A 70,726-nucleotide genomic window follows, 5' to 3' on the forward strand; every position below is an offset into this window, starting at 1 on the left:
ATTGCAGCAGCGCTACGCTGTACGCTCCACACTGGCAGCTCTTTTTTTTTTTAGAAACACAGTACAACGCAGACGCTCACATACACGCGCATACACTCACCCCCATGAACGCACACACGCACACCCTACCCCTATGAGCACATCGAAAGACTGAGCTGGCGGGGATCTTGAAATTGACGAAGTCACCACTGGCGCCTCGCTGTCGACGGGAACGTCGCCTTCCACTGAATGAATATTCCGCCTTAATGAGACACACAGATGTCAAACCTGGGATTTGAACTCTGGTGGGCTGGAGGTACAACCACCCTCCTAACCACCCAACCTCAGGTTGGTTCTCACTGGCAGCTCTTTTTGTTGTATACACACTGAATCATTTTTTTTCTTTGTACAGCCTGAATCATGCGGAGGAGCAGAGTGAGTAGCGTCATGCTGCTGCGCCGGTCCAGTCCTGCGCTGGGCCATGCGCGCCACTGTTCGCTTCTCGAGATACGTGCTCTCAAATCCATCAACCGCAAATACTACTTGTCACAGCATTTTCACCCGTGACCCCTCAATACTAGCCGACACCACATATGCTGGCTACATATTGGAACCAAGCCGACCAAATAATTTAGACTCTCCACACCGGTTAATTCCAATAGCATTTGCCGTTGAGGAGAGAATGTGTGTGTTTAGATGGTAGGTGAAGAATTAAAATGAAGAGAGAGAGAGTGGTAGGTGGGGAGCGAGAGGCTGACACGTGGGCCGAGATGAATCTTCCTACAAGAAATTTTGATGCTTCTAGCGCCGACGCCCCCGATAGCCTCTCTTTGCACAGGGTTCGGTTGAGGCTTGTTGACGTTTTTATTGGGCTCACGATGACGTGGATTTCGTATAGGGACAACCGATCTTACCACTTTCTCTCACTAGGACCCTCAAATCGTTGCCGGCTATGATTTGGGCTCCCGGTGGAGATGCTCTCGGATATCTCGTCCTACTACTTTTTTTTCTTACAATAATTCCTCCTGATAAACTTTTCTGTACAACTCGAAACCTCTTTATTGAACATCAAATAGTGTTACATCAGAGACTAACAGAGGAATAAAACTCGTCGGTGGATAATCTAACCAACCAAATCCAATGGTTCGAGAATTTTGCTAAACTGGATTATCCAAAAAAAATTCAAAACGAGAGTATTTTGCTAAACTACCTAATTCATGAGCTACTGTATTTTAGTCCCCTGGTTCATGGATGAACTCGATATTTAGAAACTTCGTGGAGATGTTAGCTGACGAGAGGATGGCTCGGTTACATCCAAGAGATTGAGCTGACAATAACCCTCTCTTAGCGCATAGGCTTCCGCTCGCAAAGACATCTTGAGCAAAGCCTAGCTTGTAGTTGCATGCCACAACAAATCTCCTAGCGAAATCATGAATCACTGCTCATGTGGTGCCTCTTAACGAATCTGCATAAAAAAAATGCATATTTTCGATAAAGGGAATTTATTATTATCGTGAAGATACTAATTACGTTCAGTCTCTCTGCATCGACGCAATATCCTACTGGCCATGTGGTGTAGCTATGTATAAGTTAGAGGGCACCACCCTAGCTTGTAGAAAAGGAAAAAAAAATCAAATCTTATAATAGAAATTTTTGAGCCTTTTGCCGCCCGAAGATCATGAATTTTTGTGAAACCCCTCCCCCAGATTTGCTGGCAAACTCTGCCACTGCTAAGGATTAGGAGGCGGTTTGGACCATCCTCCAATCCTTTTCTTCGGCTTGGATGAATGGGAGGCTTTGAAATTCGATGTTAGGGCTGCAATCGCGGTCACGGAACGGATATAAGTCTGCACCTTCTCTCCTTGAACTTGTTGTCTCCTCTCCCACCGGACATACAACACGCTACGTCAGAAAAGTTCAGTTGTGTGTTCGTCCCGATCGTCCGAGCACCGGTGACACCTCATTCGACAGTCTATCATATACTTCATTACAGGTTGATCTACCCTTGGCTTTTTCCCTCTCGAAAAAGAAAGCAAGTGCTCGATTTGGAATTTCGGAGTTTCATTGAACCCATTCGTTGGGCCGGAACTACCGTATCGGCTGTGGGCAAACATCGACGGCCTACTCATTCCGGCCCAAGAGGAGATCGGCCTAAGGAGAACCCGGCCCGGCGCGTCACAAAAGAAATTCCTAGCCTCCTGCGGTCGTCGCCGTCGTCGCCGTCGCCGAGTCCTTTGCTTCTCCTCCCATCTGGTCCCGCTCCAAAGGACGGAGCAGAGCAGCTCGGCAGCCGCCATGGACCGCGTGCAGCTCCTGCTCCTGGGCCTCCCCATCCTCCTCTTCTGCTCCGACGTCGTCACGCTCTTCGCGCCGCAGCCGCCGGCGACGCCCAAACCCGACCGCCACCAACACCAGCCGGCCACCGGCGCCGTCCAGCCTGGCGAATCCTCCCCCGACGCCGACGCCGACGCCGCTTCCGCGCAGGTGGCTGTAAGTTCAACCTTCTCCTCTCTCCACTGCTGATTCGGCTCCCGATCTAGTCATCTAGCGAAAGCAAGGGGACTCATGCGAATTTTCCTCTCGTTATATCTGCCGCAGGAGCTGCAGGTGGATGGACCTGGCTTCGGCACCACCGTCGAGCTGAAGTTCTGCGCCTCCTGCTCCTACAGGTAAATCCACACATAACGTTTGCTTCAGAGATCACATCCGAGAGAGGTTGCTAGATTTACTTACCTGGGATGTTGGTTGTGGTACATATCCGTGGTTAAGACCGTTGACCATTCTGAAATCTAGCGTCTCATCACTGCTGTCCAAAGTGTGAGGCCCAATGGAATTTGATTGACGTAGAGCACCCAGAGTATCATAGGCTGATAACCAAGCTTCACATGTCGGTCATGTGCACTAATGATGAACTGGTTACAATTATCACGCCTAAGATATGTATCGGAGTTCTCGAGAATTGAGAGATAAAATAGACCCAAATTACGAATTGTAATTTTGGAAATTCGTGATGGGTTTAATGAACACTTTGAAACATCTTATGAAATTAGAGGTTGTCAGGAATTATTCTCTCTCGTGTCTTCACTGGAATTGGGAAGTTTGCTGGATGAATCCTCCAAACCCTGTTCGACTGGCTGAATTTAAGTTGGCCAATGGAACATATTTTGAATACAATCTCTATTTGATGTTTCAACTTTCAAAACAAACAGGTTAGGCCTTGAAAAAATTGCTTCTCTATATTTTGCATGTTTGTTTTAGGCAAATAACTACTGCTGAGAGAGAGAACACCACCCTTGGAATTTAACAAACTAGTTCTCGTATATATTTGTATGTGTTCCAGTTATTAAATTTCACACATACATGATTTAACTATTGAGTCGGAATGGGAAAAAATTGAGCGTTCATTCGTTTTGTTAACCCTGTTGTGATTAATTGACCATCTTATATGTAATTAATGTGTTTTAGAGCCAACATGAGTTATCCACTTAGGAATGCTGCAACTGCTTCCTGACCTCATTTGCAGCCACTTATGCTGTTGGTTATTACATGCTTTGTAAGGCAAGTAAAGCAGTGACTCGGTTTGGTGACTATTTGTTTGGGGGAAGCTAAGCAAAAACATAAGAACTGTATTACTTTGTAGACATAATTGTGTTTTTTTGAGCCTTTCTCTGTTCTGTCCAGACATGTTGGGAAAGGTGAAATGAGAGGAGAGATTGCTTGCATAACATTCTTTCTTTCTCAATTGCCTAATCGGCTAATTGCACCCAATGGAGATTTACAGCACCTATACATGGATGTATCTTCCCTTGCAAACAAAGTTAAAACGAAAGTGGTCATATCCACATGGTTTAATGAAATTCCTACAGTCTTTTCGTAGTTTTTTTCAAGTCATGTATAATCACAACATTGTTTTTGAGCATTCTCTGTTAAATATTCATGCCATTGCCTTGTTGTCTCCGATATGAATTATATTCAGATTAGAAGAATAATTTCAAGTCAATTTGTGCAGGGGGAATGCGATGACCATGAAGAGCATGCTGGATACCTCATTTCCTGGCATTCACGTTGTCTTGGAAAATTACCCTCCGCCCTTCCCAAAACGCGCACTCAGCAAAGTAGTACCTGTTATCCAAGTTGGAGCAATAGGAACATTAATGGCCGGTGATCAGATTTTCCCTAGATTTGGCATGGTGCCACCTCCATGGTACTACTCGCTGCGTGCTAATAGATTTGGAACCATGGCATCCATCTGGTTGTTTGGCAATTTTGCACAGAGTCTTCTACAAAGTTCTGGCGCCTTCGAAGTTTACTGCAATGGACAACTGGTATGTTTATGTGAGCACACCCTTTGTTGCAATTCGTTGCTCCTCATTTTCCAATTGTGCAATTAATTGTGTATATACTTGTGTACTTGTAAAACAAAGCAACCATATTAGGGTCGCTACTGCAAGGACATTAATGGACAATAGGCCCACTTGCTCTAAAATGATGAACTGCTTTGTGTAGTCTTTAAATGGTATGGCGTTTTAGTTCCCTGAAGAAGACTGTGCGATCTTTCTTGGATTGCTTAATACTTGTGCTTTGCTTTTGATAGCCCATCTGGATTTTATTATTCTGATCCTGATGAGCTTGTTTCCACCTTTTCAGGTCTTCTCAAAATTATCTGAGCAGAGGTTTCCTAGCGAGTTTGAGTTACGGGAGCTCATTGGCAGCAGATTATCAGATTCTCAATTTGGGAAAAATCTGGAGAAGGTCTGGTCCTAGACGATCATTTCAAGAGACCCCACACCCGTTTGTATGTTATCACATAGACTGAACCAATTGGAAGTTCCACGTTTTACTGGGAATCACACATCTTTGGCTTAGATTCTTGGGTAGATGTTTTCCTGCTTGTAAATGATATCTTTACTATTAAATTACAATAGGTGACTGCCTCGTGTCACAAATGGGCCAATAAATTATTTCTATAGGCCCAGCACGCCAAAAACCTTTCGTCCGTTTCGTACATCCCAGCGTTGCTGCTCCTGCCGGATGGATAGCGTTGCTGCTCCTGCCGGATGGATAGGTGGCCCAGCTCGAGGAACTTTCGACCAAGTTCTGTGGGCCTAATAACTATCGATAACTACCGACGTGAGGAAACTGCTTTTACCTAAAAAAACAAATAAGAACGTATGAAAACTGCGGACTGAGATCAGGTGACATGCATAAGGCATGTACCCATGAACAGTGCGGTGATATGCACCCCTTTTCTCACCGTTGGATCTAGATTAGATGGTAGGATATTACTGCTACAGGAACCATCTACAGTACATTTGCTACAGGATATTGGCACAGGACATTGCTACAGTACATTCGCTACAGGACCATCTACAGTCGCGCGCTACAGTGTTTGATCTTGTGTGTTCATTTTCAATCCTACGGCCTACGGTGCATGTTACCGCACTGTTCATGCGTGACATGCCTAGCTGATCTCAGTCCGAAAACTGCTTGGCATGATGGACCACGTCCACTTCCGAAGCTGATACAGAAAATGAGATGGAGATGCCAAAGCTATCTGATTTTCATACGTAGTATGTAGCAAACGGAAGAGCAGTCCGGTTCGTACACGACTAACAATTGCAAGCGATGATGACGTAGCTAATATCAACGAACTTAAACACTTAGTATTTCAAGGCTTAAATAACTATCGGAGATTTATACAAAACTAGATTAGATCTTTCGTTTTTGCAATTTCACCGAACTTTAGACGCATACACGGCAATTTCACACAGTGAGAGAACTTACGTACCGGGTCATCCATCGTCGGGACAAATGGTGCCATTTTCTCAAACAGGCTGTGGGGCACCGGCATGCTCTCCTCCAGCACCTGACGCGTCGTGTGTGTCGCGCCTGGGCACGAGTCACCGCTTCTCGGCGTCCAGTTGAGGTCGGGAACCGGCGCCCCGTTGAACTGCACCGGCGCCACGCCGGAGGCGAACCGCGACGCCGCGTGGACCTGCAAGGGAGCGGGTGTTCCAGGACGCAACTAGGAACTTACCGAGCTCACTGACGAGGCCGGGGGAGCGACACCGACGACCCCCTTTGGCTTGACGAGCAACATGGCCTCCGCAAAGCTCGGATGGATGTCTACTTGCGCCGCGCCAACTTTTAGATGCATCTGCTACGCCTGCTGGGTGGCCTCCATGGTGGCGGCCGCTGCATTCCTCTCTTTCTGGTTCCTGCGCCGGCCGCGACGCTTCGCGGCCTCGACGCCTTTATTCTCCTTAGACAACACCTTCTTTGCCGCCTTCGGCTTAGCGTCCCGGCCACCGGTGGCGGCACGCTTTGCTTCCGCGGGAGTTGCGGCCTCCATTGAGGCTATGATCGTGGCTATGGGGGAGTCTGGGACGGCGACGGGTGCGAGGGTTCCCTCGGAACCCATGGTGGTGGCTACGGCGGCGAGGATGTCCATCGCTTCAGGACTGCTGGCGCCGGTCTACTTTGATTTTTTGGTGGGGAATGGCCACTGGCGGGAATGTTATCGGCCTCCCTGCCACTGACGCGCGGGTCCTACGTAAGTTTCAGTGGACACTCCGCGCAAACCTGGTGCGTCAGGTTTGCGTCTCCGCGAACGGCCCGGTCACTTTGCGTAGCCCCGCTGGAGCAGGATCCAAACGCATTTTCGGTCTTCAAGGACGCAAACGGCCGCTCACGTCGCCCTGTTATAGATGCCCTAAGAAGAAGCAGTGAAGGCATTGTAGAGAATCGGGCTACTGCGTGCGAAGTTCAGGCAGACATGGTGAATAAGCTGGTAAGCGATACATGATTGATCGAGGCTGCCTACGATGATACCATCATACTGCCGGTCTGCCCCATCATCAAACACCACGACGTACATGAGATTATTCATCAGTACAAAATTTATAAACTAAAATATGTCTAGATTTATTAAGCCACTAATGAGAGGGAGAATAAAGATGAAGATGTAGATGTTTGTAATGAGACTCACTCATGATATAAAATTGAGCAATATTTCAAAAAAACATCTAAATAGTTTATTATTATTTCGTAGCAACGCACGAGCATTTAGCTAGTATGTTATAGCCGCACTGAGAGTGTTTTACGGTGATGTGACTATGTAACAAAGCTGAAACGTTGCAAGTTTCTCAGGACTATGACAAAGTTTTCTTAGCTACATGATCTTCTTCTTCAAACTGGAAACTAACTTTTAAGCATTTGAGAACGGGGCTCTACTCTGTTCCATTGGCTATTTTTCAAAAGACCACCGCTCACATCTACTCTCTTGGACGACTACTCTTCCTGTTTTGAAACATAGTGTGAAACATTCGTGATATCCAATTATCCATCCCTTCGAATTCATCATAATCACTCGTTTCTGTCTAACTGGGATGGAGGACTTCTTCATTAACAACCGCAACCCTGTCAGAAATCTTCGACGCACCATGAAATTATTCGAGGTGTTATTGTGTCGTCCGATGGGACGATTTGATTGTGTTGCCTTGTTTCTTGGATGGGACTCGTTCCTGCCGCGGCCCGGTGTACATAACACGTGGAAGTCCTACTCCTAGAGGAGGTCGATTTGGGCTTGTATTCGGATTAAGCACGGTCGTCACGCGTCAGCAAAATTATCCCGTACCTGGTCGTTTCGATTACGGCCGGCTTGATCTGCTGCCACACCAGGCGTACTCCTTCGTTTCCGATCGAGCTATAACGCCAAGCGCCATCACTCACGGCTGTTCTCTCTGCACTCGCAAGTGAAATGGCTGACCTTGCCAACTTGCCAACGCGGTAACTTCATACCTTCTACATTACCAATACGTTGTGCGTTTAGGTTTGAGGCTTGAGAGATGCATCAGTGCTCACGCGTCATGCTTAAGACTGGAAATAATGTCGTATCATCTTGTTCATCTTCAAGGCAATTGCTGCCTTCCAGAAGAGTTGTAAAGGCACTTGTGCTCTAGAGTGCTGCGGTTCAAATTTGAATCATTAACCTCGAAAAATCTCCCGGAATTGATATAAATGGGGAAAAGTAGTTAGAAATCGAGAAAAATCAAGATATCCGGGATTTTGTCATCTCAAGTGTTCTAATATTTTTGAAAAAAATTTACTTCAAAAAAATATTTTTGAAAATTGGAGTCGCGCTATTTTTCCTAGTATTTTGTGTACCTGCTTCACAAAATAAACCCCATTTAGCATTAATAAAATGGATAACCAACTTTTTATGACAAAAAATTGGAAATCATATTTACCACTTTTATTTTCCATGCCAAGATGCATCAATGTGCAAAATTGGGGTTCATTATCATGAAGGGAGACATGGAATTGGCCGCCCCTTGGCATTTGGATTGAAAGCCACACAAGATATTTGTCTTTAGAATCTAGAAATAATTTTCATAACTCTGGTTATATATTTATTTTCTGGAAACTAGGTCACACAACATGATTCTTTGCATTGGTTTTACATTTATCTGACAATTCTACATTTTCTTTGATTTATTTAAAATATAGGTGGTCAAAATTGGCGGCACCGACATTTCGTAACAAATAACTGAATATTTTAATTTTCTTTATGGATACTGCACATAACCCAACTTGGGTACCTTAAAATGACTTTTTTGCCAAAATTCTTGACCAAACTAGAGCACAACTGTAGTTTAAATTTAAATTTATTTCTGAAAATCCATCGGAACTGATTTAAATGGGAATAGTAGTTAGAAATCGAGAAAAATCAAAATATCCGGAATTTTGCCCTCTCATGTGTTCTAATATTTTCTAAAATTGGAGTGGCTCTATTCTTCCCCGTATTTTGTTTACTTGCTTCAGAAAATAAACCCCATTTAGCAGTAACAAAATGAAAAATAAACTTTTTGCAACAAAAAGATAGAAAATGTTATTATTATGATCCAAATTCATATAAAAGGGAGGCTAACTTCTAACAAGTGAAGCGAGGCCTGTAACCGGTAGCCCCTTGCAGTACATATCATCATCCAGCATATATGTACATCTTGTAAGCTGCCTGCTAGGGATTATCATATTATATGAGGATGAAGATCTAGCTCTTCTACCATTAATCTCATTTCCTAGTTCCTTTACAGATTTCCAAGACACCATATTGTTAAGTCGTGATGAACTAATTCTTGTTGAAGTTTATGAGGCCCTCTAACAGAGGAAAAGGATAAAAACTATGGTACGCTTTGAAGGGTTGTCATCTAAGGAAGAAGCACTTCATGTTCGAGGCATGCGTGGGAAATGAAATATCAACAATTAACAACAATAGAGATAAGAGCAAGACCAACAGAGGTCGCTCCAAGTACAAGGGATGGGACAAGTTCCGAAGGTATTGTAATAAACCTAATCACAATATTGATGATTGTTGGAAGCTGCAGAACAAGGAGAAAACAAATAGTACTTACCAACCGAAAAACATATCTGATGGTGATGCTAGGGCTGATGTTATTTTTGGTGATAATTTTGATGGTGATTGCCTAGTTTTAGTTGTTGAAAGTGCATGGAACCCCCATGTGTGGTTTTGGTAATTAATACAATCCCTATGAACTAATGTTTGCATTGGGCTATACTTGTAGGTGTTGTCCATAGGCAAGGCTTGAACCATATGTTGGCTTCAAGGTAACAATAAGAAGAATTTGATGAAGATCAAGTAACAAGTATTGAAGAAGAAGATTAAGTGAGCTCCCATGTTTATCTTCAAGGTATCAATATAATGAAGAAATAAGAAATTGTGTGCAAGTTCAAGATGAGACATATCGAAGATATCATATGCTTGAAGCTTGTCATCCATATGGTGATGATGGATATGTGAAGATGCGCCGAATAAGAAGCTCTCCCATAGTTTTTGGGATAAATCAGCCTCCACCGCCTACCACTTGATAAACACACCACAATGCATTTCACTTCATAAGAAAACTTAAATTGAAGTATGCTCTAGTTCACCTGATGATTATTCATAGTTGAGAGTTTTTGGTTGCACTGCTTATGCACATATTGATAATGAAAAGTTGAAGCCTAGGGTCGTAAAGTGTGTGTTCCTTGGTTATAATTCAGGAGTTAAGGCATTTAAGTTATGAAATCCTGAAACTAAAAAGGTTTTGATAAGCAGGAATATCGTTTTAATGAGGTTTTATGTTTAATGATAGTCCATCTATGGATGTTGCTGATGCTTCTGATCTTTCGATGATGAGCAACAAAAGGTTAGCATGCAGATAGTGTACGTGAATAAGAAAGTTGCTAAAATGATAATGATAAATTAATGTTCCACATTCACCACCTGTTTTGCAGCAAACATATAATATCATTGTTTCTGATAGATGGAGGCGTAATAGAGGTTCACATCCTCATTTAATTGAAGAGTTTAATCTGGTTAATTATGCTTTGAGTTATGTTAAACAAATGTAGAATGATTCTGAACCCGCTACATATACTGAGGCTGTTAAAACCGTTGAACGTGAGAAGTGGATTTCTGCTATGTAAGAGAAGATCCAGTCACTTGAGAAGAATAGCACATGGGACGTTGTGGATTTTCCTAAACAAAATAATGTTGTGCGCTATAAGTGATTTTCTTAAAATGAAGATTTGTCTTCTAATGAGCCTTAAAGATTTAAGGCAAGGTTAGTAGCAAAATGTTTCAATCAGACTTTAGGTATTGATTACAATGATGCATTCTCTTCGGTTGAAGCATAGTTTCATTCGTGCATTTTTGGGGTATTATTGCTATGCATGATCTTGAGCATAAGAATTAGATGTAAGACTGTTTTTCTGCATTGAGAACTTTAGGAGGAGATATACATGGACCAACCCGAAAGATATTTTTTTGCATGGTAAGAAGGATTTTCTTTACAAGTTAAAGGGGTCCTTTTATGGTCTAACTCCAAGACAGTGGTACAAAAGGTTTGATTCATTTATTCTTGCACATGGTTTAGGAGATCACTATATAATAATTGTGTTTATATTAAGTTTGTTGATGGGTCCTCTATGTACCTGTTGTTATATGTTGATGATATGTAAATTGTTGCCAATAGTAAGAAAAAAATTACAACTTTAAAAGCACAATTAAGTAGCGAGTTAGAGATGAAGGATCTTGTGCTGCAAAAAAAAATACTAGGTATGAAAATTAAATGAGATAAAAAAATCTGGTTTGTTATTTCTTAGTCAACAATGTTAGGTAGGGCTACATCCAATCCCTAGCGCACTTGCTGCATCATTCGGAATTGCGCCGTGGAGGAATAATTGCGTTTAGTTTGAATTTTGAACAAAATATCTGAACATGAATCTAAAACAAGTTGATCTCAATAAGTTGAACTAAGTTACTGCATTTTTCAAAGATTTGTGTTAAGCTTGAACTTTAAACAAAAAGTTTGAACATGGAACTAAAACAAGCTTATCTCAATAAGTGAGCAGTATGCCTGGTATTCTTTCGTGTTTTTTTAACATATTGTAAGCAAATGTCTCGCAAATGAACTTTGATTGTTAGTCTGAAAAAATGCACTATGATTTTCACTTTTTTTTTTGAACAATGGTTTTCACTCTTTGAATCGACTTGAACTTGAGTACAATCTTCCTTCCCAATCCAACCCAATGAACTCTGTCGGCCACAAAGCTATTGCTTAGTAGCTGTGTTACAATCTTCCTTCCCAATTCAACCCAATGCACTTTGAACTCTGTCTCTGAAACGAGCCGCGCTTAATTGTCGAACCGGAGGATGTTGGCGTGCATGAAGTACTCGGCGACAGCTCTGTAGGTGGCCTGCGTGGGATGAACGGAGTCCCAGAACATGAACTGGGACGGCGTGGCGCAGGTCGGCACCAGATCGGTGCACAGCGGCCCCATCTCCAGCAGCCCAGTGCCACAGCAGCCCCTGCTCGCCTCCACGAACCCTGCAGCGGGACAAACACACACCAAGGAGTCAGTAAAAACGGCGAACTCTGACGGAGTTTCACTCGTACTAGCATGGAATCTGTACAGCTAGCAGCGCAGCCGGCCGTGCAATCATGGCGCTACAGCAGCAGAAACAGTCATGTGATCGTCCGATCTCATCGCATTTCGGCAGTACTCACCGTACTTGTCGGGGTGTTCGACCATGTCCAGGAGAGGAGTGTAGATGTCTGCGTACACGGCCCTGGCGCCGGGCGAAGCCGACTGGAACTCGGCGAGCATCCGCCGGAGCTTGGCATTGTAGCTCTCCGCCGCCGTGTTCTGGTCCGCGATGCAGCCCTGGGGCCTCGGCGGCTGCCGCAGCTCCGCCATCGTCAGCTGCAGCGGGAGGCACCCCACCGGCGGCAGGCCTGCCACCAGCATCCTCCGGGCGCCCAGACCGTACAGACTCTGCATGCATCAGTTAGCTGTTCAGATTTGATGCAGGAGGCATGATTTTACTTGAACATTATGTTTTTTTTTTTACAGATTGGACATTATGGTTGTTGCTTAATTTAGCGTCGACAGGAGGGACAGTGAGCAACAGAAATATGCTCCACATTAATTGGGAGGCTCGATTGGTTTCCAGATCGCAGTGCTGCGTGCATCTACTGCAAGGAACAGAATGATTTTTTTTTGCACAAGGAACAGAATGATTAAGACAGTCGCTTGCTGGAGCAGAGTGCCTAACTGAACGTAACACCACACTGTCAGTATCTCAGTGCCTGATCACCTTTGTTTCAGGACGAGACAAGCACGATACTGGTGCGAACGCGCCTGTTATCTTTCCCAAAATGAAGCACTTTCGGTACGTCCCAGAACAGACACAACAACTAAACGTGCTTCTATATCCTGCTCACATGACAACATCACGTTCGTCAACGCCTACTGTGGTTTGCCTAACATACATGTACTATTTTAACTAATCTCTCCATAAAGTGCTGAGCTAGTTAAGCTCAAAGGCCTTTAATGGGGCTGTCTAGCTCGATCTTGCCGATGGCTTAGGAAAAGAACAAGAAGAGAATAGATACCTGAATGTAAGAGCGAAGCTTGCCGATGAGGAGGTCATGGTACTGATCGATGGTGTACCTGCTCCTCCCGGACGGCAGCATGTAGTAATTCATCATCATGTCGTTGGTCCCTACGGACACGAGGAACACCGACTTCCCCACCACCTTGCCGGCCTTCTGGGCGCCAATCCTCCCGAGGAGCTCCCGGAAGTCGTCGATCTGGGACGCGAAGGTGGCCACGCGGGCGTTGGTGGCCGTGGCGTCGTCGAGGCCGGAGCCGGCGGACGCGAAGCAGACGCCCGTGGCGGCCTCGGCGGCGTCCGTCAGCTGGCCGGAGCGGTACGGCGGGAGGAGGTCCTTGATGCCGAGCACCTCCACGAGGTAGTCGCCGAGGAGCTTCCCGTCGGAGAAGCGGCCCGTGGGCGCGCCGCCGGGGAACTCGCGGCCGTAGGGCGCGTGGTCGGCGCGCACCGCCGTGCTGAGGACATTGTTGTTGCCCGTGTCGAGCGTGGAGTCCCCGAACGCGAACACGGCCGGGATGTCGCTCTGCTTGACGCGAGGCAGCGGGGCGTCGTCGGCGGTCGCCGTGGCGCTGAGGAGGACGACGGCGGCCAGGACGGCGAGAATGGACGCGGTGAGCGTTGGCGTGTGCGACATTTTGGGCCTTGGAAAAATCGCTCGAGCTACGTACGGGGCTGTAGGTGGACGGTGGCAGGAAGCACCGGCGCGCTCGTGTTATATATAGCGAGCGTTGGCATGGAAGCCGTTGCTGTTTATTTCTGTCAACATCTTTTTCTTTGGAAGATCATATCTGTCAGCGAGGGCTTTGTGCGTCAAGAGTCGAGACTCATCAAGAGTCAAAGATACCATGGTGCAAACAGTAGGTCATAGCTAAGAGGGCTACTCGGGCTCCCCCTAAACTAAGTTGAAGGGTCATACTTGATATTTTTTCCTGGTCGGGTCCGTCAAAACCCATATTCAGTCCATATATATCCGTCTGTATCGATACGGTATGTATACGTCGCGCAAGAAAAAAGAAGAGGTCAAGCAGCAAGATCTTTATAGGACCTTTCTATTTCAGCACACGCACGTGACCGTAGATACGTACAAAACGAAGTACCAAATCATACGGACCTGTACATGGATGTACGGACGATGGACCTATACTGAAATTATGATCGTGCCCCCGCTTACGAACAGGTATGGGAAGATCTCTACCGTCGTTGTGTATGACGCGCCCATATTTTTTTTTAGGGAAGGAGCACCGGAGCAGAAGTGCATAGCTAAATGATCACTGTCCCGGAGTTTCTACATGAATTTTTTTGTGACAACATAGTTCCATTACAAACATAATTTACATAGGACTAGCACTAATTAACTACTATCTAGACCTAGATTACCTAACCTAGATCTACACTTAACCATGAAGAGGATGTTGAGGCGTCGGTGGTAGCATCACCGGTGAAAAAATGGCGGCTCTTCATTAAATCACGGAATCGGGGACACTTATCAACGTGCTGGGATGAGGATGCAACAACTAGCGGGGGGGGGGGGGGGACACGTGGCCACGGCGTCGGCGGCGCCTCACTCGTCCTCATCGAAGGACGAGACCGCCAACTAGGCCTGGAGTACGACCTCGACGCGCCATGCTGCCCAGTTGGAGGCGAAGAGCCCCGCCTCGAGCCGGTCGATATTTGAGGTGCTTCTCACGCACGACCCTACATGTAATCGCCCAGTTGAGCAATTTTGCTGGAGCATTGGGGTAGGCACAACCTCCTCGACAGAAGCCTTCAACTTCCCCTGCCTCCTCTCCGCATCCTTCTCGGATGAGGGGAGCTCCACCGTGTACTCTGGGGTCGGCGGTGATGGTCTAGAACTCGCCGCCGCCCGGGAGCTCTCTGCCTCCAGTCCCTCCACTCGGACATGGACGCGGGCAATCACAATGTACACATCAAGACACATCCGCACGGACTCCACTGCATGTCAGAGACGGGGCTGCTACGCATAGTACTTGGCATCGGCCAGGGGGGCATGGTCACTTCCAGGGACTTGTGTCAAGAGTCAAAGACTATGAGGGCGCAAACAACATGTCATAACAAAATGATCACAGTGCATAGTTTTTTTAAGAGTACGCCAAGGCGTATAATTTTTTTTATAGAAGGCAGAATTTTAAGTATAAGAAGACTACAACTCGCTGCGAACAGTGAGTGTAGAACCAACTCCGCACCAGGCTAGTCTGAAGAGAACCACCACCGACATCACAACTATAAAGCGAAAAAAAGCCTATCCAAAACTAAACATCAACACCGTGCCCCGATCGACCCCGGTCACCTTAGCTCAAACTAGCATCCGTTGTCAACGTACCATCCACCCTTGATGCAAGAGGTGTAAAGTGAATGGAGAGACTTGGCATACCCAAGTTAATACACCATCTTGGACTCACCTACGACGACATACATTGGGCCACTGAAGAGAAGCTTGGATAACAACGATCACCGGAGAAGCGCAACATAGGTCATCCAAGTTGTGTATCGAAACACGATGCTCCCAGGAGATGAACGACGTTGAGGATGCTGCTATCGTGCCCATCCAACTCCAAATCACTGTGCACAATAATCTTACTAGTATCCCATCGTCTCAAGAAAGCACTCCTAATTTAGGGGGAGCAGAGCGAAAATCAGGACAAGATTTCCATTTTTTCGTCGACAGCAACAACACCCACAGTTAGGTGGCCACAATTTCTGGGCAAAGAGTAGATCAGGCATGGTCCATCAGCCATGAGTATACGTTGCTAGGGTACATCACCACAAGTGTATACTTAATTATGAGCTGATGATGAGGCTCTCCAGCCGCCAGCTTCTGCGGACTGGATCTCCAGCTGAACTGCTGTCTAGTGGATCTCTAACCGCCAACCAAAACACTGTGTAGACTTCGATTATGAAACAAAGACTGTATAGACAGATACGAGTATATTAGAAAAGAAAGGTAGAATATCTAGAACCACTCATCTGGGCAGCTGGGCTGCTTTTTCGGTGCTCTGATTAAATGTTCTTGGACCTACGATTCGGTCACAGCAGAGGCCCACGTTACTTCCACAGGAAACTGAAGGAGGCCCACAGTCTTCCGCACGACGCGGCTGCGCCTGCACCGCGACGCTCGAAGTTTAGTCCCACCTCGCTTAGCCGAGGAGTCCAGGGAAGGGGAGATGCCTATATAAGGAGGCAGTGGTGCGCCGTTGCAACATACTTACCTGGACGGGGTCGACGGCCGATCATGAAGGGTCGTGGCCTAGATCAATGGTTCACATTGCACTTGGTGAATGCGTTGGTCTACCATCTCCCCAAGTGGGAGAGTGGACGTCATAATTTGTGGTAGAGGGGGTACGCGTCCGCGCGGCCCCTGCCAAATTTTGAAATTAAATTTTGGTCCCTCGTACGAACTGTTGGTTTTTGGCAAGTTTCTTTCCTCTGTGTAGTAGTAGTACTGCTGGAGTGTACTCAGTTGGGCCCTGTTAATGAACGAAATTAATATTTAGTCCCTGTAAAAAAAGAAAGACATTTTCTATTTTCTTTAGTGGCCTTTTGATAGTGGAATTTTATTCAATACAGTTTTCATCCTTAATAATCATTAAATACAGACAGCATTTGATTTATTCATTCACATACTAGAATTTTATCCAAAGTGCATGTTCAGTGCCATTGGGACTCGTTATAATTTTGCTGGGTCTCAATTTGTGTTCACTAGATATACCAGATAAAAGCAACTTAATTGCAGCCTCAAGTTTCATTGCAGACTGACATGGAACTTTACTAAGGTATTTATAGCTGAAAATAATTATGTTCAACTAGGCAAAACTAGGCACTTCCGTTTGTCTCACTAGCAGAAAAATTGGGGATCCGTTTGTCTCACTAGCGAAAATAACTGACATCCGGTATTTTTCAGGAAACCGGTAGCCTCCGTATGTGTTGATTTTTCCTTTCATCGCCTCTAGAGTCATCCGCATTTTCTTTGTCGTCTTCGTCGTCTGGGCACGAAATGCTCACTGTCAGCGCCCATCCCTTCTCGCTGCCCTCCTCCTCCCCACACTACACTCACCTCCGATCGAGAACCCTCTGGCTCTGCTCACCTACCGGCGCCGCGGCATCGACCTCCCTCCCTTTCCGCCGCCGCGGCTGCGCCGCCGACCGGAGCCGGAGGCCAACGGCTATGGCTGCGGTGATCTCGCCGGGGGACGGAAGCCTGGCCCACGACCTCGTGTCCTCGGCCGTCACGGCCGGCGTCGCCCTCGGCCTCCTCCGCGTCTTCGAGGAGCTCGCCAAGCGCGGCGTCTTCGAGCAGGTCAGTCAGCGCCCGCCCTTCGTCCCCTCCCCGAAGTATAGCTGCGTTATCATGTCATGTGTACTCTGTTTAACAGTAACTTCTGCTAATAGTCCCGTTTCAAAATAAAAGCTCTGCTAACAGTAACATGGCAACGGTAGTACCATAGCGGTAACGGGGCTACCGCTAACAAAGCAGTAGCGAGGCCAGGGCACTACTGAATTACATCAGTTTTTGTAGGCGTTTTGCCATTCAATTACATACTAGAAGAGAGGATTGTTATGTACAGATGCCACGGGGGGCGGTGCACAGCCGTTGCCAGCATCGTTGCTACTGCTACACCTATGTCTCCCGGTCCTTACAGAAATACATCGATTTTCCCATGAATGGGTTCTGACGAGATAGTCACAGTTGGAGTACGTCGTTTCACATTTTCTGGTGATGGAGTTTGTGTGTACCAGAGAATGGGTCATTTGCATCGTTATTCCATGAAATACAGGCTGCAAGTGATTTGCTCGGTTCATGCTGATGAAGCGGTTTAACACCTGCTGTAAGAGAAATTTGGATTGTATACGACTGTATCCTGTGAAGTATCTATTTTCCCAAGGTATATAAGGATATTCTGTGAAGAATTGTGAAATGTAATAGTAGGATACTGTTCAAGTTAAACAGGATAAGTGGCATACAATGCTAAAGTATTTGGTCTGACTTTCAGAGAGATATCTTCTGAACGATATGATCTGATACACATGACATTTCAGGTGTATTTAATACTATCCCCCGTTCCTAAATATAAGACATTTAATGAGTTCATTTTGAACCCCCAAAACTCCCAAAACATCTTATATTTAGGAACAGATGTTGTAATAAATAGGTAAAAAACTTGCATATGCATAACACTTTTTCAGAAAAAAAATCTTGATTTGGCATGCTGAGTTGAAGTGTAGCTCTGCTACTGTGAGTTATAAACAGAGCAATTAACACAAATATGATGGTGAATTATGTGCACATATTGCTCTATGGTGAAATAATTTGTCAGTGGCATACAATACAATACATATGTTTTTTTCTTTTCAGTAATGGTAATCCGAGTACATGCTGCTACTTTACATACTTAGAAAACCCAATTGTTTCAAAGGAAGTATTGAAGGTTATTGAGATATCCTCAAATCCCGCTATCATTCAAAATATAATTCTATATATGATTATGGTGGGTAATAGATAACTGTGCACTAGTTCTTTATTCCACTGCATCTGTTCAGTTGCTCTAGAGCCCTCTGATGCCTCACTCCTACTACAATCTACCATCTGTTGGAGTGAAAGATGAACCAATTCAAGTAAAAACCCAGTCCATGAACCCTGGGGTTCCGCATAGCCCACCTGTGTCTGCGATTCATTTATACTGCTATATCATGAACTCAGAGAGTCTGCAGATGGCATTACTGAAAAGCATAAGTTAACTTGTAACACAGTATGCCATGGCGTACATTTGGCGCCTAAATATGTTTAACCATGTATGAGTGACATTTTATTACTGAAATATGCAACTTAGTGATGTATGAGACATAAGCTTCATTTTCTACTGAAATTTGCAACATGTTATAGACACTTTGTATTGATAGTGTCCTTTGTTTACATGCAGAAACTCAATAGAAAACTTGTGCATATAACTATTGGGATGGTATTCTTGCTCTTTTGGCCTCTTTTCAGGTAAATAAATTCTGAAATGATACTGTCAATGTAAATCAGCATCTTGTTCAGAATTAATACTTTATGCAGCTCGGGAAGGTACGCTCCTTTCCTTGCTGCACTTGCACCAGGGATCAATATCTTAAGGATGCTTCTGTTGGGATCAGGAATTATGAAAAATGAAGCTATGGTCAAATCAATGAGCCGGTCTGGAGACCGCAGGTTGGACACTTACATATGCCTACTTTAGATTATTTAATACACATTTTTCCTTGAGGTTCTCCTATTGTTTCTTTCTATGGCATATTGATTTTTTAACTGTTTTTTTTCTTGAACACAGGGAACTTCTCAAGGGCCCACTGTATTATGCTACTACTATAACTTTTGCCACTTCTGTATTATGGAGAACATCTCCAATTGCTATAGCACTTATCTGCAACTTATGTGCTGGAGATGGTACGTGCATATGCTTGACGCCGTAGATCGTATAACAAATTTATCATGCACACCAAAATCTGTTGTCGCCCTTCACACCATAACTGGAAACAGTGCAGCAAATAATTTAGCTGCTACCCAATTCTAGATGAAAGCAAATATAATGTGGCTGTTCCCCTTTTGTTAATGTTTTTCTATACGCTTCCAGGTATAGCAGACATAGTGGGGAGACGTTTAGGGAAAGAAAAGCTCCCATACAACCCCAACAAGTCATATGCAGGAAGCATAGCAATGGCCATGGCTGGTTTCTTGGCTTCAGTTGGGTAATTACTTGGTGGCACTTGTTACCTTTTTTCCCTCTATGTGCTCTGTTTGAATCACCCGCTCTCTCTCGTATTATTCAGGTACATGCATTACTTCCACACTTTTGGTTTTATGGAGGAAAGCTGGTACACGGCCTTCGGCTTCCTTGTGGTCTCTGTAGCCTCGACACTTGTAGAGTCGCACCCCCTAAGTACAGAACTGGATGACAATTTAACTGTTCCTCTGACATCATTCCTAGTTGGTAGCCTCATTCTCTGATGTTGAGCGACAGAGGAAGAACTGTGATATTTCTTTTCATCAGTCTAACATGTACCAAGATTATCGACCAGTGTGCGAGATTAGTTGAGTCTGTTCATTTTCGCCTACTTGAGTTGGCCAGTGTTCCCAGTGTTTGTGGGTGCTTCTGATGGGTTTCGCCCGGTTTTTCACTAACATGCAATTCTATTCTTGACAAAAAAAAACCCTCCATTTCGATACCCAGTCACAAAATTTTAAGTTGTGCGCCTTATGGGGTGTACTCTGGAGAGAAAAAAACTTAGGCTGTGTTTTCAGCAATACTGTAGTTTCTCAAAATATCAGAGTTTTAAATATTTTGATGTGTTTGATTGTGACTAAAAACTGATATTAATACTTCAGTATCTCTCAAAATGTGCTATTTTTTAATTAATTGAAAAAACAACTCCGGATCACTTTTTCTGAAACTGTAGTATTGCTAGCCTAGGCAGTTAGATACTACGGTTTTGTTCTACTTCACTTTAAGAAAAACTATGTTGCCAGTCTTCATAGTGAAAGACAACATACTAGGAGGAACAGCTATTGGACGTTGCCCAACGACTGTTGCTGGACGTCTACACTAACCAGATTTGGCCACGACTTGGCCAATTAAGAAGATCCATCAAGAAGATGTGAGCTTCTTTTCCCCCAAAAGGTCAATTGATCTATTAGTAAGTACAAATATACCGAAAGTAATAAAAAAAATTAAGTAGATTGTTGGACTACTTAGCAACAACCACAAGCATTGAAATGAGCCGAAGGCGTGCTGCCGTCATTGCCATTTATCACCGGAGCTGGGCAAAACTTGTCGTGGTAGAACATTTATCACTGGAGCTGGGCAAAACTTGTCGTGGTAGAACATGTTATAGTAGACTGACTAGAAGTTGTCGTGCTAAGACCAAGAACCAGTGCACCAGAGCATCAACCATTGCCAATCACGAGAACCGTAGACCAGAAGAGCTAGACCTAAAAAAGTAATAACGGCCACGAAAAACAACATGATCCTAGAAGATCTGCTAGACAAACAACTCAATTTGCCATCGCCGTGCTAAGCACACCATTGAAGCGAGGATATGGCGGTGAAGACCTTATTCTGTTTCTAGATGTGGCCGCCACCTCACTATCCCAAAAAAGACACATGAACTGCAAAAAAAAATGGAAACCTTCTCTTTGGTGAGGAGCTGTGGTTTGGTGCAGCTGCAATGCCCACAAGAACAACCCGAGGTGGGACGACCGGCGGCGTCGCCGATGAGAAGCATAGAAAACCTAGATCGCTCCTACGCCGCCTCTCCCTCCCTATAGGATCGTACCTGTTCGTATACCTTTTGCTACAAGTTTTACACAACGTGAGCTTCCTTCGTAGCATCTCCACGATGATGTATAATTTACATCCTGTTTTTGCTCCTTTTTAGTCTTTTTTTATATCACCTTCTTTTGCTCTCAAAACTTAATGACCTCTCCTCTTAAGACAAGCAGATGATGTAGATTTTAGATTTGCAAACATATAGACGAAACTCATACCTGAATGTTTTGAAAAGACAAATAAAATCCAAACAATACTAAATATTACATGACACAAATAGTTTAACATTATTACACGAATAGTTCATCATCAAGTTGCAGACAAATCAGCTCACAAACACACATAGTTCATCACAAACACGTCAAAGTGCATCAAGAGACACATAATTCATCATATAATTCAACGACGACCACCACCCCTTTGTTGCCTCCTCCACCATGCCCACCACATCTTCTTGGGATATTATTTATGAAGATCTTCATGGGTATCTTTATCACGGATCGTGTGGTATCACTCAATGAAGCGGCCCACACGGTCTCGCTGGTATCTTCAGTGTCTCCCGGTCGAGGACTGGACTGCAATGCTTTGGCCACTTGTTCTTGTGCGCGTGCAATGCAAGCGCCATTGCGATGTCTTCTTCCTCTTCCATGTCAAACTCTTCGTTGGATGTCGTGTAGTCATAGGAGCTCGAACTCATTTACATTTGTCAAATGGTTGTATCAATTAACTAAAACTAACACAAATAAAATTACAAGCAAAATATTGCAAGCAAAAGGGCAAAATTTTCACCTTTGACAAACTGTCAAGAACAGTCGTGCAACGTGGAGCTCCGCAGGTGGCAGTGGTAGGTGAATGTATCGGCGGCACGAAAGAGGCGCCGGAGGCCGGCGGTAGCCTCAGCTACGTCGGCGCGGGGCGACCGAGGCAGGACGGGGTCGGCAAGCGACTGGGGCACGCCTAGTGGGCGCGAGGCGGAGCCGGTCAGTGACCCGTCCACTCCGGCCGGTCTCGGCCGTGCGTGAGCTCTCGGACGGCTGGTCGAAGGTCACCGGTGTTCTATGGCCCCACAGACGGCTGATAGATGGCCACGACGAGCCGAAATCAGGCTAGCGGGCGACGGATTTTCAGCAAGGTGACGTTGCGTCTCCGGCCATCCCTAGCTACGGTTGCTTGATATCCAGCAGCGGCGGGCCGGATTTTGCCAGTGTGCGGCCAGTGGCAGCTCACGTGGGTGGGGAGCGGAGAAATGACAGAGTGACAGTTGGGGGTTGCGCGCGGCCGTTATTTTACGATATTCACCTTTGAGGAGATATATTTGCACGCGGTGTAAATTTTTTGGACCGTTTCCTACATCAATATCATCTCGATCTATTTTTAGACCAATGTCATGTGTATGACAGTTTATATATACAAGAAGCTGGGTGAGGCGAGGGAGACGGCCGGGGCTTAGCGCTGGCTGAGATTGTCGGAAGTGGAGGAGATGACTTTTGCTCGCCCAGCTACATTTGCTTGCAGTGAAAAAAAAGGAAAATGACCATCGTAATTTCATCGTACTGAGTTTGTCGTGTGTGGAGCATTTCCGGATTAGTAAACCCCAAGGAAGAGGAGAGGTCCTCAATACGTGGAGGTTTCAATTGCAGTATTAATGGAGGGAACCGTAATGGTGTGCTCAGATTGTTGGGGAGAGGAATAGTCAAGTACAGTGCACCATACGGAGATTAACCAATGGAGAAGAGGAAGGGGTTGCATATTTCACGAGACAAAAGAAAGTAATGGGCCGGTTTGTGAGCAGCATAATGGTGGGGTTGACGTTACTTGGTGTTGGTGGATGACATGGTCAATGATGGTGTAAGGCTCGCATGACTTGGCAAGTTAGGATTGGTCAAGGATGTTTGATGAGGTAGATAGGCTGCATGTGAAAAGAAATGGGATCACCTATTAAAAATAGAAAGATATATCTATATCATGTGCTAGAGATGCTCTCATGACCTTCTCACTACGGTCGATCGTGAAAGAAAGTTTCAACTCGCGGCTAGTCACGAGAGGAATGCAAGACAGCCTAGTGTCAAACTTGCATTTCGTTGTTGATGCTGCCTATTGTCAAACTCTGTTCATACGGCTGATGCCGCCATCTCCCCTGCCACATGCGAACCCGATATTTAAGGTTTATAAAAACTTCAGAAAAACATTCTGATCCCTTTTAAGAAGCAAATGCTGTTAAAAAAGCGTCTAAATTCAGTGAACCGACGTGTTGTTGGTACCGAAATTTAAAACTCTGGTTCAGATCTCATGGACTCCTGGAGGACCGAGCCTAACCCCGATTGATGAGATCCAGAACTACAAGTTGTTGCGAATTTTCATAATAAATAATCAAACAACGGAACAACCCAAAGGATACCTGAAGATCTTTTGGAAATGAAAACAGGAAGCCAAAACGCGCACGGCACGGGCGAGAAGAAAGTACAGAAAAACTCACATGGAATGGAATGGGAATGCCAATTGGGCTGCTCGTGTCGTGTTCATGGGGCTCACGTACTCGATCCCCACCAACTGCTGCCGGTCAGCCGCGCGCTTACTTGTACGCGCGCAACGCCGAGGAGCCGCGTCGCAACGATCGTGAACCTACCTCGACATCACTCGTAGCAGCGAGCAATGGCCAGTCCGCCTCTGCCGGGCCCGTACTCGACCGACCTCCCGACGGTGCCGGAATGGCTGAACAAGGGCGACAACGCGTGGCAGCTGACGGCGGCGACGTTCGTGGGCATCCAGTCCATGCCGGGCCTGGTGGTGCTCTACGGCAGCATCGTCAAGAAGAAGTGGGCCGTCAACTCGGCCTTCATGGCACTCTACGCCTACGCCTCCACGCTCATCGTCTGGGTGCTCCTCGCCTTCCGCATGGCGTTCGGCGACCGCCTCTTCCCGTTCTGGGGCAAGGCCGGCCCGGCGCTGACGCAGGAGTTCCTCGTGGCGCGCGCGTCCTTCCCGGCCACGGCGCACTACGGCGCCGGCGGCAAGCTGGAGGTGGGCCCCACGCAGCCCTTCTACCCGGAGGCGTCGCTGGTGCTGTTCCAGTTCCAGCTCGCGGCCATCACGCTGGTGCTGCTGGCCGGGGCGCTGCTGGGGCGGATGAACATCAGGGCGTGGATGGCCTTCACGCCGCTGTGGCTGCTCCTCTCCTACACCGTCTGCGCATTTAGCCTCTGGGGCGGCGGCTTCCTCTACCACTGGGGCGTCATCGACTACTCCGGCGGATACGTCGTCCACCTCTCCTCCGGCGTCGCCGGATTCACCGCCGCCTACTGGGTACGTGTACAGATCATGAGCCGCCGGCCGGGTTTACTTTTCCGTACGCAAGACGTGTGGAGTCGTGTGGCGATGAACATTTCCGGGGCGCTTCGTTGTTAACCACGTCTTTCTGACAGGTGGGTCCGAGGATGAAGAGTGACAGGGAGAGATTCGCGCCGAACAACATTCTTCTCATGATCGTCGGCGGCGGGTTGCTGTGGCTTGGCTGGGCCGGGTTCAACGGCGGCGCGCCGTACGCCCCGAACCTCACCGCGTCCATCGCGGTGCTCAACACCAACGTCAGCGCGGCGGCGAGCCTCCTCACCTGGACCTGCCTGGACGTCATCTTCTTCGGCAAACCCTCCGTGATCGGCGCCGTGCAGGGTATGATGACCGGACTCGTTTGCATCACCCCCGGCGCAGGTACGTACCAGATCCTTGTCCGAATCGTAGACTGTCAGTTTATTCCTTCTGCATCAGCATCACACTCTCTTGTGTTGTGTTGGTATGTCGCGCTCGCAGGGCTGGTGCACACGTGGGCGGCGATGCTGATGGGCATCTCCGCCGGCAGCATGCCGTGGCTCACCATGATGGTCCTCCACAAGCGGTCCACCCTCCTGCAGAAGGTGGACGACACCCTCGCCGTGTTCCACACCCACGCCGTCGCCGGCCTCCTCGGCGGCCTCCTCACGGGGCTACTCGCCACCCCGGAGCTTACCTCCCTGCACACGCACGTCCCGGGCACGCGCGGCGCCTTCTACGGCGGCGGCATCGCGCAGGTGGGTAAGCAGCTCGCCGCGGCGCTCTTCGTCGTCGTCTGGAACGTCGTGGTCACCACCGGCATCCTCCTCTGCGTGGGCCTCGTCATCCCGCTGCGCATGCCCGACGACGAGCTCAAGATCGGCGACGACGCGGCGCACGGGGAGGAGGCCTACGCGCTCTGGGGAGACGGCGAGAGGTTCGACGTGTCACGGCGCGCGGCCGCGAGGTCCAACGTGGTTGGCGACCAGACGGTGGACCAGCGTCTCGCAGCCATGGGAGCTCGAGGTGTCACCGTTCAGTTGTAGCGGCCTAGTGGAGCAGCACGTTCGGTCATCATCTGTTGCTTTTGCTGGACTAGATGCAATTATTATTGAACTGAAACTGAGACTGAATGGCAACAGAATGTTACAAGATAGTCAGCGATGTATTTTTCTAAAGATCTTGTAGATTCGTGCAATATTCAAGGTAGTTTTAATGTCTTGTGCTTTCTCCACTCTGTTCTCGCCAGACATTGCTGTTTGTTGAGCATAGTTTGTCTTCGCTTCAGCAATCATGGCCAGAGTACTGCTATTCCCATTTCCTAGGGTCTGATTTGTTGTTGTTGAGCATAGTTTGCCTTAGCTTCAGCAATCATGGCCAGAGTATTGCTATTCCCATTTCCTCGGGTCTGATTTGTGTCTAACCACACAAGCATGCACACCTGACACGTGCTCTAAGGGCAAAACGGACGCCTAAAATGTTCGCGCGCGTTCGTTTCGACGCCTCGCGGACGCGAAAATGGTCGTCCGTTTGCGTTTGGGGTGTCTCTAGCAGCCCGACGCATATTATTTTTCCAACATTTTTTCTCTTTCTCATTTAAACATAGTTGCAAATATTACATAGACTAATATATAATTGGGAACATGATTTTACACAAACTAATACATAGTTTGGAACATGGTTTACACAAACTAATCATAGTTAAAACATTGCAAAATGAGGAAACCTAACTAGTGTTGGCATCGCAGATTTGGTATGTTTGCTGCCGAGAAAGAATACTTTCAGCACTCTTAATCACCCAAACTGAAAAATCCAGCTGGTAATGATAGGCCTGTTGGTCCTTTCGAGGACGAACATCCGGAAATCGCCACTAACGGCTTTAATTGGCTTGTGGCCATATTCGCTGCAAGAAAGAACATTCTAACAATTCTAACTGTCGGTGTCCTAGCCGGACTCGCCGGTGTTGTAGTGTCTGCGACAGAATGTGTCGTCGAACACTTTAACGATCTTCTCGCCGCCCCCCTCGTAGAGGAAGGTGAGCTGGCAGCCGGGCTCGAGAGCGAGGTCGCGAGTGAACTTGTCCCACCCGGTGTGCAAGTACATCTTGCCCTGCCCGTCGAACAACACCTCGAAAGGCCACCGGAAGAAGTTGCAGCTGGCCTGTGGCTGCAACTGGGTCGGCTCGACGCTATCGGCGAACTCGGCGAATTTGTCCGGGAGCCGCATGATGCCGAGGGGGTCCTCGTCGATGCAGAGGAGGAACTCGAAGCAACGGTCCTCCTGCGAAGACAACGACGGAGCAGGCGACGACGATCGTGGGGCCGTAGCTGCTCCATCTCGGCGGCCCCGGCCCCGGGGGCGGCCACCCCCGCGGCCTCGACCACCTTGCCGGCTTCCTGGACCCGCCATGGAGTTCCTCGCCAGGCTGGTTGCATCGTAGGAAGAGCTAGGTGGTGCTACGGTGGAGGTTGTGGCGGCTAGGGTTTGTGAGGAGGAGTGGATGAGGAAGACAAGCGTGCGCCCTATATAACCGGGGGTAGGTGAGGGGCGCGGCACGTGTGGCATCGCCATTACTTCGTTGGCAGAGGTGGGAGGCGGCCGCTCGGCAGGCGAGACATCACCATTAATGTGGCCGCAGACTGCCGAAGCGACGCAGCGGCGCCAGTCACTGGCGTGCCTGAGAAGACGCATCGAGCCAGAGTCGCTGCCAGGCGGGCCCGACGAAACGTCCGCCAGACGCGAGCGGATACTCGGCGCGTCCGTGCAGCGTCCACAGAGATGCATTCGAGACGCATATTTGGATCAGTTTTGCGTCTCCGCGGACAGTCCGTACACTATACGTCGGGCCGCTGAGTCTAGTCCCAGACGCATTTTCTTCGTGGACGAAAACGGTCGCTCACGTCGCTCCGTTTGAGATGCCTTAAGTTTACTCTGAGAAGAACAAATGTTCCGAGCGCGAATCGACATCTTCTGAAAATCACGGTCTCAGAGCAAGATTGCGCTCGCTGTTCTGCAAGGAACTGATAACAAGAGATCATGGAGGCGTTGAGCGAGTTTTAACTTGCAGGTACGAAATGAGTTGCCTGCCATCTTTGCTCGGCAATACAATGCAAGTTGGGAAAGGCGAACAACTGCACTTTTGGTCAGTTAAATCGATCATTGGCCGTGGTGTGGAGAAAAATCGCCCCTTCTATAAAGTCTTTGGGTAGCCACAAACTGAAGCGTGATCTTAGGACATCTCCAACCGGGCGACCCAAACGGACGCGCTGGGTCGTCCGTTTTAGGCCGTTTGAGTGGCCGCGCGGACACCCGGACAGCGCCCCACGCCCGCGGGTCGCACGGTGCGCCCAACGCAACGGCCACCCATTTAGCCATTTGGCATATTTTTTTGGGAAATAGGCCATCTGGCCACACATACTTATAAATAGTATCTAACAAATATAGAATAATATCTAACAATTATAGAATAATATCAAATAGCATAAAATAATATCAAATAAAATGTTGCATGATGAAGAAATGAAATGTGCCATAGTTCGAACAAATATAAAAATTACAAATTGAGATTGTCAACTCAATTTGGGCGCTCTAGGATCTCCTTCTGCCTCTTCTCGAACCAAGCTCTTTTCGCCTCGCTCATGTTGGTCAAGTCGGCGTCCATGATCAGGTTGTCCTCGGCTTGCCGTTTGAGCTCAACTTCCTTCGCCTTCAACTCCACCTCTTGGGCCCTTGCCATTGCTATGAGCTCAATTTCTCTCTCTTTGAGCTCAATTTCTCTAGCTTTGGTCTTGGCCTTGACCTCTTCAATATCAAGCTTCTTCTTTTGGACATCGAAGTAGTTCTTCCTATCCTCATCTTTCTCACGGCGCCTTCTCTCATCCCTCTTGTCCGTGGACACCTCTCTGTCGGCATGCAGCTCATTCAAAGTGCCAAACAATAGCATGGACGAGGCATCACGCTTCATGTCGGCTTTGGTTGCCTTGTGGCCGCGAGGACGACTTGCACGAGAAGCGGAGCTACCGCAAGGCTGGCCACCATCAAGGTCAATGACCGTGGGATATTTGGCGGTCTTGTTGCCAGTCAAGGTCGCCATGTACCCCTCGTACCCCTCCTGGAACTTGGGGGTGCCTTGGAGTTGCTTCCAACAATGAGGGAAGGCAAAGGTCTTTTCTCCATTGGACGATTTGTACCATTCTAAAGCTTGCCACACCTAGAGCAAAGCGAGACAATAACGATAAACATATGTGCAAACATTGGATGAATATGTTGAGGTTAAGAATCATACCAAGTCCTTCATGCCCAAGCCGCTAATGGGGAGCCGCTTCACGTGATCATACGCCGCCTGGAACTTGTTGCATTCCGTTTGAATTGTTCCCCACCTCTTTTGGAGCGATATGTCGCTGCGGTCGCTCTCAAATGGCTCCTGTCCGTATTTGCGATGCTCATGGAAGTAATCATAGATCCGGCGTCAGAATGCGTCCCCTTCTGCTCGGCACCCATCAATGCATTTTGCCCGATGGTCAACCATCCATCGACGAGCACCTTGTCCTCCTTCTCCGTGTAGTTGCTGGTTCTTTTGCTTACGCGGTGACCTCGAGCTTGTGCAGCTGCGGCTTGCGTGAGCTCCTGAGCGAACAACGGCTCCTCCTCGATGTTAATGCTGCCGGGACAAGCAGTGGTGTCCTGTTGTGTGTCAATGGGAGGTGGCTGGGGAGCCTGCTCGGTTGAAGCATAGGGCATGGCGGTCGGCATTGTCTGCGTGTAGGACGGAGGGGCCTGCACGGTGGACGGTGCCTGGCTGCCTGCATCGGTGGCGGCGCGCGCTCGGCTGACAAATCGTCGAGCAGGTTGCGTGCACCGGCCATCGCTGCTGCTCCCATGTGCTTGGGGCCTTTGGAGTTCGCCGGCGCACGGTTGAGGTCAATGGACGAAGGAGACGGCCCCGTCAAGGACTCGCCCACCTCCGGTGACCCATCCTGTGATGGGTACGCGTACCGCGCCGACTGCGCCCCAATTCGTGCGCGCCGGGCGTGTACCCAAACGGGGCAGTCGGCTGGGATGTTGACCTTGGAGGAAGGGGACGGGTCACGGACGAGGCCGAGCTCCCCCCCGAGGCCGTGCCGGCGCCCGGGAGGATCAAGTGCTGAGCGAGCGCTGCGTGGCCGTAAAAGAGCATGGCATGCTCTTGCATGACGTTCGCCTTCGCGTCCGTCTTGAGTTGGAGGAGCTGCTCCGCCGCCCGCTGCCGCTCCTCCGCGACAGCGACATCCCTCTTCCGCTGCTCGAGCGCCCTGCGGCGGTCGCCCCGCTTCTTGGTCTCCACCGCCCTCTGCTCCGCGGTGAGGTCGGGCTTCGCCTTCTTCGTCGCCGGCCCGGGCTCCACGACCACCAGAGCGTCCAGTTGAGGAGCCGCCGCCACGGGAGGAGCGGCAACGGCCGCGAGCTGTGCCTCGTCTCCGATGGTGGCGGTGGTGGCGGTGGCGGCGACAGTCGCTTCGTTGGCCATCTCTAGGTTTTGGGAGTGGAGTGGAGTGTTTCTGTTTTGGGAGACAGACAAGCGGGCCAGGGCGGACAAGGGGAGGACGCGAGCGACCAGCCTTCGGCGTCCAAGGCCACGCAAACTCGTCCCAGATTTGGGCCGGGTTTGGGTCGTCCCGGACGCCGCGGCCATCCGTTTTAGGGATGGGTCCGCGCGCTGGGCCGCGTTTTTGTCCGGTTGGACCCATCCGGACGCGCGGGCGCGGTTTGGGTCGCCCGGTTGGAGATGCCCTTAGCATCTTTCTCATTGATGATAACCTCTGCAGCTAGAAAAAGTCTCCCCAAAATAGTAGTGGGAGTTTGTAACAAGTTGATGTCTGTAGGACATATGAGACGTGGCAACAAATTGTTTCACTGTGCAGGCTTGAAAATGTATTGAATTAGCTAAGTAATTGTTGGATAATTATGCACAATTTTCATGATTAATCCCAGAATATTAAGCATAACGACATCAACTATTAACATGTGAAACTCGAACATACTAGATGCATTAATCAACATCAATAGTAGCAGGGCAAACGACAGAACATCCATCGCTAAACATATCAAGATATGTCGCATGTACCGCTCTGGTGGAGATGGCGGTGAAGGTGTAGCAGATGAAGTCGCAGCAGTAACGTTGATGACAACGTTGTTGACGACGGGTTGAAGTAGACAGGGTTGAAGACGACGGTAGGCAGTGATGGCGTGTAAATCACACGTTCGTTGGGAACCCCAAGAGGAAGGTATGATGCGCACAGCAGCAAGTTTTCCCTCAGAAAGAAACCAAGGTTTATCGAACCAGGAGGAGCCAAGAAGCACGTTGAAGGTTGATGGCGGCGGGATGTAGTGCGGCGCAACACCAGGGATTCCGGAGCCAACGTGGAACCTGCACAAGACAACCAAAGTACTTTGCCCCAACGAAACGAGTGAGGTTGTCAATCTCACCGACTTGCTGTAACAAAGGATTAGATGTATAGTGTGGATGATGATTGTTTGCGGAAAACAGGTTGAACAAGTATTGCAGATAGATTGTATTCAATGTAAAAGAATGGATCGGGGTCCACGGTTCACTAGAGGTGTCTCTCCCATAAGATAAATAGCATGTTGGGTGAACAAATTACAGTCGGGCAATTGACAAATAGAGAGGGCATGACCATGCACATACATGATATGATGAGTATTGTGAGATTTAATTGGGCATTACGACAAAGTACATAGACCGCTATCCGAGCATGCATCTATGCCTAAAAGTCCACCTTCGGGTTATCATCCGAACCCCTTCCAGTATTAAGTTGCAAACAACGGACAATTGCATTAAGTATGGTGCGTAATGTAATCAATAACTACATCCTTAGACATAGCATCAATGTTTTATCCCTAGTGGCAACAACACATCCACAACCTTAGAACTTTCTCATCCATCGTCCCAGATTTAATGGAGGCATGAACCCACTATCGAGCATAAATACGCCCTCTTGGAGTTAAGAGCAAAAACTTGGCCAGAGCCTCTACTAATAACGGAGAGCATGCAAGATCATAAACAACACATAGGTAATAGATTGATAATCAACATAACATAGTATTCTCTATCCATCGGATCCCGACAAACACAACATATAGTATTACGGATAGATGATCTTGATCATGTTAGGCAGCTCACAAGATCCGACAATGAAGCACAATGAGGAGAAGACAACCATCTAGCTACTGCTATGGACCCATAGTCCAGGGGTGAACTACTCACTCATCACTCCGGAGGCGACCATGGCGGTGAAGAGTCCTCCGGGAGATGATTCCCCTCTCCGGCAGGGTGCCGGAGGCGATCTCCTGAATCCCCCGAGATGAGATTGGCGGCGGCGGCGTCTCAGTAAGGTTTTCCGTATCGTGGCTCTCGGTACTGGGGGTTTCGCGACGGAGGGTTTAAGTAGGCGGAAGGGCAACGCGGGGGGGCACACGAGGGCCCCACACAACAGGGCCGCGCGGCCAAGGGCCAGGCCGCGCCGCCCTGTGGTGTCGGCGCCTCGTGGCCCCACTTCCTTTCCCCCTCGGTCTTCTGGAAGCTTCGTGCAAAAATAGGCCCCTGGGTGTTGATTTCGTCCAATTCCGAGAATATTTCCTTACTAGGATTTCTGAAACCAAAAACAGCAGAAAACAGCAACTGGCTCTTCGGCATCTCGTTAATAGGTTAGTGCCGGAAAATGCATAAATATGACATAAAGTATGCATAAAACATGTAGATATCATCAATAATGTGGCATGGAACATAAGAAATTATCGATACGTCGGAGACGTATCAGCATCCCCAAGCTTAGTTCCTGCTCGTCCCGAGCAGGTAAACGATAACAAAGATAATTTCTGGAGTGACATGCCATCATAACCTTGATCATACTATTGTAAGTATATGTAATGAATGCAGCGATCAAAACAATGGTAATGACATGAGTAAACAAATGAATCATAGAGCAAAGACTTTTCATGAATAGTACTTTCAAGACAAGCATCAATAAGTCTTGCATAAGAGTTAACTCATAAAGCAATAAATCAAAGTAAAGGTATTGAAGCAACACAAAGGAAGATTAAGTTTCAGCGGTTGCTTTCAACTTATAACATGTATATCTCATGGATATTGTCAATGTAAAGTAATATAATAAGTGCAATATGCAAGTATGTAGGAATCAATGCACAGTTCACACAAGTGTTTGCTTCTTGAGGTGGAGAGAAATAGGTGAACTGACTCAACATAAAAGTAAAAGAATGGCCTTCAAAGAGGAAAGCATCGATTGCTATATTTGTGCTAGAGCTTTGGTTTTGAAAACATGAAACAATTTTGTCAACGGTAGTAATAAAGCATATGTATCATGTAAATTATATCTTACAAGTTGCAAGCCTCATGCAGAGTATACTAATAGTGCCCGCTGAAAGTGCATGGAGCCCCCATGTGTGGTTTTGGTAATTAATGACAATCCCTATGGACTAATGTTTGCATTGAGTTATATTTGTAGGAGTTGTCCATAGGCAATGCTTGAACCATATGTTGGCTTCAAGGTTGCAATAAGAAGAAATTGATGAAGGATATCAAGTGTCAAGTATGTCTTGAAGATGAAGATGAAGTGAGCCCTCAAGTTATCTCAAGACATCAACATGATGAAGAATGAAGGAATGATGTGCAAGTTCAAGATGAGCCAACTCGAAGAGATCATATGCTTGAAGCTTGCCATCCATATGGTGTTCATGGATTTGAGAAGATGCGCCGAAGAAGAAGCTCTCCCATGGTGGATTATGGGGGAGCAATCTACAAGACTTCGTCAAGCAAGCACAAGCAAGAAAGGCGTTCCATCTTGTTGCGGTCAAGATCGTCATCATCGAGCTCAAGTGGTATGCGCATGGTTAAGGTTTGCTCTTGGTAGGGTTTCTTTCTCATCGGTCTCATGGTGTAGTTGGAGACCGGTGTATAGTTTAGTTGCCGTACTATCAAGAGGGCTCTCGAGTGAGTAACTCGATCGTATCGTTCGGAGAGAGCTCAAACCTTTGCATCCTTGCATCATCTTTCTTGGTTGATTATTTGGATATTATCCATGTGATGTTTTAGAGCTTGTGCTTACTCTCATGACAAGCTCTAGTTCATCGAAAACGGATTTTGCATAGATCGCTTGTCGCGTTTTCAAGTTTGGTGATTTTCTCGGTTTCTCATGTTGAGGTATTGCACCTCTAAAAATCATAGAAAATCACCCCCACTGATTTCCATATTTCCACTTTTTGTTGGGTAGCTCTTGTCGTCCTCTTTCCAACAAAATTGGTTTCGTCTTAATCCGAGTTTCCAAACTCTAGATATTGTCTTTTGAAGTTTGTCTTCAATTTGATTTAAAGAAAAAAGAAAAAGGGGAGGAGGGGCTGCCGCCGGAGGCACGGACGGTACCACCGGCCTCACCATGGCCGGAGCCTCCGGGCTCGGTACCGCCCAAGGTACCGGAAGTGGCATGTGTGCCACAGATGGTTGCCAGGGGAGTTTGGAGCCCCGGCGGTACCTCAGCCGGTACCACGGCCGGAGGCTCCGGCCTCCCCTCCCTGGCCGCAGCACACCACCTCCGCCGCCTGCTGCCTACTCTGGCCGGTACTACCGGTCCCTCCTTCCTCGCGCGCGGCAGCCCCAACGGGCAGAAATCTGGTGGCCTGCTTTTTAAGTCTTGCTTCCCCCCATCTTTCTTGGTTAACTACTCCTTCTTCCTCCTCTCTCTCAAGCCTCTCTCCACCATTGTTTGTTCATACTTGAGCTTGAGATCTTTCTCCCCAACAAATGATTCTTGCATCTATTTGAGAGAAAGATTGAGGGGATCTAGATCCACACTTTGACCAAACCAAATCATCTCTTTGTGAGTGAATCTTTGGGATCTAGATCTTGGGGAACTTTGTGTTCTTCTTTTGTTCTTCCTCTCTTATTCCCCCAATAGCTTTTGTAGCTTTGTTGGAATTTGAGAGAGAAGGACTTGAGCATCTTTGTGGTGTTCTTGCCATTGCATTTGGTGCATCGGTTTGAGTTCTCCACGGTGATTCGTGGTGGTGAAAGCAAGAAGGTTGTTACTCTTGGGTTCTTGGAACCCTAGACGGATTCTAGACCTTTGTGGTGATTTGTTGGGAGCCTCCGATTAAGTTGTGGATGTGTGCCCCAACCTTTGTGTAAGGCCCGGTTTCCGCCTCGAAGGAAATCCCTTAGTGGAACCGTGACCTAGGCCTTTGTGGCGAGGGTCACCGGAGATTTAGGTGAGGCGCCTTCGTGGCGTTCGGTGTGTGGTGTGAGTACCGCATCTTGGGGTGAGGCCTTTGTGGCGTTGGTGTGCATCGAGCAACCACACCTCAAGGTGAGCCTCTTGTGGCGTTCGGGAGCACTAAGCAACCGCACCTCTCCACCGGAGATTAGCACTCGCAAGAGTGTGAACTCCGGGATAAATCATCGTCTCCCGCGTGCCTCGGTTATCTCTATACCCGAGCTCTTTACTTATGCACTTTACCTTGTGATAGCCATCGTGCTTGAAGTTATATATATCTTGCTATCACATACTTGCTTGTATTGCTTAGCATAAGTTGTTGGTGCACATAGGTGAACCATTGCTTAGAATAAGTTGTTGGTGCACATAGGTGAACAATAGTATATAGGCTTTGGGCTTGACAAAGTAAACGCTAGTTTTATTCCGCATTTGTTAAGCCCAGCTCGTAAAAGTTTTAAATCGCCTATTCACCCCCCCTCTAGGCGACATCCGTGTCCTTTCACCCGCACCTTGTCCTAATTAGCTCGGATTACCAGGATTATCATCGCAATACACATGTTTTAACCAAGTGTCACAAAGGGGTACCTCTATGCCGCCTGTACAAAGGTCTAAGGAGAAAGTTCGCATTGGATTTCTCGCTTTTGATTATTCTCAACTTAGACATCCATACCGGGACAACATAGACAACAGATAATGGACTCCTCTTGAATGCATAAGCATGTAGCAACAATTAATGTTCTCATATGAGATTGAGGATATATGTCCAAAACTGAAACTTCCACCATGATTCATGGCTTTAGTTAGCGGCCCAATGTTCTTCTCTAACAATATGCATGCTTTAACCATTTAATTAGTGGTAAATCTCCCTTACTTCAGACAAGACGGACATGCATAGCAACTCACATGATATTCAACAAGGAGTAGTTGATGGCGTCCCCAGGAACATGGTTATCGCACAACAAGCAACTTAATAAGAGATAAAGTGCATAAGTACATATTCAATTCCACAATAGTTTTTAAGGCTATTTTGTCCCATGAGCTATATATTGCAAAGGCGAATGATGGAAATTTTAAAGGTAGCACTCAAGCAATTTACTTTGGAATGGCGGAGAAATACCATGTAGTAGGTAGGTATGGTGGACACAAATGGCATAGTGGTTGGCTCAAGGATTTTGGATGCATGAGAAGTATTCCCTCTCGATACAAGGTTTAGGCTAGCAAGGTTATTTGAAACAAACACAAGGATGAACCGGTGCAGCAAAACTCACATAAAAGACATATTGTAAACATTATAAGACTCTACACCGTCTTCCTTGTTGTTCAAAACTCAATACTAGAAATTATCTAGACTTTAGAGAGACCAATTATGCAAACCAAATTTTAGCAAGCTCTATGTATTTCTTCATTAATGGGTGCAAAGTATATGATGCAAGAGCTTAAACATGAGCACAACAATTGCCAAGTATCACATTATTCAAGACATTTTAGAATTACTACATGTAGCATTTCCCGATTCCAACCATATAACAATTTAACGAAGAAGATTCAACCTTCGCCATGAATACTATGAGTAAAGCCTAAGGACATATTTGTCCATATGCAACAGCGGAGCGTGTCTCTCTCCCACACAATGAATGCTAGGATCCATTTTATTCAAACAAAAACAAAAACAAAACAAATCGACGCTCCAAGCAAAGCACATAAGATGTGATGGAATAAAAATATAGTTCAGGGGAGGAACCTGATAATATTGTCGATGAAGAAGGGGATGCCTTGGGCATCCCCAAGCTTAGACGCTTGAGTCTTCTTAAAATATGCAGGGGTGAACCACCGGGGCATCCCCAAGCTTAGAGCTTTCACTCTCCTTGATCATATTGTATCATCTCCCTCTCTTGATCCTTGAAAACTTCCTCCACACCAAACTCGAAACAACTCATTAGAGGGTTAGTGCACAATAAAAATTTATATGTTCAGAGGTGACATAATCATTCTTAACACTTCTGGACGTTGCACAAAGCTACTAGACATTAATGGATCAAAGAAGAGGCAATGCGAAATAAAAGGTAGAATCTGTCAAAACAGAACAGTTCGTAAAGACGAATTTTAAAGTGGCACCAGACTTGCTCAAATAAAAATGCCCAAATTGAATGAAAGTTGCGTACATATCTGAGGATCACGCACGTAAATTGGCATATTTTTCTGAGCTACCTACAGAGAGGCAGGTCGAAATTCGTGACAGAAAAAGAAATCTGTTTCTGTGCAGTAATACAAATCTAGTATGAACCTTACTATCAAAGACTTTACTTGGCACAACAATGCATAAAACTAAGATAAGGAGAGGTTGCTACAGTAGTAAACAACTTCCAAGACTCAAATATAAAACAAAGTGCAGAAGTAAAAACATGGGTTGTCTCCCATAAGCGCTTTTCTTTAACGCCTTTCAGCTAGGCGCAGAAAGTGTGTATCAAGTATTATCAAGAGACGAAGTATCAACATCATAACCAGGGGTGTTGGGAGTTTTCTCAACCATGCATTGTATCTTATCTATGTAAGTTTCAGAGGCTCCCTTTTCATTAGTCTTAGGCTTGCTATTCTCATCAAACAAATTTTCGGGAACAAGCCAAGCATAATTATTTTCTAGTGCCTCGCACATTCCTAGGAGTTTGCACGGTATTGAGGTTTTAATATCCCCCTCATAATTAACTTGATTAGTATACTTTTGACTATCTTTTTCCATTTTTTCAAGAGTACTGGCAAAATTGGTATAAGAGCCTAGCATATTATATTTAATGAAGACTTTTCTAGCTTCTCTTGCTACTCCCCCAAATTCTTTAAGAAGGGTTTCTAATGCAAAATCTTTCTTTTCCCCTTCTTCCATATCACCAAGTGTGAGAAACATGTGTTGGATTATAGGATTAAGATTAACAAATTTGGTTTCCAACATGTGAACTAAAGAAGCAACAGCAATTTCATAAGTAGGAGCAAGTTCTACCAAGTGTCTATCTTCAAAATCTTCAGTGCTACTAACATGAGTGAAAAAATCTTCTATATTATCTTTCCCAATTATAGACCCACGTCCTACCGGTATATCTTTCAGAGTAAACTTAGGAGGAAACATGATGAAATAAGTAAAGCAAATGCAAGTAACTAATTTTTTTGTGTTTTTGATATAGAGTGCAAGACAGTAAATAAAGTAAAGCTAGCAACTAATTTTTTTGTGTTTTGATATAATGCAGCAAACAAGAAAGTAAATAAAATAAAGCAAGACAAAAACAAAGTAAAGAGATTGGATTGTGGAGACTCCCCTTGCAGCGTGTCTTGATCTCCCCAGCAACGGCGCCAGAAAAAGAGCTTGATGGCGTGTAACTCACACGTTCGTTGGGAACCCCAAGAGGAAGGTATGATGCGCACAGCAGCAAGTTTTCCCTCGAAAAGAAACCAAGGTTTATCGAACCAGGAGGAGCCAAGAAACACGTTGAAGGTTGATGGCGGCGGGATGTAGTGCGGCGCAACACCAGGGATTCCGGCGCCAACGTGGAACCTGCACAACACAACCAAAGTACTTTGCCCCAACGAAACGAGTGAGGTTGTCAATCTCACCGGCTTGCCGTAACAAAGGATTAGATGTATAGTGTGGATGATGATTGTTTGCAGAAAATAGTAGAACAAGTATTGCAATAGATTGTATTCAATGTAAAAGAATGGATCGGGGTCCACAGCTTCACTAGAGGTGTCTCTCCCATAAGATAAATAGCATGTTGGGTGAACAAATTACAAGTCGGGCAATTGAAAAATAGAGAGGGCATGACCATGCACATACATGATATGATGAGTATTGTGAGATTTAATTGGGCATTACGACAAAGTACATAGACCGCTATCCAAGCATGCATCTATGCCTAAAAAGTCCACCTTCAGTGTTATCATCTCGAATCCCTTCCAGTATTAAGTTGCAAACAACGGACAATTGCATTAAGTATGGTGCGTAATGTAATCAATAACTACATCCTTAGACATAGCATCAATGTTTTATCCCTAGTGGCAACAAAGACATCCACAACCTTAGAACTTTCTCGTCACCGTCCCGCATTTAATGGAGGCATGAACCCACTATCGAGCATAAATACGCCCTCTTAGAGTTAAGAGCAAAAACTTGGCCGCAGCCTCTACTAATAACGGAGAGCATGCAAGATCATAAACAACACATAGGTAATAGATTGATAATCAACATAACATAGTATTCTCTATCCATCGGATCCCGACAAACACAACATATAGTATTACGTGATAGATGATCTTGATCATGTTAGGCAGCTCACAAGATCCGACAATGAAGCACAATGAGGAGAAGACAACCATCTAGCTACCGCTATGGACCCATAGTCCAGGGGTGAACTACTCACTCATCACTCCGGAGGCGACCATGGCGGTGAAGAGTCCTTCGGGAGATGATTCCCCTCTCCGGCAGGGTGCCGGAGGCGATTTCCCGAATCCCCGAGATGGGATTGGCGGCGGCGGCGTCTCGCAAGGTTTTCCGTATCGTGGCTCTCGGTACCGGGGGTTTCGCGACGGAGGCTTTAAGTAGGCGGAAGGGCAACGCGGGGGCCACACGAGGGCCCCACACACCAGGGCCGCGCGGCCAAGGGCCAGGCCACGCCGCCCTGTGGTGTCGGCGCCTCGTGGCCCCACTTCCTTTCCCCCTCGGTCTTCTGGAAGCTTCGTGCAAAAATAGGCCCCTGGGTGTTGATTTCATCCAATTCCGAGAATATTTCCTTACTAGGATTTCTGAAACCAAAAACAGCAGAAAACATCAACTGGCTCTTCGGCATCTCGTTAATAGGTTAGTGCCGGAAAATGCATAAATATGACATAAAGTATGCATAAAACATGTAGATATCATCAATAATGTGGCATGTAACATAAGAAATTATCGATACGTCGGAGACGTATCAGGCAGCACCGCCCGAATTGAACGGAAGACGACCCGTGGTGAAGAGCTTGAGCAGTCGCGCAGAGCGCTTCCCAAAAACCTAATTTGCCCTCTCCCATACATGATCGCAAAGGCGAGCATTTCCGGTGACCTGCTCTCCCGTTCGCTGGTGCACGCCGGTGGGCGGGATGGAGTAGGCTATGATGGTGGCGCAAGCAGAGAGAGAGGTGGAAACCCTAACTCGTGTATTAGATGTGTTTCTGCGGTAGCCGGGCAAGAGATTATATAGGCTCAGGAAAACCTAGGCAACATGGGCGTGGCTCACGTTGCACACACGTTTCAAGTCAGTTATAGATAGCCCGCGGTCCGAGAGCGACCCGAACCGATTAACTGCGACGCGTCTGCTCGAGGCTCAATCCACTCACCACGATCGCGACGCGCGTCGAGACGTGTCGAGACGAGCGAGCGAGGAGGAGGAGGAGGAGGAGCGCACGTGTACCACTCCTATTCTCACTCACTAGTGGTGGAATAACCCACCTTATAAGGTGGTCTAACTTCCTCCCAACTTTCCATGTGGGACTAAACTTCTCACCTCTTGCCACTCCCTAGTGAGTTGCCACCAACTTGGATTCAAACTCACATGGACTGCCATTATGTGGGCTTTGAGTTTTATAGGAAAATCTGAAATCTAATTTGGTCCACTTCATATGGGTCCAATATTTCAACAATGCCCCACCAGATCTCAAATACCCATTTAGAGATTTACCAATACTCGCTGCTTGCATTGTTTATATACCAGTGTTTCAGCAGAGACTGTTAAGTTGAACTTCCGCCTAGAACCTTAAGCTACATCCATTCACACTTGAACAATGGACTAAGCCTTGAATTGCAAGTTTTGCGTGAACATGTTTCACTCATAGCCATAACTAGTACATGGCTACCAGTAGCCTACCCCGCGGGTGAAGCATATGCGTCATACTTCGTGGTCTCTTCATGAGTTTACTAGAGATCACCCAAATCTCATAGATTGCGACATTTAACAATCATAATTATATTGGTGTGTTATTTCAAGAATGCTCTGTAGGACAACATCTTTGCTAAAATAGTCAACATAAACACATTAAGGCTTGTTGCCAACCTGCCTTACAACAATTAAGAGTTGTGCATCTTCACATAGAGAGGTTACATAATACTCTCATCAATTAAACCAATAGTTTGTTCTTCACAGGTCCTAATTCACGGGATCTCCGATCACAAAGATTGGGTTACCACTATGCTGTAACATCAACGGGTCTCAAACCCATCTTCCTCGATGCACTTTCTATCACATTACATGATAGCCCCTTTGTAAAGGGATCTGCCAGGTTTTTGTCTGTTTGAATATATGTAACATTTATTACTCTGGAGTTCCACAATTTCTGACATACTTCAAACGTCTCTTTACGTGTCTTGATGACTTCGCGTTATCCTTAGAATTTTTCACCTTGACAATTACAATTTGATTGTCACAATTCAAAAAGATTGCCGGAACAGTTTTTTCAACCACAGGCAAGTCCATCAAGAGCTCACGCATCCATTCTGATTCAACAGTGGCTGTGTCTAAAGCAGTAAGTTCTGCTTCCATAGTTGATCTCGTCAATATGGCTTGTTTGCAAGATCTCCATGACACTGTGCCACCTCCAAAGGTAAATACATACCCATTAGTAGCATTGAGATCAGCTACATCAGAGATCCAATTTGAATCACTATATCCTTCAAGCACAGCTGGGTGCCCTGAATAGTGAATCTCATAACTCATTGTACCACATAGGTAGCACATGACCCTATCAAGTGTATGCCAATGATCAGTACCGGGGTTTGACATGAACCTACTCAACTTGCTAACAACAAAAGAGATGTCAGGTCTAGTCGCGCTCGCTAAGTACATGAGTGAGCCAACGATCTGAGAATATCTCAATTGATCTATGAAAATCCTGCGTTTCTTGCGTACTGTCACACTAGGATCATAAGGTGTTGGATAAGACTTGCTATCAATATAGCCGAACCGGCCCAAGATATTCTCAACATAATGGGACTGCAGTAGACTAATCCCACTCTCGTTCTTAATCAGCTTGATGTTCAGGATCACATCAACTTCTCCCAGATCTTTCATATCAAAGCTATTTGACAAGAAAGACTTGACTTCGTTGAGTACTTCCATGTTTATACCAAATATCAGAATATCATCTACATACAAACATAGTATAACCCCTTCGCCCCCACCATTGCGATAGTACACGCACTTGTCAGCCTCATTAACAACAGAGTCTACATAAGTTAAAGTTTTGTCAAACTTCTCATGCCATTGCTTAGGTGCTTGTTTCAGGCCATATAAAGATTTCAGCAACTTGCACACCTTTCTTTCTTCACCTTTTAATACAAACCCATCAGGCTGATCCATATAGATTTCCTCTTCCAACTCTCCATTAAGAAAAGCTGTCTTTACGCCCATTTGATGAACGATAAGACCATAGGAGGCAGCCATGGGTAGTAGTACTCGAATAGTGGTACGTCTGGCGACAGGTGAATAGGTGTCAAAGTAATCTTCGCCTTCTCTCTGTGTGTAGCCTTTCGCTACAAGCCGCGCCTTGTACTTCACAATAGTACCATCAGGTCTTAGCTTCTTGAACACCCATTTGCATCCCACAGGCTTGCATCCATGGGGTCGTTCTGACAGCTCCCAAGTTCCATTAGAAAGAATTGAGTCCATCTCATTGTGGACAGCTTCTTTCCAGTCATCTGCATCTGGAGATGCATATGCCTCTGCAATGGACGTGGGAGTATCATCCACAAGGTACACAATGAAATCATCACCAAAGGATTTTGCAATCCTCTGTCTCTTGCTCCGTATAGGAGCTTCATTGTCATCCTTCTCAGTAACATTCTCATGTGATTTCTCAAAATACTCATTAGATATACTAGATTCAAGAATTATCTCAGTAGAAATTCTAGCAATGCTATGCATATCTTTCATAGGAAACATATTCTCACAAAAACGTTGCATCACGAGATTCCATAATAGTATCAACATGCATATCAGGTGCCTCGGATTGAAATACTAAAAATCTATAGCCTACACTCCGCGGAGCATAACCTAGAAAGATACAATCCACTGTCTTTGGTTTGAGTTTGTGCTTCTTAGTAATTGGAATATTGACTTTCGCCAAACATCCCCATGTGCGCAAATACGAAAGTGATGGTTTTCTCCCAACCCACTCCTCTTAAGGGGTTTTATCTTTATTCTTGTTAGGAACTCTATTCAGGACATGACATGAAGTCAACAAAGCCTCCCCCACCATGCCTTTGATAAACCAGCAGTGGCTAACATGGAGTTTACCAAGTTAGTCAGCGTGCGGTTTTTCCTCTCAGTAACCCGTTTTATTGGGGCAAATAGGGAGGCGTCCTCTCATAAATAATGCCATGTTCCTCACAGAATTCATCAAAGATTTTAGGAAAATATTCACCACCACGATCCGACCTAAGATGCTTGATCTTTCTCTCTAGTTGATTTTTAACTTCAGCCTTATAAATTTTAAAGTAGTCTAAAGCTTCATCTTTAGTTCGCAACAAATAAACATAGCAAAATCTAGTCGCATCATCAATCGAAGTCATGCAATATCTCTTTCCACCTTTTGTCAACACACAATTCATCTCACATAGATCAGAATGTACTAGAGGTGCTAAGTTTCTCTCCTCAGCCGTCTTGTGAGGCTTCTGAGGTTGCTTTGATTGCACACAACTATGGCACTTAGAAGCTTTGGTAATGGTGAAATTCAGAATTAAACTCAAACTGGATAGCCGAGACATTAAACCAAAATTAATATGACATAAACGAGAATGCCAAACACTGGTATCATCACTAACATTGCCACAAATATGGTTCACGGAATTATTACTGAAATCAAAAAGTGAAAAGCGGAACAAGCCTCCACACTCATAGCCTTTACCAATAAATTGTCCAAACTTGGAAATAACTACTTTATTCGACTCTAAAACAACCTTAAACCCATCTCTGCATAGAAGGGAGCCGCTAACGAGATTCTTGTTCATAGTAGGGACATGCTGCACGTTCCTCTTCTGCACCATGTTAGCGCTAGACTGACCCTCTCCTTTCTTAGTAGTATCCTTAGCCCGAGCTTTCTCCTCAACATCAATAGACGCTATCAGATTTTCAACTGATGTATCATGTCTCTTGTGTTTGAGAGTTGTGGCAAAGTTCTTCCATAAAGGGGGCAACTTAGCGATAATGCATCCAGCCAAAAACTTCTCAGGTAAGGCACACTTAAGGAGTTCAAGCTCTTTCGCAATGCACTGTATCTCATGAGCTTGTTCGACTACAGAACGGTTGTTCACCATCCAGATGTCATGGAAGCTCTCCATGATGTACAATTCACTGCATGCATCGGTTTCACCGAATTTAGCATTCAGTGCATCCCAGAGCTCTTTACCGTCTGTTATGTGCATATACACATCACATAGACGATCACAAGAATACTCAGAACACATCTGACGAAGAGAGTATTGTCTTCCTTGAACTTTTTCTGATCTTGGTCAGATATAGTTCCATCAGGTAAGCCATTACTAACTTTGAACACTTTCAGATGAGTAAGCCCAAGCGTGGCCTTAATCTACCACCTCTTAAAGTGCACACCGGTAAACTTATCCAGCCTTAGTGCATCAGCAAAATCAGCCATTGTTAACTCAGGAAATTACCTACAATTAGGTTTTTGGATTGTTGGATAATTAGGCACAATTTCCATGATTAATTCCATAATATTAAGCATGACGACAACAACTACTAACATGTGAAACTCGAACATACTAGATGCATTAATCAACATGAATAGTAGCAGGACAAACGACAGAACATCCATCGCTAAACTGATCGAGATATGTCGCACGTATCGCTCTGGTGGAGATGGCGGTGGAGGTGTAGCAGATGAAGTCGCAGAAGTAACGTTGTTGACGACGGGTCGAAGTAGACGGTGTTGAAGATGATGGTGGGCAGCACCGCCCGACTTGGATGGAAGATGACCCGTGGTGAAGAGCTTGAGCAGTCGCGCAGAGTGCTTCCCAAAAACCTAATTCGCCCTCTCCCGCACAGGATCGCAAAGGCGAGAGGTTCCAGAGACCTGCTCTCACGTTTGCCGGTGCACGCCGGCGGGCGGGATGGAGTAGGCTACGATGGCAGCGCAAGCAGAGAGAGGTGGAAAACCCTAACTCGTGTTTTGGATGTCTTTCTGTAGTAGCCGGGCAAGATATTATATAGGCTCAGGAAACCCTAGGCAACATGGGCCACGCCCACGTCGCACGCACGTTTCGAGTCGGTTACAGATAGCCCACGGTCCGGGAGCGACCCGAACCGACTAACTGCGACGCGTCCGTCTAGGACTCTGTTCGTTTTTCTGAACTGCAAAAAGAAAGGAAAGTCTCGGCTCGAGGCTCAATCTACTCACCACGACCGCGACACGCGTCCGGACGCGTCGCGTCGAGACGAGCGAGGAGGAGGAGGAGCGCGTGTGTACCACTCCTATTCTCACTCACTTACTAGTGGGGGAACGACCCACCTTATAAGGTGGTCTAACTTCCTCCCAACTTTCCATATGTGACTAAACTTCCCACCTCTTGCCACTCCCTAGTGAGCTGCCACCAACTTGGGCTCAAACTTACATGGACTGTCATTATGTGGGCTTTGAGTTTTATAGGGAAATCTGAAATCTAATTTGGTCCACTTCATATGGGTCCAATATTTCAACAATAACCATGATTTGCTAACATTGTAAAAAGAAACAACCACATTAATTAAGTCATTAGGGTCAGGCGGGCGTACTCTTATGTATGTGTCGATGCGTAAGCGTCCATACATAAAGGCACCATTGTGGGTGCTCTTAGCTAAGTGGGCCTAGCTGATTGGACTGTGATTAAGATCAGTAAAATCATGATCGAAACATTTTGATGTATGTTCCATAATCCTTTTTATTAGATATTTATGCATGTTTCTATTACACTTAGCAAGATTAAACACTTTTTCTTATTTTCTTACAACTTATTCGGTCAACATATGCGTATTGGCACTGTATATTTGTATATAACATTTTCATTATAACTTATTCTATCAATATACTATTAATATTAATATATGCCCCCATTACACTTAACAAAATTAATTACATTTTTTACTTATTTATAACTCATTGTGCATTTTCGGAGACATTAATAGTCTATATCTTGTTTACACTTAGCAAAATTAACCACATTATCTATTTTGTATTGATCATTTCATCGAACCATACTATTGTAACTCGTATATCTTTAGTACAAGCAAAATTAACAAGGTTACACTATCATTAAATATGAATGTAAGATGTTATTACTGTAAAATTTACTGTTTAGCACTCCAAGTACGCTTGCTCGATTTGAACCACATTTTTCAATGACGTCATTTAGTCATCTCATTTATATCGAAGCATTGCCCTCTAATAACCCTTTGTTTAGTGAATCTTATTGGAACTAACAAAAACATAAAGGGGAATCATATTCCTCCGTGGATTGGTTTATGCCACTTAGATTTATAGTTTATATTGATATGTGTTAGCATCAATTCAGTATTTTTAAATATCTTGCTAGAGAGGGATTTACGATGTATATATACTCTAACAAATATCTTGATAGAAGTTTCTAGTGTATGTAATTTTCTAGCGTGGGTGTAAGTAAATAGCTAATTAAAGACATGTCTACAATTATTTTCTCCAATATTCGACATTTCTTGTTTGACCTTTTTTATGATGAAGTAATTGTCCTCTTTGTTGCATTTTTCTCGCAAACAAGTATCTTTCATGTTCCATCGATACACGCTAATTCTTGGTGTTGCAATAGTCCAATAGATAGCCTGCAACCTGAGTATGTACATCGAAAAAGGAACAGTAGGTTTCAGTGTTTGAGTAAGGCGGCAAAACTTGCACTGGGGATTGATAAAATAATTTGTGGTTGAGGTTACAGTCTGGTGGCGGGGCAACATTTCTGCACCCCGTGCTCAATCAAGTTTTTTAAAAATTGAAATATTATCGACTCAGGAGTTTGATTAAATCATTCCCCTAGGACATGAATTTTCTTATGTTATAGCAGTAAGTAATCTTTTATCTTCCATTACTGTTACAGGCAGCGTGTGAAGAGCTGAGGGGTAGCAGGTTATTCAACAAGGGCGCGTTTGCCTGGGTTGCCAGCGACATGGAAGCCATTGCGCGTCGCGAACGTGCAATGAGCCACTTTTGGCGGGTCGTTTGGTAGCCTGTGCGGCCTTTTGCTCGCCGGAGAAGGAACCCAGGCCCCATCGTGTGGTGCCCGTTTCCAGTCCATTCTTCCCTGCTTGTGCAGCCCATAGCCTATTTAGTTGCAGATAGCTCAGTGTTGTGGTAACCCCTTCACTTAGAGTGGTCAGGTTACCCAGTACTGAATAACAACACACATGACATTCAATTCATCAAAAAAGATGCTGGTAATACACAACAACTAGTACTTAGTGAGCGATGCATCACGAACGAAGCAACTACTTCGTGATGCATCACATGTTCGTCACGAGGGGTTAGTATATACCACCTCGAAGAAGTTCATCATTACAAACTGGGGATCAGGTTGTAGCAAGTCCTAGCTAATGGAGGGATACAAGATCACCTCCCAAAATCAGCGGATCATGAGAAGGAAGCAGAAGCACTAGACAGGAAACTGGTTGCGGAGCCAGGTCCTCATCACCGGTGGCTGCAGCTTACGGTAGACGGCATACTCGGCTTCATTGTCTGCAATGAAGTCGATAGCCCTGACCAGCAAGTTAGGCTGGAACAGCTGCGCCTTGCAGACGAACCAGGGAGTGAAGATCATCTTCATCTGAGCGTAGTTGGTGATCGGGGTGCCGACGTACTGACGGTGCTTCGGGTACCGCTGAAATCCACAAGGAACACATGTTAGTGCGGACGACATTGACATATATATACTTTCAGATCAATGCAGGAACTCAATGAGGGTTCGTACCTGGATGTACTCGTCCGCCGCCCCTTCATCACCGCCGTAGAAGCTGCAACCATCTTCGCTCCAGTCCAGAATGCGATCAGATTTCATCTTCATGATGACGCTCCACTTTGTCCTCCAGTTTCTGACGTGGTTGTAAAGCTGAAGAGTGGTGACATGTACGCCGACATGCAAGAACATCTGCGCCTACCTTCTTCATCTGCTGCTCCTTGAAGCCCATGTTGAAGCAGACGCCGCTACGGACGAGCTGAACCAACCGGTTCAGCACAAACTCTGATAGCTCAGGTTTTCAAACCATGGCTGGTTTGCTTGCTATCAGAGATGGCTGAGAATTCATAGTTGGCGTGAACAGATCAGGGAAACCCAAAGGTATGATCGCCTACATGATAAACAGTAGCAGATCAATGAACTACCACATGGACATCCTTAAGCACTAGCAGATCTATGAACTACCACATGGACATCCTTAAGCACTAGCAGATCTATGAACTACCAGTACCACATCAATGAACAACGAGGCAGGTAAGATCGGCCTTACAGTCAAAGGAGCCACACGCAGCACCGAGGTAGGGGAAGCAGGGGACCCTGGCGAAGATGCAGGCAGCACCACCGTCCCCGTCGTAGAGTCAGATGGAACCTGGAAAACCTCCACAACCTCCACCGGCGACGAAGAAATGTCCTACAATGGATTCGATCAGAGCACGGTTGTGTACCCAAAAGATCTAGATCTAAGGCTAGGGTTTGCAGAAGCTTACCATAACCGAAGTCATTGACACAGACGAAGAAGACGACCATCCTCCGCGGCCAGTAGCCGCCGCCACAGCCGCCGTCGCCGCAACAAGCCTCGCCGACCGTGCAGGTGAGGTAGAGCCGACCATGTCGCTAGATCGGGGACGGTGGAATTGCCGGTGAGAGAGCCGCCCTATATACGGTGGCGAAAATCCAAGCGCGGTGACCGAATTCAGCCCGCCGAGGATTCGCCGTCCCGCGCGAGCTCCCGTCATCTCCCGCGGTGGCTCTGCGAGGACGGCACGTTCTCCACTTGTGCGAAAACGGGGGGTGGCTCGCTAGAAACGACCGAACCGGGCGTTCCTCCAGGGCCTGGCCCAAGGGTGCTTTGAGAAGCGGCTCGTGCACGAACGCGACCTCGACCAGGTAACCACACGGACCGAAAAAAGCTGGACCGATGCGAGCCAAGGGATGCAAGCAACCAAAGGCGCCCCAAGATCTTGGATGCCGTCTTGAAGACCGTAACCGGATGAACACCGGCACAAACTGCGGGAATACGCACGCCTTCAAGCTTGACGCACTCCTAAAGTTGGTCGATGTAAAGGGCGCGTATGGCAATACGACACCTGCACTTCGTCATCCAAGAGATCACCAAGTCTGAAGGTGCCAACATTGTGGCCACTGGCCAAACGGGCAGCCAAGGGAGCGTCATTCCTGATGATTTCCAGTGCAAGAAGGTCGGACTCAAAATCGTGGCTAGCCTTGGCGTTGAGCTCAACAATGTCAAGAAGGCAGCTGGAATGGATTCTGACTCGCTAGCCAGCTGCGTCTCGAAACTCACAGCCGGTGTAAGCAAGATCAGTGAGGTCGTGCAGCTGAACCAACAGCTCGGTTCGGCCGATAGCTGCAAGAGGTTCCGCGCTTCCATCGGCGAATTCCTGCAGAAGACTGAAACCAAGATTACCGCGGTGCAGGATCAAGAGGGCCTTGCCCTTTCCCTCGTCAGGGAGACAACCGAGTTCTTCCATGGCAACTCTGCGAAGGAGGAAGGTCACCCTCTGAGGATCTTCATGGTGGTCCGTGACTTCCTTGCTGTTCTTGATCGCGTCTAGCAGGCTGAATGAACAAACCGGGAAAGTGGCTTCAGCTCTTCGCGGCAGATGGAGAATGCTGCTGTTCCTCCTTAGGTACGCCAGTGGGTGACCGTCTTGCTGCCCCAATGCCCCGATCGTCGGTCTCCACCACAATAGTCTTGGAAAAGTCAGGGAGTGCAAGACCCTTACTAAATAAGTTGCTAGAAGTGACTATGACAAAGTGGGAACATCAAAGAAGGCCATCCTCGGGTATAGGAGACTTGACTCACCGCTTGTCTCTCTTTCTATTGGTTATTAGATACCGACTGGAATGATGGAAGCAGTTACAGAAGAAGGTTCAACGCTTCCAGTAGCTCCGAGGATGAGAGTTTGTCCTCGTAGGCCAACTAAAAGAATAAAATAATTTCATTGAAGTAAGAAGTCCCCCAGATGGGTTGACTTCTTACTTCAATTAGTTCCCATGTTCTTCGAATGGATCTCGTAATTGTTGAGAGGGTTGCCCAGGGTACCACACGCATTGGTAAGATCGGAGAGCATAACAATTTTGCAGGGTAATTCACCAGTGAGTATTGGAGTAGTAAACAGGCACCAAACTTCATACATGTACACATCTGCTTTCGTCACAAGTTACATGATACATCGATAAAGCATTCTGATGCTAATCAAACTGCTCCCAGTCAGTGTCGTTTTGCGTCGACGAAAACCGTGCAGGGGGCGCATTCAAGCTGCCCATGCCGTTGTCGAACGTCTCCCACTCGGTTGACACCGAAGCAGACTTGTCCTGATCGCTGAAAGGGTTGGCATTCCTTGCCTTCAGCTTGTCCAAGACCTCAACAAGATTCTGAATTCGGCGGACCTGCAAATTTAAACACAGCATTGTATGAGTTACCATTTATGTTGTACACAAGTAGGGGTGGGCAGAAAAACCGATAACCGAAAACCGACACCGAAAAGACCGAGACCGAAACCGAAGAGACCGAGACCGAAAAGACCGTTGAAAATTTGGGCAGGAATTATTTTAGACCGAAATTTGTACTGTGAATTCGGGCATTGCCTTGGATTAGACCGAATAACCGAAAAGACCGACTTTACCAGCGAGTAGCCCAGTCCTGCATGCCCCACTCGCCCACTCGTAGGCCCAGTGGCCCAAGTCAGTACTTACTGTACATCTTCTTGAGAGATCCAGACGAGTAGACGACAGTCCCAACGCACAACGCTAGCAGTTCCCGAGACTCCAGTTCCCCATCGATAAATTCCATGTGCTAGCACCTAGCAGTTCCTACGCGCACTGCGTCGCTTCGGCTAATGCATAATCCTATCTCGCGAGACGAGGGGAGCGCCGCTGCCCATCATCTTCCGCCGCGGCGCCTCTTGCCCTCCTACTGCTGGTCTCCGAGTCCGAGCTAAACGTCGGCGCGCGAGACTGCAGAACATGTCAGTTGGGAGTCGGCGGCGGTCGTCGATCTGCTACTGATCTCCACGTCCAACCTTCACACCGATGTGCACGGTGCTAGGGACGGCGCAACACCACAAGCAACAACGACATCAATCAGCTCATGCACTGTGAGTCAGTACACTGAATGTAAAATTTGTGAGCAGCTATATCACTTTAGAATCGCTGTCCAAAAATTGGGCTTCTTGTTCACAGTACGGTCATGACCGAAGTATGGACCGAAACGTTGGGTACCCGAAAATTTCGGTTAGCAATAATTTCCAGCTAAATTCGGTTCACAATTTTTTGAGACCGAACATTAAAAAGACCGAAAAACAAAAACCGAAATTTCGGTCTAGACCGAACGCCCACCCCGATACACAAGGAACTCTAGTGACATTATTATTACTATTATATCATAAATTGGCATGACAAGAACTTTATCGACAGTGATCAACCCCATAGTGAAACGATCATACCAGAGGTCATCCAATTATATATCAAACTGAGAAAATAAGGACTATGCTAAGCTAGAATTTCTATTGGGTTTCATATCCATAGGAATGGCTGCTTTTTACGTTGGCTCGCCAAGCCTATCACAACTATCCTCCTTTACCAGGGCTTGGGATTTGCTATTCCTGAAAGGCATAGGCAGAGTTCTGCTAAGCTAAGATTAAGAATTATGTTGACCTAGTAAACAACACTATTCATCTTCCAGTATAGTACCTCACTGTATATAATCTCCTCAATGCAATCGTTTATCTGAATTACGTAAGTTGCATCTGCAGATTATTTTGCCTATCTTATTAATCTATAGGTTAAATTTAAAAAAGGAGGAAACTGCAAATATTTTATAGTTCAAAAACTCAACACAAACCAAGAAAATGAATCTGAGGGTTTATTCACCATGACTACTACCTCCAGTCATATTTAATCGACGCGGAGCTACTTGAGGGCAAAACCAGGCTATGGCCCGCCCAGACTAAAAAGGGAGAAAAATTTATAGGTATGCATCTGTGCTAAAAGCCCACTAACCAGCCCAGTCGATACAAGGGAAGCTGAAATTGGTCTCGATGCTTACTCGCCTCGTAGCTTCTGCTCTGCTTCTACTCGGACACATCCACAATGGTAGTCTAGAGCTGCTGCGGTGCTGCCGACCGGCCGCCGGTGACTGTGCAACTGAGAGCCAGGTTGACGGAGCGACTCGATCCGGCGACTTTCCAGCAGGGCGCCCAGACGGCCAGGTCTCAGACACACCAAACCCCCAAGCAGCCGATCCCTAGGCTGCTAGGCAACAGACACAGGCCGGCATCGGGCCAGACAGCGCTCCGGCGACAGCAGGCACAGGCTCCTCCCCCTCTTTTCCAATTTTACTCACTGCTGCTGCTCCACTTCCTCCGAGGCAAAACACAGAGCAATTGAGACAGACAGGTAATTCAGTTCCCCAATTTACTTATGCCTTATGCCTTATAATGGTCAAGCTGATTTGTAGTATAACTCCATGCCTTATGCCTTATGGTCAAGCTGAACCATGGTTTGCTCTTTTGTTTTGGAGTAGCTCATGTGTGTATGCACATTATCCTGTATGCATGATCTGCTGAACCGAAGGTCACTAATATATTGACTAATCCCTGTTTCTTACTGCAGTATATATGGTTTCAAATTGCAATTTTTTGTGCTTTGTTTTTGCTTGGCCCGCCCAACATTTTATTTGTAGCTCCGCCACTAAGTGTACGTACTATACGCTAGCTTTATGTTAGCTCTGCGTCAACCTTTTGCGACCGGAGGGAGTACATGAGGCCAAAATTTGGAAAGATACAGCCAGGTCAACATAGGACTTTGCATGTTTGAGCCCCTCTTCAGTGAGAAGTCACCAAATAAGCATAAATAGGTGGCAATTCTATAAACCCGAGACTGAACAAACTGCCTTACTCTAGAAGCTAACCAGATAGGCGAAAGTTCATTGCCCATAACCCACAAAATAATTCTTGGAATTAGATAAAGTGTCCATAAGCTTCACTGACAAGTAGAAGATGGATTAAAGATAGCAGACAAGCTACTGAGATGCAAGCTTCGAATGGCAGGTGTACCACATGTATCTCATGAAGGTTGTGAAACAGATGTCCTATAATTGTCAGTGACAGATTGGATCAATACAGATACCAGTGTGTTTTGTAAGAGGACAAACTCATGATAGATATGTTATAACTGTACAAATAATCAGGAAGTGATTGGTACTGCACACTTAGCATCTGTTGTATATCAGTCTCATACATGACTTATGTAACTGCGTTCTCCATTAAAAAATAACAGGAAGGGATGTTTTGAGCAAAGAAAATATCAATAAATTGACAGAAATAATCTATCTTGTCTTGCATGTTGCGTCACAGATGTTTCAGTTCCTATATGTGTTTAATCAAGCATGCATTTGCCACAACTCATGATTAATCAGGTCCAAAAATAAAAAAAACAGTAATTGAGTGTTCAGTGAATGCTGTACCTCGGCCTTCCTCTGTGCCCTTGCCTCTCCCTCAGCCTCTATGCCATCAAGTTTGAGCAGCTGCACCATAAGCAGCTCCGTCAAGACAACAAATTCTTTATCCACAACCTTTGTCCCTGCAAGCACGCTCTTCTCCAAATCACACACCTATTATAGAACATAGCCAAGTCAGTACCACTGTATTAGAAGCAAAAAAAAAGTTTTACAAATCAGATATCACAAGTACTGTTCCTTCACCTTAGCAGAAAGCTTGTCAACTTCAGATCTGACACGCACGACGGCCTCACAGGCCCTCATCATGCTCTCATCCATCACCACAGGCTCAGGATTCTGCTCCACATTGGCTGGGAACTGATTCTCCAGCAGAAGCACTTTGGCTCCATCCTTGGCCCCTGACGCGTGCAGTGGCTCGTCGTCACGCTTCTCCTTCCCCCGGAAGATGAGCCTCTGCCTCTCGGGCTCCAAGCCAGTGAGCGGGACAAGGACCCTCTTCAGTTCACCTTCATGCAAAGTTGAAATTAGTTCCAACGACCTAGTATCACTGTAATTAGGGTGAAAGTAGATTTTGGGTGTTGCTCGAACAGCTTGATCGGAAGTTCCTTTGCACAGTTAAGTTCCATACAGATTCATCATGAAAGTTGAGTTTCCCCAGGATAGGTTAGAACAGACGCTCACAGCACAACTTTCGGACCTCGGTAAGAATCCTGCTGACCAGAATAACGAACAGTAGTTTACTGATGCAACAGAAAAATAGTAACTAATTGTGGGCATACTATTGAACGAATAGGGCTAATTGCTCAGTAAGGTTTTTTTTTGTACGAAGGTCAAACATGCCACGCACCAATGTACTCTACTAGCCACAGTCCAACAAGGTAAGGTTAGAAGCAGTTGCATAGCAAAGTCCATGATACGTGCTCGAGTTGTCTGCTATAGAACGTCGTATGCAGGGACTTCTGTTATTAATATAGGCCACCACAACAATTATGCAATTTCATGATAGTAGTGCTACACCGAATTGCCAGTTGACTGGTCAAAAATCCAAGCTCAGCGAAAGTAAACAACAGGAACCGTAATTGGGAACACGGCGGTTTCGTCACGCACTCGTTGGGCGAGCACGCAAATCTATAACCCGAACTGATCAGGAGACCTCTGACTCCTAGGCACTAACGAATTCACAAGGACGAGGAGACGCAGAACTAATGATTACCAAAACGCGACGCGTATCGATATAGGCGGATCGAGGAAGCGAGCGTACCGAAGGTGGCCTGCGCCGGCACGATGACCTCGCGGAGCGTGGGGCCATGGGAGACCCTGAGCCTGACGGTGGGCCCGTCGTTGGCGTCCCTGCGCTGCTGCACCAGCATCCCGCCCGGCCGGACCTCCCACTCGCCCTCGCCCGATCTGCCGCCGCCCATCGCCGCCCCTTTATGGCCCTCGCCCGCGACCCACCGATTCGGTTGCGTCGGGTAAAGGCGAAAGCGACGCGCGGACGGAGGAGGGTTGGTGGCGCGTGGCTTTTGAGGAGGGTGGGACGCCGGCTTCGCGGGTGGCGGGTTCCTTGCCTCCCGGAGACGCAAGGGGAGACGGCGGCGGATGGGGGAAGGATGAATCCTCTGGAAGGAGTAAGATTTCTGCTACGAGGCTTGTGTGTTTCGCAAGTACAGCTTTGGATTCTCCGGGGCGGAACTACTGGCTCCGGCTGGGTGGGATTGGAGATTGGCTGAATGTCGCGTGGGGTCTGAGCTCAGAGGGTTTGTGGTCACTCGTTTGGACTTGGGCCGCCTGGGCCCTCAGCCGGCCTCGTGTCATGTTCGTGAAATGGTTGGCCACGTGGATGTGGATCTGCCTAGCAGCCAGTCGAACTCTCTACAATGTCGTGAAGGGTTGTATCCAAGCGCATCTTTAAAAAATATAGTATAGTATGGTGAGAGCAACTCAAGCATATAAATGCAAGACCTTAAAAGTTTTATGTGACTGGTTTCTATTGGTATACTTCTAAGACAGATCCTTTAAAATTGTAACTCCTAGGCATATTGAGACCATTTTATCTCTAGTTCTGGAGAAACACAATTCAACATTCAAGTTTCTACCAAAGAAAATTTAGCATCATTTGAAACCCGTACTTTCAAAAGATATGAATAAACATGACGAAACACGGAAGACTAGGGTGGATGAAGACTCGGTGATGAGAACACGCGACTATTGGTGAAGGTGACGCATGGAGAGGAGGAAAGGCGTGGCGTGGCTGCCGCCTTAAACACAATTCCTTTTCTTTGTGCTTGTGGTTCTCTGTGTGTGTGAGGGGGGGAGGGGTGGGGGTGTCCAAATGGCGAGCTTGCTTTTTCAATTTGTAAGGAGATATGTAAAATGACACCATAAGCCTTGAAGCTCAATGACTTTAGCTTCAGTTCAATATGACATTTTCTATTTGTATTATACATGTGTGTATGCATCCATATATGTATTATACATTTTTTTGTCACAACTTCAAACAAAGAATACCAAGGTTTAGGGTTTAGGGCTACACCGCACATGTTTTTCTCCTCGGTGCTCATCCATGCTCATTTATCGCCCGCTAAAATATATAGCCTAGTTATTTCTAACAGTTCGAATTATTAGCTAGTGCATTAATTCAATATAATATAAGAGTCAAGAGGTTTCAAGTTCAACCCCCAGCTAACGCACTATTTAATCTAAAAATGGTTGCGGACTCCTATCTATTCCATGTTTGTTGTCTTCTCGTTAGACCTCGTTTGTCCATCCTAGACCTGATGAGGAGTTTTAAAATGTATAGCCACGTTTATCGTCTAGCCTAGACTGTGATGAGGAGTTTTACGATATATAATCTAGCCATTTCCAACAGTTCAAACTTTTGAAAAACTTAGCTAATGCATCAATTCAATGCCACCCAAGTTTGATCATAGCCATTTCGTGCAAACACTACCTACAACCCAAATTAATTGGCGCAAAGTACAATTCTACTATTGCGTTGTGTTTTGATCGGAGTAGTACGGCTACCTCACCAAATTGTCAGTTGACCGGTCAAGATCCAAGCTCAACGGGCGTGCTAGCAAAATTATTAACCGCGAGGAGGGTGCCGACCGGATCAAGGAAGCGACGTACCGAAGGTGGCCTGCGGCGGCACGAAGACGTGGTGCAGCACCGGCCCGTGGGACACCCTGATCCTCATGGTTGGCTCCACCTCGCCGTCCCTGCGCTGCGCCGGCATCCCTCCTTGCCGGACCTCCGTCTCGCTCCCGGACTCCCTCGCGCCGGAAGTGCCGCCGTCCGTCGCCGCCGGCTTCTTGCGGCCTCTACGGTTGCCTCGACCCATCGATTCTGCTGCGTCACAGGAAGGCCGAAGCAAAGCACGGAATGATCAGTGATTCAGTGGTGCGTTGCTATTGCGGGGGGTGGCGTCCTTCCCTCCAACGGGAGACGGCGGACGACGGTGAAGTGAGGGGCTGTGCTGGGAATGAGATTCTCGCAAAAGGCCGACTAGAGTAGCTCTGGATTTTCGAGCAGGAGAAGAGCGGCGGGAGAAGCTAATCGCGTGTGCTGCTGCTGCTTTGTGGCTGCGGCGATTGGGCCATCGGCCAGCTTCGCGACACGTTTGTGCAATTCTTGGCGACGTGGACGTAGGTCTGGCTAGCAGCCGATGGAACTTTCTACAATCTCGTTTCCCAATCCCTGTGGAAGTAAAGGCAATGGATAAGGCTGTGAATTTTGAGATGCTCGGTTTCATCGGTGCTCTCTTGCATACTACTCGGTGCGGCGGGGAAGCGAAGCTGCGCGGCCCGGCCAGACTGAAGATGAATCCTCAGGTTGGGCTATTATGGGGCTAGACTTTAGCAATGTATAGGCAAAATTTCCTCCTGGGCTGGGCGGGCCACGGCCTGGATTTGCCCTCACATCCGCCGTGGCGCTAAACCTTATCTATCGCTTCTTGCGACGGCAATACAGCTCGTCCGTGTAAATCTTTTGAATGGGCCGGCCCTTTTCGTTCGCTGCTTCCTCTCCTTCTTTCCATAGTTTCTTTTTCGCTGACGGGAAAAACACACCATTTCTTGTCCTTTTTTTTCGCTACCTGACGGGAATGCCAAGAGCATTTTTTTCATTTTTTTTTCCTTCTTTTCTCTTTATTTTTTGAAACCGTGATATTTTGAAAACCATGATTTTTTCTAGAAAATTATGAACATCTATATTATTTTGGAACCATTATATCTTTGAATGATTTTTGAATATGAACCATTTTAAAATATTGAGCCTTGTTTTCTCGTGAACTTTTTTCAATCTAAACCATTTTTATCAAGCGAACTGTTTTAAAATATCAATTTTTTTACCTAGTGAATGTTTTAAAATTTCAACCTTTTTTAAAACTGAACATGTTTTTAGATCATGAACTATTTTAATGTCTAAACCTTTTTACCCCATGAACAATTTACAAATTTTGAATCCTTTCGAAAATCATGAACAGTTTTCAAAACTAAACTGGTTTTAGATCATTTTTTTCCTTTTTATTCTTTTTTCTGTTGTATTTCATTTTTCTTTCCTTCTTTCCATTTCTTCATGTTCTTCTTCGCTTTCCTTTTATCATTTATTTTTAGTTTTATGTTTTTTTTGTTCCGCTCTGTAAAAGTAATTTTTTAAAGTCATGAATGTTTTTAAAATTTGGAACCATTTTTACGAGTGAAACTTTTTTAAATCATGGACATTATTACTTTGGAACCATTTCTTTTACCCGGTGAACCATTTTTTTTGAATTTAAACAATTTTGAAAACTAAACATTTAAAAACCAGGACATTTTTTCGAAAGTAAATTTTTTAAAATCGTGATCATTTTTTAGCCCCATTGAACAATTTTAAATTTGAAACTTTTCTCCTAGTGAAAATTTTAAATTCTGAACCATTTTAATGGCATGAACCAGCTTGTGGGTAGCTAATCACACCTGCTCACTGGTTGCGGGATGCGCTCGCTGAGTATAACCCGCTCGATGGGCCAGGCCCATGTACTTGACTGTGGGCAGGATGTGAGCAAGCTGAGATCCCGGGCATACTCTTAGGCGGGCGAGCGGGCGTACTACTCACTTCAATCAAGAGATAGGAGGCCCCTCGCAAACCCTATCTACCGCTTAATGTGAGCGGCAATGCAGCTCGCTTGTGTATATCTTTTTGATGGGCCAGCCTTTTTTCGTTCGCTTCTTCTCCTTCTACCCCTAGCTTGTCGGTGCCAATGGCGGTCACACGTTCAGGTTGCCGATGTGGTTGAAGTTATGTTGGTTGTCGGTGTCCGAGATGTAGGTCTAGGAAGGCCGTTGAAGGCTTCTATGCGATGGACATGAGCATGGGAGAAGCATATCCGGTGCCATGCACGACGAGGTCAGTGAAGCGTATCAAGTGCGGCGGACGAGGGACTGAGTGAACTTGTTCCGGTGCGGTGGACGTTAGTGAAGAGGTATCGGTACGATTGCGGTAGCGGTGAAGCGGATCTAGGACATTCAATTATAGCTCAATTTGACTTCTGTTAGGTCCCTGAAAGTTAAAAATATACAAAACATAGTTTTCCTATCCTACAAAGTTATAAGCAAAATAAATGGGATGTTTGATAAATCCCCAAAAATCAATATAAAACATGGATATAACATCATATATGTTACAAATATATGGGAATATGTGTCAATGATGGTTGTGAAATACGCCATATTTTCTCGCGTTTAAACCCCTAGCTAAGTCAAGAAATTGACTAAGTTTACCTCTCAACTTGCTACTAATGCCTAATCAATGCAAATATGTGCAATGTCTTCTATTTTTTGATGTTGTGAAGGATATCACGTCATAATGGTAAATGGACCTACAATTACTGAAGAAAATTGCGTCGGGGGCATGGCAAAGTTGACTACGCTCGGAAAGGCAGTTCCAGGGCTTTAACCCGTACCGTCCGCCCGTACCACCCACATGCTGTGTTCTCGAGGTAAAACACTATAATGGTCGTGAAGAGACCGACGCTGAAAAGAGAGCAATTCGTCGCCAAATAGAGTCGCCATCCACCAGATCCATCTGCAACACACCGAAGGAGATCCATCCCCATAGTTCATCCATTCCATCCTCCATCTCCTCCATAGCCATAGCCATCACCATTGTAATAGAGATTTCCTTGAGAATTGGCGACCATTGTAAGAATATTGTGATTTCAATCTAAGTATTTTTCACAATGATTTCTATCTTTATATTTGATCTTGATATTATGTGTGAGTAGTCATAACGGGCTGTGTGTTGGGGCGAATCCTCGCAACAATTATATGCATCTAATCTTATGTTATGTGTAAGGATTGAATAGTAGTTTTGCGATCTTATATCCTTGTCTCTTTGCCTCACCTTTGATGATCTGCAGATACCCATATCATTCAACAGGAACAAGGGAAGAGGTGGGATGAGTGGAGAACGGCATGCTATCGTGAAACCCCAGTGACAGAAAGGGGAAAGTACCGGTACATGTTTAGTGATTCATTCGGGTTCATAGCACAATCATCTAGCTTAAGGCTCTGGTATGTATTTTACATAAAAACTGTTGTACCTTGCGGCTATGAGGATAATGGTTGAACCATTAGGCCCTTGTCACCTCTGGCTTTAGGGACAAGGGTATTTACGGATATGCTACTCACAAATCTCTTATCTCTACTTTATTTGTTACACATACGAGCTTTATTTATATATGTATACATAGCTGCAGGTGAAACCTTAACCCTGGTCCATTTCCATCATTGAACACAATCCCCCTTAAAAGTAAACTAGATAGGTTCGGTAAACTGAAGATAAAATACACTAACAAAGTCTTGTAGACGTTTCCTTCATAAACCATTTAGAAGTGATTCCCAAGGTTCGATTAAATCTTGGTCTTCTAGGGAAAAAGCTTACCATACTACAATCTGTAATCCGGATCGGAGGTATCAACCCTTTTTCTGGCGCCGTTGCTGGGGAAGCAATTTCCCTATTCCGGTTACTAGAGACCTTGTTAGTTATCTTATTTTTAGTTTTAATTTCTTATTAACTGTTATTAGTTTACTATTTTACTTGAAAACCCCAAAAAAATTAGTTACTTGTTCTTTTTCAATCATAGAAGAAAAATCCAAAAAGATAATCACTCTGTTAGAAAAGAAGCTTGGGGAATATGTGATACGTCCATTTTGCATCACTATTTTATATCATAATTTGCTATTATTCATTGATATATTTCATATTTGGGGATGATACTTATGTTATTTCATCTATTTTGCATGTTTCATGATTATTGGAGGATCGCGCACCGGAGTCAGGATTCTGCTGGAAAAAGCGCCGTCAGAATGCAATATTTCGGAAGATCAACAGTTGACGGAAATTATATGAAAATTCCTATTTTTCCAGAAGACGAAGGGAGCCAGAAGGGGGAGCCGAGGAGGGCTGCCGTGGGCCCACCTCATAGGCCGGCGCGGGCCAGGCCTTGGCCGCGCCGCCCTGTGAGGAGGGGCCCACAGCCCCCTCTGGCCGCCTCTCCTTCGCGTACATCTTCGTCCCGAAAACCTAAGCCCCGGGGGATAGTGGCGAAGAGTCACAGCCGCCTCTGCGGGGCGGAGAACACCAGAGAGAAAAGAGCTCTCCGGCAGGCCGAAATTCGCCGGGGAAATTCCCTCCCGGAGGGGGAAATCGACGCCATCGTCATCGTCATCGAGCTGGACATCATCTCCATCATCATCACCATCATCTCCATCATCATCACCGCCATCTCCACCGCTGCACCTCATCACCGCTGTAACAATTTGGGTTTGATCTTGATTGTTTGATAGGGGAAACTCTCCCGGTGTTGATTTCTACTTGTTATTGATGCTATTGAGTGAAACCGTTGAACCAAGGTTTATGTTCAGATTGTTATTCATCATCATATCACCTTTAACCATGTTCCATATGATGTCTCGTGAGTAGTTCGTTTAGTTCTTGAGGACATGGGTGAAGTCTAAATGTTAGTAGTGAATTATGTTGGTTAGTATTCAATGTTATGATATTTAAGTTGTGGTGTTATTCTTCTAGTGGTGTCATGTGAACGTCGACTACATGACACTTCACCATTTATGGGCCAAGGGGAGTGCATCTTGTATTCGGTTGCTAATTGCGGGGTTGCCGGAGTGACAGAAACCTAAACCCCCATTAGTATATCGATGCAGGAGGGATAGCAGGATCTCAGAGTTTAAGGCTGTGGTTAGATTTATCTTAATTACTTTCTTGTATTTGCGGATGCTTGCAAGGGGTATAATCACAAGTATGTATTAGTCCTAGGAAGGGCGGTGCATTAGCATAGGTTCACCCACACAACACTTATCAAAACAATGAAGATTAATCAGCTATATGAAGCGAAAGCACTAGACTAAATTCCCGTGTGTCCTCAAGAACGTTTGGTCTTTATAAGTAAACAAACCGGCTTGTCCTTTGTGCTAAAAAGGATTGGGCCACTCGCTGCAATTATTTCTCTCGCATTTTATTTACTTGTACTTTATTCATCTGCTATACTAAAACCCCCTGAATACTTGTCTGTGAGCATTTACAGTGAATCCTTCATCGAAACTGCTTGTCAACACCTTCTGCTCCTCCTTGGGTTCGACAGCCTTATTTATCGAAAGTACTACGATACACCCCCTATACTTGTGGGTCATCAAGACTATTTTCTGGCGCCGTTGCCGGGGAGTGAAGCGCTATTGGTAAGTGGAATTGGTAAGGAAAACCTTTACTGTACGTGCTGTTTTTATTTCTGCCTGCTGCTATAAATCATTATGGAGAGGTCTTCTCTTGAATTCCTCTTTGGGAAATCTACTACTACTGCAAACACTACAAGAAAAGTTGCCATGGCCGACGAAGTTGAAGTCGCGCCGTGGTTGCTGGTGTACCATGGCCGATGATTTTGGGTCAGTCCGTTGTGCATGTCAAAACGTTTTTTTTTCTCGTTTTTGAGGCCACCTAGCCCGACGAAAACGGCCAAAACGTTGCGTATGGTGGCCCGGGACGTGGTGCATCTCGAATTCTCGGGTTCGCCGGCCGAGTCAACGCAAATCCGCACCGCCGAGGGATGTAGGGCCCAGATGGCAGCCTCTCTGGCATTGTTTTTTTTCTCGATCGCGCCATCTCGTTCAACGCTCTCCGATCGAGCCGTTTACGGTGCAGGATCATGGGTCCCGCATGTCATCCTCTATGAACCAAAATTCTTTCTATTCTTGGATTTTTTTTTGACCCCCTGATTTCTGGCTACTTCCTTTTCCTTTTGATCCCTTGCCGCCTTGGAAACGTTGAGACCACTGCTGCTAATTGGGACCCGCATGTCATCCTCTATGAGCAATCAACTTTCTTTTCTTGGAGTTTTTTTTGGCACCTCAAATTTGGTCACTTGCCTTTTTCTTTCGATCCCCTGCCGCCTCTCAAACGGTGATACCGCTGCTGCTAAATGGGACCCGTATATCATCCTCTATGTACTATAAAACTTTCTTTTCTTGGATTTTTTTGGCACCTCATATTTGGTCACTTACCTTTTTCTTTCGATCCCCCGCCGCCTCTCAAACGGTGAGACCGCTGCTGCTAAATGGGACCCGCATGTCATCCTCTATGTACTATAAAACTTTCTTTTCTAGGATTTTTTTGGAACCTCATATTTGGTCACTTGCCTTTTTCTTTCGATCCCGTGCAGCCTCTCAAACGGTGATACCACTGCTGCTAAATAGGACCCGCATGTCATCCTCTATGTACAATCAAGTTTCTTTTCTTGAATTATTTTTGGCTCCTGATATTTGGTCACTTGCCTTTTTCTTTCGATCCCGTGCAGCCTCTCAAACGGTGATACCGCCGTCGCTAAATGGGACCCGCATGTCATCCTCTATGTACAATCAAGTTTCTTTTCTTGAATTATTTTTGGCTCCCGATATTTGGTCACTTGCATTTTTCTTTCGATCTCATGCCACGTTGAGGACCCCGCAGGCTCATGGGACCCGCATGTCATCCTCTATGTACTATAAAACTTTCTTTTCTTGGATTTTTTGGCACCTCATATTTGGTCACTTGCCTTTTTCTTTCGATCCCCTGCCGCTTCTCAAACGGTGATACCGCTGCTGCTAATTGGGACCCGCATGTCATCCTCTATGTACAATCAAGTTTCTTTTCTTGAATTATTTTTGGCTCCTGATATTTGGTCACTTGCCTTTTTCTTTCGATCTCATGCCACGTTGAGGACCCTGCTGGCTCATGGGACCCGCATGTCATCCTCTATGTGCTATAAAAGTTTATTTTCTTGGGTTTTTTTTCACCCTCTAATTTTTGGCTATTTCCTTTTTCTTTTGATCCCCTGCCGCCTTGGAAACGTTGAGTAAGCTGCTGACTCATGGGACCGCATGTCATCCTCTATGTACAATCAACTTTCTTTTTCTTTTGATCTCAAGCCGCATTTGAAACGTTGAGACCGCCGCCGCTAATTGGGACCCGCATGTCATCCTCTATGTACAATAAAGTTTCTTTTCTTGGATTATCTTTGGCTCCTGATATTTTGTCACTTGCCTTTTTCTTTCGATCTCATGCCGCCTTTGAAACGTTGAGTAAGCTGCTGGCTCATGGGTCCCGCATGTCATCCTCTATGAACAATAAAAGTTTCCTTTCTTGGAGTTATTTTTTACCCCTAATTTCCGGCTATTTGCCTTTTTCTTTTGATCTCCTCGCCCCCTTTGAAACGATGAGGACGCTCGTTGGCAGTGTCGGTCCCACATGTCATCCTCTCGTGAACAATAAAAGTTTCCTTTGATGGATTTATTTTGAACCCCTAATTAATTTCTCGGATATTTCCTTTTTTTTCCTTTGATCCCCTGCCGCCTTGGAATCGTTGAGGATGCCGCCGCCTCATGGGTCCCGCATGTCATCCTCTCGTAACGGTAAATGTTTCTTTTCTTGGATTTTGTTTACCAAATGATTTTTGGCTTATATTTTATTTCGATCTCCTCGCCGCCTTTAAAACGTTGAGGACGCCGCCGGCTCACGGGTCCCACATGTCAGCCTCTATGAACAATAAACGCTGAGGATGATGCTGCCTCATGGGTCCCGCATGTCATCCTCTTAGAACGAAATGTTTCTTTTCTTGGATTTTTTACCAACATAAGTTTGGTTCATTTTTTCTTTCCATCCCCTGCCGCCTTTAAAACGTTGACGACGCTGCTGGCTCATGGGTCCCCGATGTCAGCCTCCCCGTACAAGAAACATGTGATATTTGATTATTTTGCAGACAATAAACAGTGTATTGCGCTCTGAGCTATTTCAAACGGATAAATTAAATCTTTATTTTTACATAAACAAACTTATATGTTGAATCTCCTTGTTTTTTTGTTTTTGCGAAGCATAGGACTTTCCTGTTTTTTTAGAAAATTCCGAACTTTCCTGTTTTGGAGTGGGCTGAAATTGTACGAGTCAAAAGGCCAAGCAGGATAGTTCAAAGGCCCAGATGTCCAGATGCAGCCCAATTGAAATCTTTCTTCTTGGATTTTTTTCACCCCCTGATTTCTGGCTACTTCATTTTCCTTTTTCTTTTGGTCCCGTGCCGCCTTGGAAACGTTGAGACCGCTGCTGCAAAATGGGACCCGCATGTCATCCTCTATGTACAATAAAATTTCTTTTCTTGGATTATTTTTGGCTCCTGATATTTGGTCACTTGCCTTTTTCTTTCGATCCCGTGCAGCCTCTCAAACGGTGATACCGCTGTCGCTAAATGGGACCCGCATGTCATCCTCTATGTACACTCAAGTTTCTTTTCTTGAATTATTTTTGGCTCCGATATTTGGTCACTTGCCTTTTTCTTTCGATCTCATGCCACGTTTGAAACGTTGAGGAACCCGCCGGCTCATGGGACCCGCATGTCATCCTCTATGTGCTATAAAAGTTTATTTTCTTGGGGGTTTTTTCACCCTCCGATTTTCGGCTATTTCCTTTTCCTTTTGATCCTCGCCGCCTTGGAAACGTTGAGTAAGCTCGCCGACTCATGGGACCCGCATGTCATCCTCTATGTACAATCAACTTTCTTTTTCTTTTGATCTCAAGCCGCATTTGAAACGTTGAGACCGCTGCTGCTAATTGGGACCCGCATGTCATCCTCTATGTACAATAAAGTTTCTTTTCTTGGATTATCTTTGGCACCTCATATTTGGTCACTTGCCTTTTTTTTCGATCCCCTGCCGCTTCTCAAACGGTGATACCGCTGCTGCTAATTGGGACCCGCATGTCATCCTCTATGTACAATCAAGTTTCTTTTCTTGAATTATTTTTGGCTCCTGATATTTGGTCACTTGCCTTTTTCTTTCGATCTCATGCCACGTTGAGGAACCTGCTGGCTCATGGGACCCGCATGTCATCCTCTATGTGCTATAAAAGTTTATTTTCTTGGGGGTTTTTTCACCCTCTGATTTTTGGCTATTTCCTTTTCCTTTTGATCCCCTGCCGCCTTGGAAACGTTGAGTAAGTCGCCGACTCATGGGACCCGCATGTCATCCTCTATGTACAATCAACTTTCTTTTTCTTTTGATCTCAAGCCACATTTGAAACGTTGAGACCGCTGCTGCTAATTGGGACCTGCATGTCATCCTCTATGTTGAATCTCCTTGTTTTTTTGTTTTTGCGAAGCATAGGACTTTCCTGCTTTTTTAGAAAATTCCGAACTTTCCTGTTTTGGAGTGGGCTGAAATTGTACGAGTCAAAAGGCCAAGCAGGATAGTTCAAAGGCCCAGATGTCCAGATGCAGCCCAATTGAAATCTTTCTTCTTGGATTTTTTTCACCCCCTGATTTCTGGCTACTTCATTTTCCTTTTTCTTTTGGTCCTGTGCCGCCTTGGAAACGTTGAGACCGCTGCTGCAAAATGGGACCCGCATGTCATCCTCTATGTACAATAAAATTTCTTTTCTTGGATTATTTTTGGCTCCTGATATTTGGTCACTTGCCTTTTTCTTTCGATCCCGTGCAGCCTCTCAAACGGTGATACCGCTGCTGCTAAATGGGACCCGCATGTCATCCTCTATGTACAATAAATCTTGGATTATCTTTGGCTCCTGATATTTTGTCACTTGCCTTTTTCTTTCGATCTCATGCCGCCTTTGAAACGTTGAGTAAGCTGCTGGATCATGGGTCCCGCATGTCATCCTCTACGAACAATAAAAGTTTCCTTTCTTGGAGTTATTTTTTACCCCTAATTTCTGGCTACTTCCTTTTTTTTATCCCCTGCCGCCTTTGAAACGTTGAGGATTCTGCTGGCTCATGGGTCCCACATGTCAGCCTATATGAACAATAAACCTTTCCTTTCTTGGAGTTATTTTGACCTCTAATTTCTGGCTATTTTGCCTTTTTTAAAATCCCGTGTCGCCTTGGAAACGTTGAGGATGCTGCTGCCTCATGGGTCCCGCATGTCATCCTCTCAGAACGAAAAATGTTTATTTTTTTGGATTTTTTACCAACTGATTTTTGGTTTATTTTTTCTTTCGATCCTCTGCCATCTTTAAAACGTTGACGACCCCGTCGGCTCATGGGTCCCCGATGTCGCATTCCCGTATAAGAAACATGTGATATCTTGATTATTTTGCGGACAATAAACAAGTAGTATTTCGCTCCGAGCTGTTGCAAACGGAAAAAATAAATCTTTATTATTAAATAAACAAACTTATATGTTGAATCTCCTTGTTTTTGTTTTTGCGAAGCATATGACTTTCCTGTTTTGGAGTGGGCTGAAATTGTACGAGTCCAAAGGCGTCCAACAAGATAGTTCGAAGGCCCAGACAACCAAATGCAGCCCAATTGAAATCTTTCTTTTCTTGAATTTTATTGACCCCCTGAGTTCTGGCTACTTCCTCTTTTTTTGTTGGTCCTGTGCTGCCATGGAAACGTTGAGTATGCTGCTACCTCATGGGTCCCGCATGTCATCCTCTATGTACAATCAAGTCTCTTTTCTTGGATTTTTTTTACACCCTTATTTTTGGTCTTGCCTTTTTCTTTCGATCTCATGCAGCCTTTGAAACATTGAGGAAGCCGCTGGCTCATGGGACCCACTTGTCATCCTCTGTACTATAAAAGTTTCTTTTCTTGGATTTTTTTCACCCTCTTATTTTTGGCTATTTCCTTTTTCTTTTGATCCCATGCCGCCTTGGAAACGTTGAGTAAGTTGCGGACTCATGGGACCCGCATGCCATCCTAATTTCTGGAGTTTTTTTTACCCCCTAATTTCTGGCTACTCTTTTTTCTTTTGATCTCAAGCCGCATTTGAAACGTTGACACCGCTGCTGCAAAATGGGACCCGCATGTCATCTTTTATGTACAATAAAGTTTCTTTTCTTGGATTATTTTTGGCTCCTGATATTTGGTCTCTTGTCTTTTTCTTTCGATCTCATGCCGCCTTTGAAACGCTCGAGGAAGCTGCTAGCGCATGGGTCTCGCATGTCATCCTCTATGAACAATAAAAGTTTCCTTTCTTGGAGTTATTTTTGACCGCTAATTTCTGGCTACTTCCTTTTTCTTTTGATCCCCTGCCGCCTTGGAAACGTTGAGTAAGCTGCTGACACAAGAGGCCCGCATGTCATCCTCTATGTACAATCAACTTGCAAGATCTTGGAGCGAAAGAGCTTGTATAAGTGGGACCCATATGCCATCCTCTATGTACAATAAAAGTTTCTTTTGTTGGATTATTTTTTGCTCCTGATATTTGGTCACTTTCCTTTTTCTTTCGATCTCATGCCGCCTCCGAAAAGTTGAGTAAGGTGCCGGCTCATGGGACCCGCATGTCATCCTCTATGTACAATAAAGTTTCTTTTCTTAGATTTTTTTACCCCCCGATTTTTGGTCACTTGCCTTTTTCTTTCGATCATATGCCGCCTTTGAAATTGAGGTCGCAGGTGGCTCATGGGTCCCACATGTCAGCATCTATGAACAATAAACCATTCCTTTGTTGGATTTATTTTTTACCCCTAATTTCTGGCTATTTGCCTTTTTCTTTTGATCCCCCGCCCCTTTGAAACGCTGCTGGCGGTGTCGGTCCCACATGTCATCCTCTATGTACAATAAAAGTTTTTTTTTTTGGATTTATTTGTGACCCCTAATTTCTGGCTATTTGCCTTTTTCTTCTGATCCCTGCCGACTTCGAAATGATGAGGATGCTGCTGGCAGATCGGTCCCACATGTTAGCCTCTATGAACTATAAATGTTTCCTTTCTAGGATTTATTTTTTACCCCTATTTTCGGGCTACTTGCCTTTTTCTTTGAAACGTTGAGGACGCTATTGTCTCATGGGTCCCACATGGCATCCTCTCTGAACGATAAACCTTCATTTCTTGTTAACGACAGGTTTATCAGTATTATTTTTGCAGACTAATACAAGCTCTTTCGCTCCAAGATCTTGCAAGTTGATAGATTAAATCATGGAATTATCAGGATATGTTTTAAATTTCAAATACACTTTTTGAATTTTTAAAAATACCGTTATCCATGTGGTTATGGAGCGATCAAGGATTTTCATATTGTGCATGAGCAGTTTCAAAAATTGGAACCCAATAATTCAAAATAAATAAAAACAACTTTTATGTAGAATCTCCGTGTTTTTTTTTGCCAATCATAGGATCTGTGTTTCATTAGAAAAGGGCCGAAATTGCATGAGCAGTAAAGGCCCATTTGTGGTTATTGGGCTTCGACAGCTGGAGCAAGTAGACCGATAACAATTACCATGTAGATGTTCGTTGGCAACCCAAAAGTGAAATATTGGGCCCAACAGGGGAAGGTTGAACAGTACTTTTTCTATTGGGAAGGTGGTACATGGGGTTATCCTGACAAAAAAAATGGAACATGGGTTACTGAAGGTTGCCCATTTGTGCCCAATATGTTTGTCAGCAGGAGCTTTACCTTCCGCCGCCGCCGCCATGGTCGAGCTAGCGGTACGGCGGTGTCTCGAGCTCGGGGTAGCGCAGCGTCCGCGCGCGCCCCAAATTAAGGTACCTATTAAGCGGAGATACGTACCGGCGACGAGCACATCGGCCTCGCGACGGCACCTACGATAGGCTCGGCTGGCCTTGGGGCATTTACCCCTAGCCTCTTCCATGCTCAAGTTTTAGAAATGTTTCGGCTCTGTTCAACACTCGGATCAAATTTGTCAACATGACCATTTTTATGGAGTAGCAACGAGTTGAATCTCTCAAAACTCTTTAAGTTCTGCAATATAACGACTAATTGGGACTACCTTATACAAAATGATTAATATCCTTATTTTGGAAGCAAGCAATCACACACTTATAGTTTGCTAGTCAGCTGCACGTAACGTTAAAAATCGGCAATTATAATGAATAAACCTGTAATCTTCACTTAAAATGCATTAAGGAGCATCAAATTTGACAAATCAAACCATGTCTTACCGAAAATTGACATGTCTTTCTCATGCAGAAATGTAAAATTATCCATGCATGTGCGTTTATACAGGTTAAGTTTTGCACGTATTATTTTTTGTACTAACTTTTCTGACTACCTTCAAAGCTCCAATCCTTCTTCATCATCTTTGTTGTACCGCACTGATGCAAGTGAATGCGAGCTGCTCGCCAGACGCGACTTCGTGTCCGATATGTGTACTATGTCTTCTCCATCTAGTGCTAGTTACGCCTCTGTGCTAATTAATTCTATCCCAGTGCCTACATCCAGAACAAACCTCTGGCATTGCAGCTGTGACTCACCTCGACCATTGGAGCCCAATCACAAGAGCGAGCTCGATCAGTCGTCTCAACCAGAGAGGCATGTGTCTCATGGTTAGCTATCTACAACTTGCTGTCTTACTAAAACCGTGCCTATCATAGAGATCACCTCGCTGGTGTAGCAATGGCTGCAAGTAGCTGCTATGGGGATAAGGAAGAAAAGATTTAAAAATGGGGTGGGGCCAACAAGCAGCTCGGAAATTATTGTATTGCAAGTTCATATCAACAATTATTTTGCCCAGAAATTATTGTATTGCAATTTCGACGATTCGCACTTGATCATACTTTTCATCGGCTGCCCAGCTTGGCCGACCGGTTTGTTTATTCGCTAGTGTCCTCCTTCCTAGACACCCAAGTCCATCATCATGGGGACTGACA

At 45.7% G+C, this 70,726-nt stretch overlaps 5 protein-coding genes, 1 non-coding gene and 1 pseudogene across 6 annotated transcripts; 5 read left to right on the forward strand and 2 right to left on the reverse strand.

Moving 5' to 3' along the window:
- The first annotated feature begins 2,204 nt into the window (after window positions 1–2,204).
- On the forward strand, window positions 2,205–4,853 carry LOC124661147 (selT-like protein). The gene is made up of 4 exons (XM_047199004.1): window positions 2,205–2,469; window positions 2,578–2,648; window positions 3,989–4,304; window positions 4,627–4,853. The coding sequence occupies exons 1-4, from the start codon at window positions 2,275–2,277 to the stop codon at window positions 4,741–4,743; spliced, it is 699 nt and encodes a 232-aa protein (XP_047054960.1). The 5' UTR covers window positions 2,205–2,274; the 3' UTR covers window positions 4,744–4,853.
- A 6,823-nt stretch (window positions 4,854–11,676) lies between these two features.
- Window positions 11,677–13,574, reverse strand: LOC124663019 (GDSL esterase/lipase At1g06990-like). The gene is made up of 3 exons (XM_047200783.1): window positions 12,939–13,574; window positions 12,051–12,318; window positions 11,677–11,870 (listed from the first exon to the last, which is right to left on the reverse strand). The coding sequence occupies exons 1-3, from the start codon at window positions 13,572–13,574 to the stop codon at window positions 11,677–11,679; spliced, it is 1,098 nt and encodes a 365-aa protein (XP_047056739.1).
- A 2,585-nt stretch (window positions 13,575–16,159) lies between these two features.
- Window positions 16,160–16,320, forward strand: LOC124668888. Its single transcript, XR_006991955.1, has one exon. It is a non-coding gene; the product is annotated as a U1 spliceosomal RNA (small nuclear RNA).
- A 609-nt stretch (window positions 16,321–16,929) lies between these two features.
- On the forward strand, window positions 16,930–20,047 carry LOC124665063 (probable phytol kinase 2, chloroplastic). The gene is made up of 6 exons (XM_047202466.1): window positions 16,930–17,255; window positions 18,877–18,944; window positions 19,014–19,145; window positions 19,264–19,379; window positions 19,567–19,681; window positions 19,763–20,047. The coding sequence occupies exons 1-6, from the start codon at window positions 16,953–16,955 to the stop codon at window positions 19,938–19,940; spliced, it is 912 nt and encodes a 303-aa protein (XP_047058422.1). The 5' UTR covers window positions 16,930–16,952; the 3' UTR covers window positions 19,941–20,047.
- Window positions 20,048–23,910: 3,863 nt separating this feature from the next.
- LOC124668489 (ammonium transporter 2 member 3-like) lies at window positions 23,911–25,610 on the forward strand. The gene is made up of 3 exons (XM_047205617.1): window positions 23,911–24,561; window positions 24,681–24,966; window positions 25,066–25,610. The coding sequence occupies exons 1-3, from the start codon at window positions 23,911–23,913 to the stop codon at window positions 25,608–25,610; spliced, it is 1,482 nt and encodes a 493-aa protein (XP_047061573.1).
- A 4,143-nt stretch (window positions 25,611–29,753) lies between these two features.
- On the forward strand, window positions 29,754–49,754 carry LOC124663020 (annotated as a pseudogene).
- A 437-nt stretch (window positions 49,755–50,191) lies between these two features.
- Window positions 50,192–55,023, reverse strand: LOC124666920 (BAG family molecular chaperone regulator 4-like). Its single transcript, XM_047204251.1, has 4 exons — window positions 54,849–55,023; window positions 53,831–54,093; window positions 53,594–53,740; window positions 50,192–50,517 (listed from the first exon to the last, which is right to left on the reverse strand). Exons 1-4 carry the CDS (start codon window positions 55,006–55,008, stop codon window positions 50,320–50,322), a joined length of 768 nt encoding a protein of 255 aa, XP_047060207.1. The 5' UTR covers window positions 55,009–55,023; the 3' UTR covers window positions 50,192–50,319.
- Window positions 55,024–70,726: the final 15,703 nt, after the last annotated feature.

The sequence above is a fragment of the Lolium rigidum genome, chromosome 6, assembly GCF_022539505.1.
Source record: "Lolium rigidum isolate FL_2022 chromosome 6, APGP_CSIRO_Lrig_0.1, whole genome shotgun sequence".
Classification (NCBI taxonomy): Eukaryota; Viridiplantae; Streptophyta; class Magnoliopsida; order Poales; family Poaceae; genus Lolium; species Lolium rigidum.

Coding starts and splice junctions, on each gene's coding strand:
- LOC124661147 (XM_047199004.1), top strand. CDS start 2,275: ATGGACCGCGTGCAGCTCCTGCTCCTGGGCCTCCCCATCCTCCTCTTC. Junction 2,470..2,577: donor CCGCTTCCGCGCAGGTGGCT/GTAAGTTCAACC, acceptor TATCTGCCGCAG/GAGCTGCAGGTGGATGGACC. Junction 4,305..4,626: donor TTTACTGCAATGGACAACTG/GTATGTTTATGT, acceptor CCACCTTTTCAG/GTCTTCTCAAAATTATCTGA.
- LOC124663019 (XM_047200783.1), bottom strand. CDS start 13,574: ATGTCGCACACGCCAACGCTCACCGCGTCCATTCTCGCCGTCCTGGCC. Junction 12,319..12,938: donor AGCTTCGCTCTTACATTCAG/GTATCTATTCTC, acceptor TGATGCATGCAG/AGTCTGTACGGTCTGGGCGC. Junction 11,871..12,050: donor CGAACACCCCGACAAGTACG/GTGAGTACTGCC, acceptor GTCCCGCTGCAG/GGTTCGTGGAGGCGAGCAGG.
- LOC124665063 (XM_047202466.1), top strand. CDS start 16,953: ATGCTCACTGTCAGCGCCCATCCCTTCTCGCTGCCCTCCTCCTCCCCA. Junction 17,256..18,876: donor AGCGCGGCGTCTTCGAGCAG/GTCAGTCAGCGC, acceptor GTTTACATGCAG/AAACTCAATAGAAAACTTGT. Junction 19,682..19,762: donor GGTTTCTTGGCTTCAGTTGG/GTAATTACTTGG, acceptor CGTATTATTCAG/GTACATGCATTACTTCCACA.
- LOC124668489 (XM_047205617.1), top strand. CDS start 23,911: ATGGCCAGTCCGCCTCTGCCGGGCCCGTACTCGACCGACCTCCCGACG. Junction 24,562..24,680: donor GATTCACCGCCGCCTACTGG/GTACGTGTACAG, acceptor TCTTTCTGACAG/GTGGGTCCGAGGATGAAGAG. Junction 24,967..25,065: donor TTGCATCACCCCCGGCGCAG/GTACGTACCAGA, acceptor TCGCGCTCGCAG/GGCTGGTGCACACGTGGGCG.
- LOC124666920 (XM_047204251.1), bottom strand. CDS start 55,008: ATGGGCGGCGGCAGATCGGGCGAGGGCGAGTGGGAGGTCCGGCCGGGC. Junction 54,094..54,848: donor GCCGGCGCAGGCCACCTTCG/GTACGCTCGCTT, acceptor CTTTGCATGAAG/GTGAACTGAAGAGGGTCCTT. Junction 50,518..53,593: donor GGGCACAGAGGAAGGCCGAG/GTACAGCATTCA, acceptor TTAAATTTGCAG/GTCCGCCGAATTCAGAATCT.